Source organism: Vidua chalybeata, chromosome 6 (genome assembly GCF_026979565.1).
Source record: "Vidua chalybeata isolate OUT-0048 chromosome 6, bVidCha1 merged haplotype, whole genome shotgun sequence".
NCBI lineage: Eukaryota > Metazoa > Chordata > Aves > Passeriformes > Viduidae > Vidua > Vidua chalybeata.
In genome coordinates, this window is record NC_071535.1 from 40,767,946 (window position 1) to 40,828,893 (window position 60,948).

Here is a 60,948-nt window from a genome sequence, read left to right on the forward strand (position 1 = left end):
TTCTTAAAAGGAGTCAAAAAGTCACAAATACTGTTCACTGAGCGGATGTTCTCCAGGTAATAACAAAGGTATGTTTGATTAATACTGTTTTACCAGAATATTTAAAATTTGCCCCACAGAGCTGTAGGCTGTTTAATTAAATCTTTTTTCAAAAGGAGGGTGAAAAAAAAGCAAAGGACCAGCTCCTAGGTATAAAATTAGTGTAATCCTCATTGAAACCACTCTGAAGCCAGTAGAGCAAACAACTTGAAGTAAGGAAAAATCTGACATTTTCTAGCCATGTTCTGGCAGCAAATCACTCACTGGCAAGCAGCTGAGAGTTGTTCCCATTCCTGTCAGTAGAGTGCTTGCTGGTGGGCAGCTCACCATTGCCATGAGCCTTTTGTTTCCAGTAAAGTAGACATGAGTTCACAGTCATGCGCATGCCTCATGCACTCATGACATGTGTGACTAGGAATAATTCAAATAGAAATAATCACATTAGCTCAAAGAGGGAGATCAAAAACCTTATTGACCTTTACAGGCAGTGACAGCTTCATTCTGACCAGTGTGCTCAGGATGAAGTCTTGATGCTCATTTCATACCACTGAAAAAAACAGAGGCACACTGCAAGATGCCATGGGCAAGAGTAATATATTTTTTCTCTCTATGATTTGGGTTTTTTGCCTTTGATGACAGGATTCAATGCAGAGGTTCATCCAGATGGCATGGAAATTTCAGAGTCAGACAGCGTGAAGTCCCTTTTGGGAGAATCTGGGTATTGCGAACACTTACAAATTGGTCATTTATGTCAAAATGTAAGAATTAGTGTGCAATAACAGATTCTTCCACATATGGAAGTCCTGACCAAAATATCTAATTTATTATATACCACTTGCCCAATGAATCTCATATCATAAGCCAAACACAGAAGCCTCAAGTTTTGGATGTGAACTCAAGAGACATATGGCCTGAATGCAAAAAGAGGTTGAATGCAAAAACTGCATGCCACCACAGCAGAACTGTTTGGTGGATTTGGTGCCCTTGACCCAGAGCAGAGAATCTTTTTGATATCGCTGTTGAAAAATGGGAGGAAGTGAATGCCACATAAAAGTACTCAGTGATCAGAGATACTCCATGGAAAAGGGAAAGCTGGTTGAGCTGGTCGTGCCTTCATGAACCAATGGAATTTGTTCCAAGGAAGTGTATACAGGCACTGGTGGTTGAGTGAAACATCACAGTATGGTCAGTCTCTGAATCTGCTTGGGGTTGAGAGTGATCTGAGGAGAGAAGGAAATCTGAAAAATTCAGGTCTAGCCACAGCTAGATTCATACACACCTCAAGGCAGAGACACAGCCATACCAGTATGTGTCTGAGGTACTAGACAGGAAATGCAAGGTGAAGGGTGCCTTGGAGAATGGGTAACCAAAAGCTTTTACGACATTTAAATCTGGTAATTCCTGGAACCCACTGGCTTCTCCTGGTCTGATGCACAAAGATGTGTTTCACATGCTCTGGATGTGCAGTTCTACATGATTAGCCCATGCATGTACATGTCCCACCATAGGCCTGGGACACATCTCTCAGTAGTGAGCAACCTGGTTGCGTAGTGCTGCTGCTCTCAGCACATCTTTGTTAATCACATCAGAACAAGGGTTACTACTTTGGGATAAGCAATCAAATGTTTAAACTGCATCTGCGAAAATATTCACCATCACATAAGGGTTTAAGCTGCTCTCAGCAGAGTCAGAAGTCGTCAAGCAAATGCCCATGGCTTCTCTGGCCGTATCACAATCTGCCTGCGTGGTTTTGTCCTTTTTCAGTGGCAAATGTGGGCTTAGTGCTGGTGCACATGAAGGATTGGTGGCTTCACAGAAAAGCAGGTGCTCTGAAAGCTTTAAATAGCTCTGACACATACTTCAAACATGACTGGCAGCACTCCTAGTATTCTGCCCTGCATTATTTGGCCAAGAAGCCTCAGCCTTTAGCTTCCAGACTTGGCCATTTCAACCTTAAGCCTCCATATGTCTCAGTCCTTCAGAGCATCCCACCACTGAACCTTGTTTAACACAGGTATGGCTCCCTGGGGTGCTGTTCAAACATGCCAAGGGAGTGGAATATAATGAGAACCCATGGCAGGGCATCTTTAATTTAAGCCAGGATTTGAACCCAGGCCTTGGCAGATGTCTAGGAGAATTTTGCCCAAATGTGCTTGTTTTCCTTCTTTCTTTTTCCAAGTGTTTGTTTCCCAGTTTGCACTAAATTTTATTGAAAACATCAGGCTAATAGCAACGGGGAGAGTGGTTGAGTAGATTTTGCCTCTTTTTCCCTTTTCTTTCTGGAATGCAGCCATCAAAATAAACATTAAATGCAAAATGCTGGGGCTTGAGTTATTACTTGTGAGGGTGCTGGGAGGGAAATTTATAGCAACATTACTGTGTTTTGCTAGAAATCTCTTAATGCACCAAAGTGGAGAGGTGTGTGTGTTTTTTATTAAAATGTTGCACTCTATAAATCTGAGCAGCAGGGAGGACACAGGTGGGCCCGGGGCTCAGCTGACTGGACTGTCATTCTAAACTTGGGAAAGGTCTGTCTGACTGTCCTCCCACCCCATCCTAGCATCAGCACAGCCACAGGCTTTCTCCATCACAGACTGTAATGGCTGTGGAGACTCTGCCTTTGCTTCACTACAGCAGCCTCCCAGTACCTAAAGTGGAAAGAGGGAGAGGGACTTTTTGCAAGAGCATGTAGTGATAGAACAAGGGGGAATGGCTTTAAACTGAAAGAAAGTAGGTTCAGGTTAGATTTTAGGGAGAAATTCTTCACTGTGAGGATGGTGAGGCACTGAAACAGGTTGCCCAGAGAAGGTATTTATTCCCCATCCCTGGAAGTGTTCCAGGCCAGGGTTTGAGGGCTTTGAGCTACCTGCTCTAGTGGAAGATGTCCCTGCCCATGGCAGGGGGATTGGAACTGGGTTATCTTTAAGGTCTTTGCCAACACAAACCATTCTATGATTCTTTGTTGTTATTGTTGTTGCTGTTGGGTTTACTCCCTCTTTTTGTCCTTCTGCTTTTTAAGCCACCAAAAATAGCCAGTCAGACTGCCATTGCTCCTGCTTTGGTAGCAAATTTCCTAGTGATGTCATTCAAACACTGTTCCTTTTTGGACTTTCTCAGTGACCTTCTCTTGTGCCCTGGCAGCAGTGTGTCCTGATCAGAAGTTTTCATGAGTGGATGACCCCTAAAAGCTGAGGATGGCAGCTGGGCAGAGGTCTGTTGCTGTGACTGGGCAAGGTTGTCACCATGCAATTTGGAGACTTGGGTGCACTTCACCAAGGTTGCTAACTTAGTACTTAATATGGGCTCCAGGGAAAGCTGCCGAAGCTCAGGACCTGGAGAAATGCCAGTCACTTGTGTCCCTGTGTCTGTCAGTAGATAAGGTACTTTTGCTTGAAATTCAGAGGCTGGCCATGCCACTCACCTGGGATGCTGCTGCTGCTGAGCTGCTCACTGAAGGAAGGGGCAGAGACCCACAGGACTCCTGGACTCTTTCCCAGCATCCAGTGGACAGCAGATATTGTGGCTGAGTGTGAGTTTGGGCAATCAAAGTTTGAGACTCATTTTCTCTACCTTAAATCAGGGGTGCTTCCCTCAGTGTGAGACTTTTAAAGCAAGGACATGACATCGTCGTGAGATGTCCATGCAGGCAGGCATCTCCTCAGCCTGCTCCGCTGCTTGCAAAATATCTTGGGTGCTCTCTGGAAGACCAGTCCTGGACCATCCTGTGGAGGGAATTTTCGAACCCTGTGAACCAACTCCCCCTTAATTAGACATGGCTCTGACACAATAAGCCTTGATAGGGTTTTTTGCAAGTTAAAAAAAAAAAAAAAATGAGGAATAGCAGCATTCCTGGAAGGCTTAAAAAAATAAACAAGCAAACGAGTAACAGGAAAGAAGGGGTCATATCTATGGTCCAGGAGACTGGAAGAGCAGCATGTAGCCCCTGCTAGGAATCACATCTACTCAGAGATCCCGCCGCTGCGGCTGCGAGACCCGGCCGTGGCTGAAAGTTGAGCCCCCGGGCAGCTGCGGCGGGGCCGGCAGCCCTCGGGCCAGGCGCTGTGCGCCTGCGGCTGCCAAGGGCGACTACGGAGTGTCCGAGAGAAGACCCCGTGCAAAGAAGCCGAAGATTTTATTTGCAAATCCCCTTTGTCCTGTTCCCTTCCCTCTTCGGGACAGTTCTGGAAGGGACTTTTCCAGGGCTTGCCTAAGCCCCCCAAAAAAGCACACGTTCCCCTTCCTGTACTCCTCCTCGAATGAACCTGCAGATAAAAGGGGGTTTCCTCCGGCGCCATTGCCTTGGAAACCAGCGCTCTGAGCAGCAGGATGGGAGAAAGCCGCTGCCGTGGCCCTGGAGCAAGAGTGGGAGTCCAGCGCGGGCGCTCCTCACCCGGGCCAGGAGCTCAGGAGCTCAAGTTCCGCGGCGCATTTAGCCATCCTCCTGAGCACTTAAACCGTGCTGGGGCAGCAAATTTTGGCGCAAATCACAAGGAAAATAAGTTTGTGTGTGGTGCACTGTCCGCTGAACATTGTGCTGTGATATCTGTAATTGCTACACAATTGTTACCAGAAAAAGAAAAACCGTCATGATTATAATTCCCAGTTCTGGGTCAAGAGTTACTTTATTTGGGAAGATCTGTTTTCCTTTGGTTTACACTTGGTTTAAGGAAGCTGCTTGGACATTGCAATGAGAAAGGTGCATTTGTTACAAACAACCCCGGAAATATCTACCAGAGAATAAGACAAGGAGAGGAGCAAACGAAATTCAAGGACCAGGGCAGGGGCAGGGGATGGGGCTAAGCCGATCCCTCCGTCGCGGCAGCCCGAAGGTTCGGGGGTGCCCAGCAGAGCACTGTAGAGTGCGGGAACGGGCGCGGGTCTGCCTCCCCTCTCCCATACCTGGAGCCGCCTTGCCCTTGCCTCATAATTGCAATAAAAAGCATCCACGTTTCTCTGGGAGAGCTTTTCATCCTCCCTTGGCAGCAGGCACCAGCTGCTGTTCGCCGAGGGATGCTAGAGGTGGGTCTCCGGACTGGGCCAGCGTCGTCCCCGCGGCCTGGGCGGCGAGGCCGGGTCTCAGCACCAGGCGTGACGGACCGGGGGGCGAGCTCCCTCTCACTCAACCTCTCCCCTGCCCCAGCGTGTCCCCTTCTCTTCTCCCTCGCCCCCGCCGCCGCGGCTTGTCCCAGCTCTGCCCTGCTCGTAAAGGTCAGGGAGAGCCGCTCTCGCCGCGCTGACAGGTACACCAACTGCCGCGGGGTGCCTTCGGCTTGGAGCTCCCTCCTCCCTGACCTCTTTGTTTCAAGCGCGGGGCAAGGAGGACATTCACAGGCCGACGCACCCCAAGGGGAAATGCCTATCCCGCGGCGCATCGCGGCCCCAGCCTCAAAAGGTCACCAGTGTCGGGGGCAGTCCTTGTCCTGTTCCTGGGACCAAGAGCCCGGATGCCTGGTCCCGTAGCACATTCCCAGGACAGGAGGGCGGTACCCAGAGCGCGGTGCGCACCCCTGGAGCTCCGCTGCCCCGCCGAGCCGCTCGGCCCTCCGCGTCCCTCAGCTCCCGTGGGTGCTGCCGCGCGCTCTCCCGCGGAGCCCTCGGCAGGAGCCGCCGGGCAAGCTCGGCCGCTATCTCGGCGTTACAGCCCAGGGGACCACCGCTTCCCCTGCGGTGAAGAGTCGCCCTGCCTTCACTGCGCCCGAACTTCTGACTTACGCAAAAAATAGCCCCTGATTTTAGAGCCAGTGTGGCAAGGTCACACGCAAAAGGAAAGTATCGAGCAAATTAATAACAAGTGCATATTTCTCCGCGTGAAGGAATTTACCGACAGCCACCTGGGATTCAATATAGACACCCTCCCCCGACCATCCCAGATCTATCCGGGGTGCTTGGAAGCGGGACGAAGTGAGCGGCACGGCTTTAACTCAGCCCGGCTTTACCGCGAAAGCCAGTCTGTGGTCCTCAGACCCGGCTCAGCCCGGACCGGGACATGGTGCCAGCTGGGTGCGCTCCGCCGCGCCCGGCGGAACGCGAGGTGGAGTGGGGTGCGGAACGGGGTGCGGGGGGCGCGGGGGCCGCCCCTGCTCCATCTTCCCATTGGTCCTCATATACTGGCGTCACCCGGGGCCCCGCGAGCGAGATGCCAAAAGAGGTGATTTTCCATGTATTTCTGGGAACACCGGGGAAAGGACGGGATCAAGGGGTTTCTGCTGCTCCGGGGACCCCGGGCCCCGCTGACCACCTGGACAGCGCAGGGCACAGCCCGCCGCGGAATGGGCCCAGCCGCCCTTCTCCGGCCGCGGCAGCCCCGGGGTCTGCGTGCAGGACCGGGTACATAAATGCCCTTCGCTGCACGCAGCTGGGCGCGAGCTCCACACTGCCTAGAAAAGAAAACAAAATTTAAAAATTAAAATAAAAACGAAAGGAACACTATTCTTGTCTGGAAAGCCCTTGCGGCCCAGAGCAGTCCCCTAAGGCATCTTAGGGACCCCGGCGCCATGCGAGCAGAGCAGGCCATGGCGGCTCTGGCCCCCTCCTGCCGCCTCCCCTTGTGTCCCGCACGGAGAGGGCTGGGGACCTCCGCCTCGCCTCCACCTCCCGAGCGGGCACCGGGGCCCCATCCTGAGCTGCTCAGTCCGCGGACCGGCACCGGCGGTCCCAGAGACCAAGCAGGTGCCCTCTTTGGTGACAACATACAGATACACAGGCACAGGAGGCCATGTGGATCCTCATGGTGCCCTCCGTCCCCGGAGCAGCAGGACGGGCCGCGCTGCGGAGTGGGGCCGAGAGACGCGGACGGCGCGGCTGTGGGACCACGGCCGAAAAGTGGGCTGAGGGGTGGGAGCCTGCGGGAAGCGGAGCACTCTTGCTGAGGTAGCTGTAAGACGCAGTGGGGCGGGATCTAAGGAGGTGGATGAAAAAGCTTTGCCCGCACAAACCCAGAGAGGCAGGGGCTAGCCTGACCAGCATCGGAGCCTGGTCCTTCCTTCCTCCCGGAAAGGAGGGGAGCGGGTCAGCTTCAGTTCTCCGTAAGCGTTTTCGTTACACTAGGAACGTGTTTTAACAACATTCGATATTTATTCCTGAGGAAAGGCTCAAAAGGCAGGACAGCAAAGCCCCCTCACCGTGCAGCTCAGGCCCCAGCCGGTGCCCGGCAGCAAGCAGGAGCCAGAGCGCAAGGCGGCAGGTATCGGCCGGACGGTCACTAAGCAAGCTCCACTCCTGAAATAAAGATGCAGCCTTCATCCCACTGGTAAAAAAAAAAAATGTTAGGGGAGATTAGCACGAGTACTTTTTTCCCTTCACTCCCCCCTTGCAGTGGTGTTATAAATAAGTCGCCTTCAGATCTCGGTCCAGTACAAAAGGAGCCCGCAGGTCTGAAGTGACCACACAAACCAATCCGTTCGGGAAACAAATTCGAAACAGTTTTCATAAGCAGGGCTCAGTCGAAGTGCCAGGAGAGAACGGTGTGAAAGATTCCCCTCTCTCCATCCCCCTCTCCAGTGAAATGATCCCGCTCCCTAAACCGAAGTATTTATTCTGGGGTGCTGGATCCGGCACCCCCGACTCCTGCAGTGACTCTCTTCAGCCATCCCGCCGCCGCTCTCTCTGGCTGCAGCCATCGGGAATACCAGGAGGACGGCGGAGGCTTGAGGGGTCCCCTCAAGCCGGGGGTTTCCCTCGATGGTGACTGGGAAAGCGGGGAAGAGCGTTCTTGCCTCCTCCCCCCCGGCCTCCTGCGAGAGCCGGGCTCGTCCCAGCAGCCGTCCCGCCTGCCCGCTCCTCGCAGCCCCGAGCTGCTGCGCCCGGTGTGCAGGGACCAGAGGAAACCTCTGCCTTTTCCCTGGACTTAACACAAGTCTGAGTGTTTAAATCACACGGAAATAAAGATTTATTTTTCTTCCAGAAATCGAAATGCAGGATATGCCCGCCATCGCCTGCGCCTTGCTCCGGGTCCTCGCCCGGGAGTGACGCCCGCCCTTGCCTCGGCGGAAAGGAAACAGCTCCTCGGAAACAAGCTAGTCAGGGCTGTCCTGCGCTGTCCCTTCTCCCTGGGGTGTCGCCGGCAGGGACAGCTGGAATGCCCAGAACTGCAGATTCCTGACGATTCCCGCATCTATTACTCGGTCGGTGTGAGCTGCCGTCCATAAAGGCGGGACCGGTTGGCTCTCACATGGGCTCCCGCAGCTCTGGGGCGGAAGGGACCCTCGGGAGTGACCTCTTCCAAAACCAGTAGAGACCATACCTGAAAATTGTCTCAATATAAAGCCCATGTACACATGGATTTGGCAAACGGCTCCTACGGAGCGCAAACCTTTCGGCCTCTCTTTTTCCCTTCCCTTTTGGATGCATTTCATGCAGGGACAGGGCAGGTTTGGGGTCACTCAGAGGAAAAATGATGAGATCGTGTTTCAAATGGTGCGCGTCCCTTTGCGCCCTTGCTCTGCGGGTCCTGGTCCCGCAGTCGAGAATGCGAAGAGACCGGGCAGGCAGAACGCCGCGGCCGGATGGACACGGCCGTCCCGGCTGCACCGCGACACACAGGTCTATCGCCTCGTTTAACGGGAGGGCGGCTACAGGCTCCCTGTGTGCTTGTGTGTTCGCAAGGCTCCGCTCCTGGCTAACGGGGGCCGAGGGGAATCCCCCGTCACACTTGCTGAGAGAACTGCACGCCAAACCTAGTCCAGCTAAACGAAAACAGTCAGGAAAAATGATTTCCCGGTTATTCCCCCCCACGCCCGCTAGATCGCCAGGTACTTGCACACATCCTTTCCCCCGGTAACGATTCCCGAATTAACCTTCCGCTTCTAGGGATGAAAATTGGTTCTTAGATAGAGGGTTCCATTACGGTCCTTTCCGAGGGCTGCGGATTAGCACTGATTTGAAGTTAATGGATTTTTCGTTACAATTTAATGCAAGGAGGGGCTAGCCGACACTTCTGACCAAAGAAACATGGGCAGCTCTCTTTCGGGTCGGCCACGCTGTACTGCCTCTGCGAGCCAGTGCATTGCAGCGTTTCTGAATAAAAATTATATATATATATATACGTGTGTGTGTGTGTGTGTTTATAATCTCCTGCCCGTTCCCCAAATCTCTCCCTTTAGTTTTTTGCTCTTGCTGTTGTTTAACTCTGCCGAAGAGAAATCCCGAGGCCGTGTATAATGCTGTAGTATCGAGAACTGTCCTCACATCATTTCTTTCAGGCTTCTTTTTCGTTCCCCCAAGAAATTGCGGGAGAAGGAACTGGGAAACACGTATTTAAAGCGCCCCTCCACCGTGAGTGACGCTGCGAGTCCGCTGCAGAGGAGCTGGGGATGCGGAAGCTGAGGTGCTCCCGGTACCCAGGGCAGCTGCCCTTCGGCGGAGCCGCTCGCAGGCTGCCGGTACCGGCAGTACGCGGGCTCCCTTGGCCGCCCCGAAGCGGATTTTAATAAGGCTTTTATGCATTGAGTTGGTTTGGTTTTTATTATGTCGTGGACGAGGGAAAGAATGGGGCCTGCAGTGGGGTAGGTGAGTTTGGGAGGGGAGAAAGAAAGGACGAGAAAATAATTAAGTAGAGGTAATAAAGAGAATAAGGAAGGCAAATCCGCTGAAAGCTTTCTTGGACTAGAAAACTCAGCGAGCCCAGCCCTGCTCTGAGGGAAACTCGCAAAATGGTTTAAAATCTCGTAAATGAATCCGTCTCTGGCTGTTTTTAATGACGACGTCGTTAGAAATCCCTTCTGCATCTGGGGGGCGAGAGGTGGGCGCCTATTCTTGTCATATCCGAGCTAATGAAAACGGTGGTGCCGGTCTCGCTCGTGGAGCGAAGGCCTGGAGGGTGCGGTGGCCACGGGCCCCTCCCGAGCCGTCGTCTCGGAGGTCACATTCCCATTCTGCCGTCCCGCTCCCCCTTGAGCCGCATCCCGCTCCCCCCCAACACAGATATACACATACACAGATGAAAGCCACGAGTCCCCCCCGCTCTGCACGGGGTGGGGGAAGCTACTCGGGAGAAGGGAGCACACATGGTTCGGAACCCGACGGGAGCCCGCTGGGAGCCCAGAGCAGCAGCCGGTGGCCCCGCTCCCCGCCCGCAGCCGGCTCCGCTGCGGCCCGCGCTCCCGACGGGGTTAAGGTTCTTCTTGTCTTCCCTTTCTGTTACTAGTTTTTTCTTTTATTTCGTTAAATTCTTTTCTTTTCTTTTCTTTTCTTTCTTTTCTTTTCTTTTTTTCTTTTCTTTTCTTTCTTTTCTTTTCTTTTCTTTTCTTTCTTTTCTTTTCTTTTCTTTTCTTTTCTTTTCTTTTCTTTTCTTTTCTTCCGAAGAACTGTGGATTTAGTTTGCGTAATATCTTTATTACTGAAAACTTCAAGGTAAGTGAGCAATAGAAACCAGATGTGGGGATGGGAGGAAGGCAGGGTAAGAGTAAGTAAGGGGTAGCAGGAGTTAACTGGGGGAGGAGGGGAATCAGGTTGAATGGGAGGTGGGGGGGGGTAGAGAAGGACGACGAAAGGTGAGTATTGATTTATTTTTAAGCTCTTTCTGGGTTGTAATTGACCCCTCAAACCAAAAAGGGCTCCTGCCAGCCTCTCTGTCCCTTTGCCAGCCTCTGTCCCTTGGCAATCCCAGAAGCTTGATCCAATTCTGTGTGCTTGGTGACCCTGTTAAAATCCGTCCCTGCTGCCCTCCCGTTTGGATCCAGTAGTTTTACACCTGAAGAGAGCACGTTTTTAGAGGTAAATAAATAATGACCATCGTAAACGTGTGGCGAGACCTGACGGAGAGCTCGCCCGGCTCTGTGAGGCGTGACCGCGGCACCTCCGTGCCACAGTAGAAAAACGGCTCACGGCAGCGCTGGCAGAGCTGTCAGCCCTGAAGGGGTTAACGGGAGTGGGGAGGCTTAAAGGCAGATAGCTGCGGGGAAAATCCGTATTGCCTTTAACAGATAGAAGGGGGTCGCAGAGGCAAGGGTCCCCACAGCTGGGGCACTGAGCAGAGAGCCGGAGTGAACAGAGCGTGTCACGACCATTAAATCGTCCCCGGCGCTTCCGCCGGCGCGGATCCCGCACTCATCTCTTCGTGGAGTTTGTATCATCTGCTTGATTTTCTGGTTTATAATCATAAAAATTTTGGGGCTGGTTTGTTTTTCTGGTTTGGTTTATTTTTATTTTTTTTTAACGCAAAAGATATGACCTACACCTTCCCTCTGCTTCCACACACCCCCATACACACACACACACCCCTTCCTAGGCCCCCTCCCCTCTACTGTCATCATCTACATATTAATTGGGGGAGAGGTCTCCCTCTCTCTCTCTTTTTTTTTTTTTTTTTTCCAATGTGGTGGGGGGGGGAAGCGCAGAGAAGAACCTCTTTAGAGTGTAGTTTGGAGGGAGACACGGAGGGCAAGCGTATGTGAGAGAGGGAGGGAGGGAAAGAAAAAGACCCCTTTTACTGTGCGAGAACTTAAGGGGGTTTGGAGATCTGGTCAGCTTTCACAAACATCTGAATCCTCTTAGAGCTTCCCGGCCCAGCTGTGAGTGTGTGTCTATGCGAGAGGGAGAGAGAACGAGTGGCTCCTGGTGCCCCTCCAAGCGCATTAAGGGCACTCGGGCCTTTTAATTTTAGGAATGAATGCTGATACTTGTGTTTCTTATTGTGATCCGGCTGCCATGGATTCCTACTACAACGCAGCCTCCCAGGACACAGAAGGCTCCTCGCCTTTTAGGGCATTTCAAGCAAGTGACAAGTTCAGCCCTACTTTCCTGGCCAGCAAAGGACAAGGCTTTGGTGACAGCAGCACTAAGTGCCGGAGCCGCTACAGCCAGCAAGAATGTCAGTCCCTGGATGGCAGCGTGCAGGCTCCCGGCTCTGTCGGGTCTTCGGCCTCCTTTAACAAATACCCTCCGCAGCAGCAGCCGCCGCACCTCTATATGCAGCGAGGCCCCTGCAAAACCCCCCCGGACAGCAACATCAAGCTGCAAGAGAGCAGCGGCCACAACGGAGCCCTGCAGGTCTCCTGTTACGGTGAGTCCTTGGCGTGCGGCGGGGAAGCACCGGAGGCGAAAGCGGAGAGAGACTCCCGGGCCTGGGAAGGACCTCACGGGAATGTGGGGGGTGGCTGCCTGGCAGGATAAACCCTACCGGGGTCAAGGAGACCTTGCCCGGCTCCGGAGCGCAGCCCCCTCTCGCCGCAGCGGAGGCCGCCGTGCCCCACGAGTATCTTCATTCCCAGTCGGGTCTGGAGCCCGCGATGCCCGCGGGAAGCCGCCCTTCCCCAGTGTCCCGTTTAGCTGTGATCGTAATCATAGTTTCGGATTGCGGGCGATGCGCTCCCGCAAAGCGTTAGCTCTTGTGCAATGCGGGGAATTCCGCGGAAACCGGGACAGAAAGAGAAAGAGGGGAGCGCCAGGCTGTGCAATGTACTCTCCGCGGGGACCGTTTTCCGCAGAAAGAATTTCTGGAAAATTTCGCCGAAATCATCACTTTTCGCGGTAACGGCCTCTCCTGTCTCTCACTTTCTTCCCTAATTGCCACTCCCCTAATTGATTTCTGCCCGGCTGCAGATAACCCCCTCGCATCCCCTCCGTGGGTCATTAGCGGTAATTAAGACACTCCCTCGCGCTGGCGCTCGACAGTACAGCCGGGAACGGGGGCGCTTCTCATGTCGTTTCCGACCGTGGCTTGAAAAGGCTTCTTCGGGAGTTTTCCGCTGTATCGGGGCAGTTAGGGAAAAGCAAAACAAACAAACAGCCCCCCCTAAAAACAAACAGAAAAATTCAACAATGAAACAAATACCCCCCCCTAAGTTTTCCCAAGAAGAGAAGGTGGAAATGAAAGCTCTTCCTTTCCCTCCCGGTGATCTCTGCGTGGGCAGAGGGGCTGCCCCGGCCTAGATTCAGAGCGCGTCTCCGCTAACGGGGTCTCATTCTCCATGCGTTAGTCCTAAAGGCAAGGACAGCTATAGGACCGTGTCTCCAGGGAGACCCTAAGACGGACAGTGACTACGGACTGGGGGCACAGAGGAGGTGGAAGAGGTCCGGGTCAGGCCAGCAATCCCACTTCTAGGCTCCCGCCGTCATTTGAGCACTCTTTGCTCTATTTACCCTTTTCCTCCATCTCTAGACTTAAAAGAGGGTAGAGGCGCCTTACTTACTTCTGCCTGTCTCCCAAACCCCGGCTTGCCAGGTCGCCTTCAGGCGCCGTCCCTCGCCCCCTGCTTGCAGCTGAGGTGTCCCCGGATCCAGCTCCACAGCCCCAGTTCCCCCAGGCATAGGTGACTCCCCTGCACAGGAAAAGGACATTAAGTCTTCTCCATACAGACGTGCCCGGGAGCCGCAGGCATAGCCCAGCTACGTTGCGCCCACACGGGCTCCTGCCAGAACTCGCACGGGTCCTTCCCGCTCCCGGTGGCACAATCATCCTCCAGCGGGTATATCCTCACCGGCCCGAGCAGTGGCATGAGGGCTCTCTTTGAGGGCTGCTTGCACACATTTTCTAACCAGAAGTGATCCTCTCACCCTCTCTGCCCTTTCCCCCTGGGCGGACAACCCCCACCAGCGTCAGGCCTGCTCCGCATCCGCGGAGGCCTTCTGAGGCCAGCCCGGGCTCCGCGGGAAAGGACACACGGTGGGACCGGGGAGACCTGCGAGGCTGCGGCCCGTGCAGGAGGCAACCGGTCCCCGCTCCCACTGGGAATAGGCTCGTAGGGCAGCCCCCCGTGCCTTCCCCGCCGCCCTGACATCTCTCTCTGCTAACCGGCTCTCTTGTTTTTGTAGATTGCAAGGCCCTGGGCGCCGGCATAGCCTGTGATGACACATTACAACCCCGCGGTAGAATCACACGAGTTTATTGCCTTCCTAACACCGCCAGGGTTCCCCTGATTTATTTTCAAGCGAGGCTCGGGGCTCTCCTTCAGTGGGAGCCCCGCAGCGGCGGCGGGTGGCCCGGCCCAGACCGCGTTCGTTGTGAGCCCCTTGTGATGTGGCTGGGGACGGTGGGCTGTAATGAGAGACACATGGTTCGGCAAGGATAATTAATAGCAATAGCGATAATAATAGTGCTTAATGGTTGAAGAGAGAGACTCGCTAATAACAGACAGATCGGGGTTTCGCGGAGCGACTGCAACATCCATAGGCGCCTCTCCGCCTTTCCCAAACCGCGAGACCACCGCGCCGGGGGCAGGAGTTGTGCCCGAGGAACCCCCGCGAGGGCTGAAGGGACGGGGAAACCTCCGAGGCGGGGTAGATCCCCACGGCGCGGGTGAGCCCGGGGAAGAGACGTCCTCGTTCTCTGCAGCGGGCACAAGCGCGGCCAGCCAGCGCACACACGGCGCTCAAGGCCGTGAGGAGAGCTCCCCGGAGAGATTTGCTCGGGAAGCCGGGGACAGGCGACTGTTCCACTGCTTCCCGCCGACACCCCGCCGCAGCTTCGGTGCTGGTACTGCCGTGCGCGTTGCGCAGAGATGAAGGAGCGCGTCGGGGACCGCTGGCTCCCCGCGTCCTCTGCTGTCCGGGCCCGAGCAGGATGCTGGAGTGGTGGGACGCCGTGACTGTAAAACCCTCAATTTTAAAAACAACAAAACCCCAAAAGAAGAGGAAAAAAATACCCAACCAAGCAAAACACAAACCGAGGCCAACCAGCAGGCAGGCTCTCCTGCCAGGCGATACTCCGGCAGCCAGCTTCCCCCGTGCCCATCGCGCGGCCCGCTCCCCTCCTGGCGGGTGCTGCTCCCCGCACGGTGACCCCGTAGCCTTCACCTCGCCTTTCCCCTGGTCGCTGTGGAGGCCCGGGAGAGCCCGGAGCCCAGCGGCCGGGCGCTGCGGCGGGGGCCGGGCCGGCGGGGCACGGCGGGCATGGCACACGCTCCGCGTGCCGGAGGGACAGGGTGTCCCCTCCTTTTTTTAGTTGTTTAATTTCATTTTATTTCTTTAATAAACAAGTCTTTTTGAGTTATAAAAAGCCCGAGCCTGCCATCTATTGCCCTCGGCTTCTATTTCTAGATCTAAGACCTTCCATTGCATTGTACGGATAAATATAGGCCAGGGAGAACTGGCGGCCGTAAATACACGGAGGACACGGACGGCAATCGTCGGAGAGCTTCCAGCCCGGCTTCTGGCAGGGACAATGGCACCGGGCGGCCCTGGCTCTCGGCCGGGCTCCCCGCGGCACCCTCGCAGTGGCGGCTGCCAGCCTGTCCCTATGGGGTTCCCGGCACGGTTCCTTCTGTGCCTACCCGGAGGCCGCTGCCCCTGCGCTTCGACGGGCCGGCAGCTTCGCACTGCTTACCCCGGGTTCCCTGCCTCGAATGGGTGTATGGGTTATTCCGCAAACCGGCACGGGCAGTGAAAGCCGAATTCTTAAAAAAAAAGTCCTAGATTCAGAGAATCTTCAAGGTTGGATGAGACCTTCAAGATCATCTAGTCCTTAGAACAGGTTATATATCTTGGCTTAGGAGGAGAAAAAGCTTTCAGATGATTTATGTGCTGTAGTAATCTGACTTGCTATTTCTACTGCGTGGAGCTGAAGTTATATTTCTTGAAACGTATGTATTCACATACCCCTGTACACACAGAAATACATACATATATTGCTGTCTAGAAATACCGGCTGGAACAAAATCCTTTTGGGAGTGAGAGCGAATGTGATGGGAACGTTTGCTCAAAGGAAACAGGAGAAAGGAAACGGCTTTTTCTAACAGAGGAAATTCTTTAAGTATCGCGTTATGCAAATAACGACCGTTTTTTAAATTTAGCTAGCAAATAAGAAGTGCGGCCATAAGTGCGTTATTATTAGAAGTACAGAAAGCCACTGCTGTAGGAATCGGAGGCTCGCTGCGTGCTTTTTAAATCGACACTTTTAATGGATTTCTCCTTCTCGTTCCCTGATGTAACGTAAGCTGCAGGCACGGCAGGAACGAGCTCACTGGCGGTCCCTCTCCGCCTCCCGCGAGAGACCGCTCGCTGCCAGGCGCTCGGGGCTCCCCGCGGCGCCGCGCAGAGCCCCCGCCGACGTTCAAGGGCTCTGCGGAGTTCGCCGTTCGCCGCGGAGGGCCGGCGGCGTCTGCCCCCTTCCCCCGGATTCCGCCATAGTCCCACGCCCGGAGAGGAACGGGGGCCGTGTGCTCCCCTTGGGACTCCCGCAGGGCTCCCCCACCTCGAACGATGCTGTGTCCCCACACCGGCGTCCGGGCCGCCCTGCTAAGGATGTCCGCAGGAACGGCTCTGCCAGGAGGGGGATGGCGGTCCCTGCCCCTCGCCCGCCGAGAGCCCGGGGTGCAGAGGACTTGGGGAGGGGTGTCCCGAGCTGCGGTGGCCCTTCGGTCCTGCCTCCCCTTCCCTCTCCCCGCGGCTTTGATCTCGGCTCCCGACTCCTGCCCGGGCTCCTTCGCCGCGGCTGAGAGCGCAGGGGAGGGGAGGCGGGCGGGGTGCGCGGCCTCCCCCGCACCTCTCTCCGCCGGGGTGGGGAGATGCTGCTGTCCTGATCCGCGCGGGGAGCAACAAGGCGGTATAAAGAGGAGAGGTGCGCCGCAGGCAGGCGCGAGTGGGGAAGCGACAAGGGGGGAACGTGATTCAAGCTGGCATCAGGGAGCAGGAACCGGCAAGCGGAGCCAGGAGGGTGGGGAGGCGAGGCGAGCTTCAGGGAGCAGGGCGGCAGAGCCGGCCCTTCCCTCCCGCTGATGCGGGACCGGCTGCCCGGCGAGGCTCGGCCGCCGGCTCCCGGCGTGCTGCTGACACCGCCCTGGCAATAGCCCTCTCTTTTCCACAATAGGGCCACCAGATCTGCCATTCAAGGGTTCCGGCACCCTCCCAGGGAGGGGAGGGAGCTCTCGCCAGGAGTTTGGCTAAGCCTCTATTTGAACAGACACTCGGAGGTGCGGGATCTCCTCCGCGGAAACCTGCGGGATTTCCTCAGGGAGCCAGACGCGAAGGTAGGGCTTACGTTCCTCTACCCCTAGGGCCGCGCAGGAGGGTTTATTCGCGGCTCTTTCCAAAAGGTGTTTTGCGCTTCTCTTGAATTGGACGGTAGAATTGGTAGATCTGGCTGGAGGCTTTTATAGGATTCCTGACCCGAGCTGTTCATAACACTCATGTGTCAAAGGACCGGGAGACTCCCTCCCCCTGTATCCCTGCCGCTCCCTCCTTGCAGGAAGATACCTTTTCGCACTAGAGCTGTTTATTTTCGACTTGTCTGCTGCTCATTGGAATTAACTCCGCTTTAGCCTTACACATCAGCAGCGCACGCCTGTAAACCCAGCAGGACGTTACCAGCAACAAGAAGGTGCAGAAAGAGACAGAAAGAGTCTTGAAACTTTTACTGGTCTTAGTTATTTTGAACGCAACACAGAGCGAAGCAGACGAGAAAAATACTGATGTAGAGAGAGATTTGGAGATGCTTATTTGAGTGCGTTTTTTTCCTAAGGGTTTGGTGTAGGAGTCCTATTAACAATATATGCTGATGCCAGATAGCGCAAATGAGCTCTGCGTGTGTTATCTGGAGCTGCAGGCTGTTTATTTTGTGCAGCCTTTTGAGTGTACATTCAGTGTGGTTGCATGACTAACTGGCTGGAGTGATTCACTGGCTACTTTATGGGTGACTGCTCAAAACAAGTTGTGAATCAAAAGAGATTTCTTTGGCTGTGGTTTCTAACCTCCCAAGTTAAATGCACCCACGGTTTAAGGGGAGCTAATGTGCAGACTTCAATCCCTCAGATCATGAGGATTTATTCATTTTCCAGGCCCTGCGTTCAAAGTCATGATGAGTTTCCCTTGTAAGAGGGAGGTGGTGTCTGAGAGATTTGGAGCCAAGGTCTGCTGCTAAAGGGCATCTCCAGACCTGTCCATTCGGTCACCCTAGTGAAAACTGGTCCTTTAGCCAGTTTTGCTCCCTGGAGTCCTTAAGATACTTTATTACTTGTTCAGCATTTTTGTAGCTTAGCAATTCTCGGGTAAAAAGTGTGAATGTGTTCTGGGGCAGTAAGAAGTTTTTGTTCTCATTTTACAGTTGGAAAAACTGACAGTTGGAGCACCTGAGTGGCCTGTGCAAGGTGAAGCTGTGGCCACTCAGTGGCATTAGTGTGACCTTTGCAGGGCCATGGCTTGGGCAAAAAGAAGCACTCAGCTGGCTTGAGAAGGAACCACTGCTGGAGTCAGAAACTCATGGAGCAGTAGTCCTGTGTGTGATTTTGTAAGGGCTTTAACTTAGGTTTCTTGACAGCCTTATTCTGTGCAAAAAGCTGTAAATAATCGGTAATAATCTCATATCCTTGGGTTTTTTGGTATGTAAAATAGGCTTAACCTGCCAATCCACGTTAATGGTCTAATCTTTAAAAAGTAACTCATCAGCATAGGCAACCTCTATTGGCCAACACAAGATATGAGTTATGCTTTCCAGAAAATGTTGAGCAATCCCTGCCCCAAAAATCATATGTTTTAGAGGTACTCATCCTACACATCTGAAAAAAAAATCCCATCTCAATTGTTAATCATGTTGGAAAGCACAGGTCTAATATCTTTACGTAGGTACATTTTTAAATGGAAAAAAGAGAAGCCCGAGTGGTAATGCAGCTGATATAGGACCCCTGTGACTTGAGAAATATTTACTAAGAGATGGATGGGAATATTTCATATTAATAAAATGTCAGAGCAATTTATTATAGTTACATGTGTCGCAGCAACCTCAACTTGTAAAGGAAAGTTCATAAGTAAAGGAGAAAAGCTACTTACATATAATAAATAAATGAGCTCCACTTTATTTTCTGTGTAAGTTCAGATTTCAATGTTATTATACATACTGGTGAATCTGCTTGGCCATATTTTTCATTCATTCTTGTAAATCATCTTCATATTTTGACTGTCATGTAAGTAGACACAATGTGAAAGAGCAATTGTGATCACCATGATAATTCTAAGGTCATTTTTTGGTCAAAGAGAGGAATCAGTGAGAAATAAGGTAAATGGATGGAGAAAGGAAGGAGAAGAGATGAATGAGGAGAGGCAGGGTAAGAAGAAGAAGCAAAGAAGATATCTTGGATGGGTAATGAGCAGTGACAGACTCAGTATTATTATGGAAGGTTGCCTGCAACAGATTTTGTGAACTATCTAAGTATGAACCCACCAGTATAAAATTCTTTATATCTCCCTTGAGAATATCTGTGATACAACATTCTGTAGCTGCTGTCTTTAGGTCCCAGCAGGACTTAGTCATGACATGAACTATGGTCGCTCATCTGCACTGACTGGAGACAGCTGTATTATCCAAGTCAGTACTAAATGTCTATTTAAGTCTGTTTGTATCATTTTTTTTTTTTTAATGAAGATGCAGTTTAAGTGGTTTTTAATCTGCTTATTGGAAACAGATGGTTGAATCAGTATTATTTCTAAATATATTATTTATTAGCAAGAACTAATAAGTTCATTAGCTGTAAGGCAGTGGGTGAGCTGGTGGTGGAGCCTGAAAGATAAGCTGGTTTACTCACCAACAGACTGTATGGTGCATGCTGAGCCTGGGTGCAGACTCTGTGGGACTTGACATAACAGCCACCTTTATGAAGTCTGAAAACCCTACAAAACCAGAGGGCAGGGAGTCAACAGCATCAAGGCCCATCAGAGAAGTGCTATGAATGGGGAATGAGGAAATCAAGGAAGAGAACATATGCTTTGGGCAAACTGGCGTTGGGGGGAAATAAATTTGTAAGATCTCAATATAATTCCAATCTGATTGCTGTTCCCCATCTGGGCTCTAGGTGCAAGCACTGCTGCTTGAAAGAAATATCTCGTGTCACATCAGTTCCTCCCCGTGGTGGAAGCAGTCCCCTCGGGACTTTGGATATTGACTGACTACTTCACTTGGGAGCTGTAGCATCAGTTTTAGTGTAGGATACTGTTTCCAAAAAGGGAAATGGGGAACTGTATTCATTCTTTTGATGCAAGAGAGATCAGATAGCAAAAGTGCTTGCAGATATCTAATCTATTCTGGAGCAGTGGGAAGTGAAAGAAATTTACACCAGAATTAAATCAAAACAAACCAAAGCTGTACAATATGCACAGGGAAAGAGTGCAATATCAAGAATTTTCCCTGAAAGGGTTAAAAACAATCAGAAAATGACTCTGTTCTGGGACAGTGCTCAGAGAGATCTGAAGCCCCATGACTCTGCAATGTGTTGAGAAATGTGTGTGACACAGGCCAGAAGTTGTTTTACAAAACAGGGGAAACAGGAGAATATTAATCAGCCCAAAACTTAATACAAGACCTGTGCCACAGCAAGGTTTCTGAAAAGAAAAGCACTTCAAAAATTATACCAAAGGCTCACAGGGGTACCAGTATGCTGGGCATGGAGCTGTTCTCAGGATGTTGGGTCTGCCAGGTGGGAATGGGTCACCTGAGAGACTGGTCCTTTCCAGTGTGTGTGCACAAGTCCACAGCATCAGGTTTTTCCTGCCCCAGAGATGCCACTCAAGAATGACTGGATGGGAGGCTGATGCATGTCCATTCCCACTGTGTGGCCAGCTGGAAAGGGGAACTGGGCAGAACCTTGTTCTGCAGAGCTCATTCCCAGAGGGGAGCCCAAGGCCAAACAGTGGGGCAGGGTATGCACTAGAGCCTGAGCCACAGTGCTGGTCTACAGCTCATGAGGCAGGGAGACCTTCTGGAGCACCATGCACTTCTTTTCCAGCCTTCCCTGGGATAGTGCATGCCCAGACCTCTTCCTGGAGTAGAGTCAGGAGCACAGCTGTGGCAAGGACCCATAGCTGAGAGCTGAGAAGCCCTGCACTATAGACATAACCTGGCTTATCAAGATTTGGTCTGAACCTTCAGAAGCAGATTGGAGCCAGATATCAGTCTGAGCTAGACAGGACATAGCCAAATGCTAGAAGGCAAGAGGAAGAAGAACCTACCTAAATTGGCAGAGGACCTGCAGACATTTTGTGTTTCTCACATCTCCAGTGAGGACTTCCAAGATAAATAGCCGATGGACTAGATGGTTAGACAGAATGTGCAGAAGGCCAGAAACACTCCATGAAGCTGTGGGATTTATGGCAGAGCTTAAATATTGCATTTCAGCTCTTGAACAGAAGTTGGAAAGCTGCTACTGGAAGAAAGGGAAGCTGGTTGCTTTATATAGGTATGAGCTCTTGTGCTAGAGAAATGAGTATTTCCATCCAGATCATACCACTTCAAGCTATTAGAAAAAGGGACTTATGAAGGACAGAAAGCAATGGGGTATTGGCTGCAACATCAAACATGAGCACAGCAACTCAGTTAACTGCAGCTCTGTTGGGGAAGGGAAATATCTGCTGCGTTAGCTTTCGTTCTTCCCGGCTGCAAGCAGCTCTTGGGAGCCCGGCTGTGGTGTAGGTTCCACGTGCTGCCGGGGTTTGCTGCCGTGGGTTCCCAGACACGGCTCCATGTCTCGGGAGCGTGGGCTGGCCAGCCGCTGTTGCCGTGCGCTAGGGATCCGGTACAGAGGTAAGGAATTTGTCCATTTACTCCGTGCTTGGCAGGAACGGTTTATTGGTCACATGGCGCGGTTCGATGGAAAGACACAACCGCTCCCGTCACTCGCATGGGAGAAAATGGTGCCTGGGTGCCGACGGGGTAGGATTTTATGGAGGGGCGGGGTGAGAGGATCCACAGCCTGCCGGCCAATAGGGGCGGCTGCCGTGGCGGTGATGCCAGCAACAGCGACCAACCAGAGAACCCCGCAGGAGTGGGCACCGAGCCTCAGGCTGAGCGGGATCGTGTGGCTTGGGGTGGCCGGCACAGGGTTTCCCGGGGCCAGACGGGGGGGTGGTGACAGGAGCGGCGGGGTGGGGGAAAATCCAACGGCAGGCAGCGTGGGGCCAGAAACCGCAGGGGGGGAAGCGACACGGGGGGTGCGTGGGATTACACAGGACTCAGCTAGCTAACACAAATAAGAACCCCTAAACCCAATCCCAGGATGCAACAATTCCCACTTTTTCAAAATATAAAAAAGAAGAACGGCTGCTTGATCTTCTTCGCTGCTCATCTGACTGCTTCTTTGCTCAGCTTCTGCTCTTGGCGTTTCAGCTGCTGCAACGCTTCCCTTTGCAGATGGAGAGGGCCTGCTGTGATGATGCTGGGGGTGGGTCATCCCTGGGTGCTTGGGGATAGGGGAACTGGGACAACTTTATTATAAACATGGGGATTTGGGACACACGCAGACTGGGGTGGCTGGAAAGTTTTCCTGGGGCTTTGGGGAAAAACATTTTTTAAGGAGATCGTAGGGTCCTTTTTCTTTTTGCATCGCCTGCGGTTTGATGCAACCCCCCGATTGGTGGGGTCATCTGCTGCACTCAAAGGCACCCTGATGTTTTGAACTACCACCTGCACAATTACTTGACACAGCCGGATTGCAGCGTTAGCTTTCGTTCTCCCCGGCTGCAAGCAGCTCTTAGGAGCCCGGCTGTGGCGTAGCTTCCACGTGCTGCTGGGGTTTTCTGCTGCGGGTTCCCGGACACAGCTCCGTGTCTCGGGCGCGTGGGCTGGCCAGCCTCTGTTACCGTGCGCTAGGGATCCGGTAAAGAGGTAAGGAATTTGTCCATTTACTCCGTGCTTGGCAGGAACGGTTTATTGGTCACATGGCGCGGTTCGCAAATATCCACAGAGAGGGTTGTTATAAAGGACTGGTCAGGACAGAGCCTCATAAAAATCTACTGAAAGGCCCAAAGTCAGCTCAGGAAAAATAGGAACCTGTAGCTGCACATGCAAAGTTGAGTGATGCTGGTTTTAAGTTAGAGTTCAAGCTATAATAAACCTTATTTATGCCTAGGCTTGGATAAGTTGGTATCCAGAGAACCCTGCTGTTCCCTTGTGGCCTTTAATTAGTTTGGTTTTGTGGCTGGTTGTCCTGAAAATCCCCTTTCCTTGGTGGTAAAAATTGGAGGTTTTGGTTGAACAATTTTTTTCTCCATTTGTCAGCAGTCCACCTCAGAGGGTGGGCAATGGGAATAGTCAAGTAGCAGGAGAGGGGTTTATCACCTGTGTAATTTACAGGCATCACAGGTGCTCATTCAGATGTAGAATTTAAAAATTAAATGTTGTATAGGAGATGGGAAAATAAAACAACTTGTGACAAGCACTCTTGAGGGTTCATTATCACCAAAACACTCATAAAAGAGGTTCTGATGTTTTGCTACAATGTCTTGAAATTGTAAAGTCTTTAGTCATGCCATGAGAGAATTGGTTTTGAGGAAAATGCAGACGGATGATGGCAAATTACTACAAGGAGTTGTGAAGCTATTCTTGCATGTGTTGTATTTCTAAAGTGGGTCCCCAAAGATGGGGAGAAACCCTACTGCAGTTGGTCATGGAAACCAGAGAGGGAGATGATGGGACAGTCCAACATGTAGCCTTCGTCCTTGCATGGGTCTGAGGGAAGGCTGGGACTGAGGAAAGTGTCCTTGCTGGCAAAAAAATGCATGCAGCAGACCGGACTGCTGGGATCCAGGAAATTGCTCAGCATAGCCAAGGTGGGAGATGAACTAACACTGAGCATACACATCACTGGGGCTTGGACCTGGTCAGTCCTGAAAGCATCAGGGCTTTCAGCCTGCAGTATTTTCCTTCAAAAACTTGGCTCATGTGAAAGAAAGAGGTTTGGGCAATCTGTTTGTGGTGCCTGCCCCTGTTGGCAGGCCCTGAGCTGTCTCTTTGAGCTTCTACGCAGGTTTTTGGACCTCATCAGCTGTCCTGGTTAGAAAAGAAGGCTAGCAAGAGCTTTGCTGTGTGATACATTAACTAGAGGGTGCTTATGTCTTCTTATTACTAGATAATATCTGGGATATGCCTTACTAGGTTCATTTTGGTTTCCACATGAATATCTGGAGGTCAAAATGGCTTTCATGTTAGCACAAGTCCATAAAATACTGTAGCATAGGTCTCCCATGCCCCGTGTACAGCAGCCCTCCCTCAGGAGACCAAGAGAGCAGGTACTGCATAGGCAGCCACCCAGACCCTGTGGTACAGCTGGGTTGTCCTGGTGTGGGGTGAGCCCTTTGATAGGAACCAATGATGTTTTGTAAACAGGCTGTCAGGAGCTCCAGGCTGCCAAGCTAAATTGAACCCAGAGCAAGGTGAACTGCTGAAGAGAGGCATAACATGCACCCTGGGCAAACTCAGCCAGGAGCAAAGGGGCAGCGCTTCCCCATTGTCAGAGAAGGGAGCATAGGACTGTCAGCCTGTCGGGCCTTGCAGGGCACTGATCCTACTCCTGGAGGCTCAGCTGAAAGGCTTGCCAGCATTACAAAAGCTCCACATGCCCCTTGTGAGAAGAGAAAGCTACCCTGACAGTGAAAGGAGAGCAGCCAGGCATTTTCAGGGCTGAAAAAGTTTCCATTGAACACAGCTAGGGGTGCCTGTGGGGTTGGAACAGCACTGACACAAGAGCACAGTCACCAAAGACTAGTTCTGCCAGTGCCTTGTTCAAAGGCATTTTTTTTTTTTTGTGCAGACACTTCCCTCAGCAGGGCAGCAAGAAAAAACTGAGACTACATCCTTTTTTACCTCCTTCTTCCACAGTGTGCAGGAATGAAAAGTCTCCTATTTCATCCATAGATGTAAGTTTGCAAGAGCAGACTTCATGGAACTAAGAGGGAGTGTTCCTCAAAAAGGCTCCTGGTGTCAAACAAGGTGTGATTAAAAAAACCAAACCCTCACTTGGCAGCCTTGTCTGCTTTTTGACTCTTTTCAGACAAGCAATGCAAAAGCCCTCTGGTCATGGTGGGAAAGCTTGGAATTTAAAGATGAAATGTCTTATAGGAGATGAGAAAATAAAACAACTTACGACAAGCACTCATGGGAGCTCATTATCACCAAAACACTCAAAAAAGACGTTCTGATGTTTTGCTGTGATGCCTTGAAGTTGTAAAATCTTTAGTCAAGCCATGAGAGAACCGGTTTTGAGGAAAATCCAGACAGATGATAGCAAATTACTATAAAGAGGTGAGATGCTTTTCTTGCATGTGTTGTATTTCTAAAGTGGGTCCCCAAAGATGGGGAGAAACCATACAGAGCAGTGTCTCCTGGGGACCTTACTGCGATTCATTGTTGTTGATGTTGTTGGGCCTTTGCCTGAGACAGAATCTGCCAGACAATATTTGTTGGTAGCTATGGATTTCTTTAGAAAATGACCTGAAGTTTACCCAAAAAGGAGCCAAGAGGCTATGATAGCAACCAAGCTCCTAAGGGCTGAATTTTTCACCATATTTGGGGACCAAGACACAAAGAGCAGGCAACAAGGCAGAGGCTTTGATGCCGAAGTATTTCAGCAGGTTTGCCAGATGCTAGTACAGGCATTAGGAGGTATGCAGCATCCTAAAGATGGTAGGGAGGAGAAGCTTGGCTAGTGCTGAGAGAAGGCATTGAGCCAACTGTATGCCACCATTTACACTCCCTGCTCTCCCTGTGCTGCTCCTCAAGGCCTGGGTACCTGCCTCGTGTCAGCATCTGAGAGACCTTAGTGTGTTTTGCACAGCACCAAAACTCCGTGGGTGTGCAACTGAATCACCCCCCAGACACTTCACAAGAGAGTGACAAAAGGACCAGGACTGATCCAGCTCTTTGTCTATTCTGTTGGGTTTTAACGACTTTCAGTGTAAAGGGAAAGTGCTGTCTGACCCCAGTTGTCCTTTTCAGACATTAGCCGGAAACATAGCACAGTCCTTGCGAGAAATTCCTAAATCTGAACTCTGTAAGTCTGGCCTATCTGGACTCTGCAAAAATCCAGTGGAACAGCCTAGGTTTTTCTAGAGAAGATCTGATGCAAATATTGCCTCAGGCAATGTGAATGTTCTCTGATGTATGCTTTTGTGTGTTAATCTGGCTGATTGCACCTTCCACAGAGATGGAGATATTAGGAGCCTGCAGCAGATAAACCATGGTCTGTAACAGTGACCACATACATGCATTAACACGTAAGAGGCCAGTGGGTCCTGGCCAAGGAGAAATTATGAGGGTAACTGAGTGGGTCCTGAAAGCCAAGAATACAACTAAGGGTGTTGAATCTGGTAGAAATTAGTTCCCCACTGGGGAAAAACAGGGAATGGCCTCATTTAGCCCACAGATTTCATTAAAACCAAGAACTTTGCTGAGAACTCCCCCTCAGGATTTCACAAGAAAAGGGAGCAGCAGCTGAAAGCCTGTGGTGGCATCTCAGTGGGAGCAAAGTCAATCCAAGCTCTGTGAAAATGTCCCAATAGGAAAATGTGATATGACTGTATAAATAGCTACAGTGGTTGCTCTGGCACTTCCTCCCTGCATGCCTGGCATGAGGTAGGTCCATGGGTCTGGGTTCTTTTGGAAGGAGGCTGAGCAGGGCATGTTTTTGCAGGTATGCCTTACAGTGGTGAACAAAGCAGTTCCCCTTTGTTCAGTCCTGTGCCAGAAGTATTAATACCTTAGTGTGAGCATGGGCACTGAAGACTGCCCAAAGCACATCCCAGAGCATGCCTGGCCCAGGTGGCAGGGGAAAGCAGGGGAGCTGGCAGCATGACAGTGATAGCAGTGTAGCACCATGGGTGAGGTGACCTGCTCCTCACCCTATTGTGTCCTGCCCAAAGGGATGTCAGACCACCCCTTTTCCAGGCAGGCAGTTCTGCTCCACAGCCTTCAGCTCTCCTGGGGCAAAAACCATTAAACAAAAAGATGGTACACTGGCTTCCAGACTCTCCCTGCCTGGTAATCTATGAAGCTTCCTACTGTAGCATCCAAACACCACAGTCCATCAGCTGACAGGAGACAAAGTAACCTTTTATTTTCTATCTGTCAGATCATGTTCTTGACAAAGTTAAAAACTCATGTCATATAGTCCACAGTGTACTACATTTTGAAGCAAATTGGACTGTATAGCAGTTTAGAAGCCTCAGCTCCATAAGCTGTAGGAGATGTCAGTGGGAAGAATGATATGGTTTAAGCCAAGTCAGGAAGGTGCATTTTTGCTTTGGAAAACAGAGGACATAAGCAGCAAATACTCAGAGGTCCCTGATGCCAGACAAATCTCTCATTACCAGCAGGCACAGCCCAGGGTGCTCTCTTCTTTGGGATGGAGAGTTTCCTCTACCACTAAAACCTTGGCTCTAAAACCCCAGCTTCTTGGAAGCTACATACTCATAACTGTGTTCACTGAAGGGGTTTTGGAGTTTGGAGTCCTATTATTTACATCTGACTGTATATTTTCTCCTGAGAGCCCTATAAACCAAATGAATTGCAGAAGAAATTGCACATTCCCACACAGGCATGTTTGCCTCTCATGAATCTGAAAAGCCGTAACCCAAATGTACTGTGAGATAGTAAATCTGAGAAGGCAGTGTGTGGGAAGCCTAGTCTGAGATGAGAAGGAAGGAGAAAGCAACCCACTGCAGCCCCCAGCATCTTTCCCTGCAAGCACTCTGAGCCCATGAGCTGGAGATGCTTTGGGGAAACAGAGCCAGCCATTGCCTAGTGGCCCCACTAATTCCAGGAGCCCTCAGACACTGGAGTGTCTGAAGTATTTATCTGCTCTTCCTAAACTTCAGCCTTTCCAGAACCTTGCAGACAGGCTTGTTTCTGAAGAGGAAAGGCAAACAGCTTTTGAAAAGGAGTCTTGCTTGCTCTAATCTAGGAAACTGAAAGAGCACGTACCTTTCCAACCAGTGCTTCCCAGGTGTACTGATTCCAGCCCATGTTTTCTAATTGTGTGTTTTACTCTCCTCTCTAGGCTGTCCTGCCTGCAGTCACTCTTTCCATCTGCTTTTAAGGCCTCCTGTTGCTTCCCACCCTGCTAGAAAAGACAGCTTGTGGCACTGGCATCATGATGTCTCTAGGCAGAGACTTTCTGAGTTGTGGCCCATGTCAGCTCACAGCCACCTTTATGGAGATCAGGTATCTCCCAAAAGAAGGGCTCCCCTAAGGAAGTATTTTTGGAGACAGGGAGCAGGAGGGATGAACACCCCGTGTGTTTTATTTGCAAATTGTGAGCAAGGTATGAGTTTTTGAGGTCTGTCTGGGACACAGGATAGTTGTTGGGATGATGTTTGTGAGTAATCTTTGGTCAGCAGATTGTGTGTGTGTGTGTGGGTGAATTGGTGTAAGGAGCAGGCAGCTGAAAGGACGTCTGTGGTGGTGAGTGGAAGGTAGGACACGGTGGGCACAAATGATGAGTTCTTGTTCCCTGATTGGATGAGCACCTCTGGCAGAAGTAGATTTCTGGGACAAATCTTCCTTTTCACAAGTTCCTGAAGACGATTTCTGTAAATGTTTGCTAATGTTTACTTCACAGTTGTAGTCACTCATGTCAACATGATCCCGTTCTGGAATGTTAACTGGAAGCAAACACAAAAGTGGGCATGAACTCAGCTGTCTAATTTAGGCTGATTTTCATGGTCATTATCTTTCATGTAATCATCCAGTTTGGTTGAGAACTAGTGGTGCTCCAGGAGTTCCACTCCTTCCAAGAGTCATGATTTTTTTTTGTTTTCTGTTAGGAAAATGTGTTACCAGAGTCACTGTTGTTTGTGTCTACTGCCTGACATTTCATACCACAATCCTGCATCCAGTTTCTTCTAACCTAATCAAAACTTAACAATCTTGCCTAAAAGCTCCCACAGCAGTTGGTTGCCTCTTGCTGCTTTTATAATACTTTTTTTTTAAAGTTCTTCTGAATAAATTAAGCCATTTGCAAGAATGTAACTAAAACCAAGCGCATTTTTGTTTTCTCCATGTCAGGGAAAAAATCCAATAGTGACTTTTTTTCATAAGTTCTGCTTTACTGTGCTGTGGAGCAAGATCATCAGACTTAAAGTGGAGCTGGGCTTTGGGTAGGAAACATGCTTTGTGCCTTTCCTCTGAAAGATTATCCATGCTTTGTGCCTTTCCTCTGAAAGATTATCCAACAACTAGCCATAAGGAGTTGTGGTTTGAACTGTCTCAGTAGTGGCACCTTTGATTTTCACACCTAAAGACACTGCAGATTTCTCATGTTTTAAGAGTGTTTTCAGCCAGGTCTGAACTTACTCTTATTGCAGTGGCCATTTACCCTAATAGTTGATCCAGCCTTGCTTGGACCCAGGCAAGGAAGGGGAGCAAAGGCTGGGATAAGGATAAATAATTCTGATGTGGCAGAAACTTGTTCTGAAGACTGAGGAGTGTGCTGGATTGAATGGGGGTTTAGATCTACTTGGCCAAGATACAAAGGTACTGCATGATTCAGGGCATCTGAGAGGCACACAACCTTCACCTCCAGGCTGCAAAAATATTAGTGCTAAGTACTTTTTAAAACTCAGGGTTAGATAGAGTGTGTGTTGTGTGCTCTGTCTCACTTTGCCATCCACACAACACAAGAAGTAGCAGTGCCTCACCTCACCGGGCTTGTTGTGACTCAGGCATCTCTGTGTGACCTCTGGCACAGTTCAGTGCATGCTGTGGGGAGCCCAGACAACACTGCTGAATAGAGTGTGGATGCCATGCAGTAAATAATGACCACCTTCAAACACTGGATGATGATGAGAAAATGGAGAAGTGTTCACAATAGAGAGGGGTCCAGTGTCTGTGATCCAAAGACCCAGAAAGCAAGAAGTATTAAGCTGGAGAGTATGCACAGGATGGGCAGTCACTGTGGGAATGTGGCTCACCAGGCACATTCTGGGAAAAGAACTGAAACTCAGAGATGGAGTAGAAAGTAAAGGTCAAATGCTCTTGGCTGATGCAAACCTACTTCTGGGTTTTTTTGGTTGTTTTGGGGTTTTTTTAAATTTCATTCCCCCCCCTCCCCCGGCGACAACTATATATGTTGCAAGGTGAAATAGTTCTCAAGTGAAATGAAATCCCTTTCTCTGACCTCAGAGTGCATAGCTCTCTGAATTACTTGACAAGCACAGTTTACCCTTTGAACAATTCATGACTCCCCTTTCACAAGTAAGAGCACACTTTTGTGGATGTTTTCCTTGCTCAGTACAGCTTAATGGATTTTTTTTCCTTAATAACTGTCATTTGACCTGCATCTTGGGTTCAAACCCCATATGGGCCATTCACGTCAGACTTGGACTCAATGATCCTTGTGGGTCCCTTCTAACTCAGAATAATCTGTGAGTCTGTGAATGTTGCTATTCTCAGCTCAAAATTAAAAATATAAGTTGCTGATTGTGAATACTATTTATTGTTCATTTACTAGAGGAATCTTAGGCACATCCATTCCATTTCCTCTTAGTGCCTCATTATCAATAAACCTTTGCCTCACTGCTTCTGTAAATTATTTTCATCCCTTTCCTTTGGAAACCATGTATTTGGGCTCTTGCACAAGTGTCTCATGAGAGTAATTATTCAAGTCAGGGAGTATCAATTTTACTCCTTGATGAATTGGCAAAACTTCATTAAAAGTGGATTATTGAAAAACACAGAAGTATTTTTTTTTGGATGAGGAAAGCAATGCACTTAAACCATGATGCAAGCAGGGTATCCCAGTATTTTACCAAGCACAGTGGCTTGTGTCAGCTACTGGTATCATTCAAAAGCCTTAGATTATCTTGACTCCCATAGTAAACATATACCTTCTTTCTTCCAGGATATGAAGGATGTGGAGATAAAGCCCCAGAGAAGCCCTAAGTGGTATATATGTTTCAGAGCTGATGACAAATGAGGGAGCGTTTCAAGCACTCTTTCCCTACTCCTCACAGCCCGTGCAGAAAAAAACATGAGGTGCAAGAGTGTAGCACTCACAACTACTGGTGGTCTCCCATCAGAGGCTGCAGTGGTGCTGGCAGCTCATGGCAAACACCAGTGGTGGACACAGACCCAGAGCCACACTGAGGCAGGGGAGAATTGTTTGTGCAGAGGCTGGAGGGAACCTACAGAGGCCAAGGGTTTATTAAACTTCAGTTTGACTGAAGCTTATTTCAGCCTCTAGAGCAGGGCAGCAGAGGTTCACGGAGTCCTTTCTGCAGACATTTTATGACAGTCTTTGGGGATACATATAAGAAGACTGGGGCATTCTGAGTAATTTAAATAAATATTTGTTTAGACTGTGTCAGGGTCAACTGGAGTTTCCAAGCAAACCAGTCTTAGACAGATTTTTCTGTCTTTGCCCTTTCTCCACAGCTATAGTGTAGACACACACTGCAGTTCATGGCCAGGCCTTGCAGTGTAGCCATATGTCCTCAATACCTCAAAACAACTCTCAAGCTCAGAAAGACCTTGATGTTATTGTGTACCCCCTGCACTGCATGTGGGCTCATGGAGATCAGGGATGAGAGTCCCTGGTACCAGGCATTGCTGCTGCCACTTTCAGACCCTGTCAGGAGTCTGGGCTTTCCCACCCCAATTGGCATCAGCATCTCCTCTGCAGGAAAACCCTGTGGGGTTGCAGCATGGCCCCTACTTCATGATGAGGGTGTAAAGGTCAGGGGAAACAACCTGCTGCTCTCAGGTTTGCTGTTGTTTATTTTGTTTTGCTTCTTGGCTGGCAAGTTCCCAGTTTGGTTGTGCTGCTTCTTGCTTCAGTTTGGGATTTTGCTGCCCTACTACTCTCTGCCAGTAAAAGCTGATGCCAGTCTGTTGCCCAGGCTCAGTGACACTGAATTAGTGGGTTTGATAGCCAGAGACCTAATTTCTTTCTGGAATGCTTCTAAAAGCCTAGTGCTTGTAGGAATTTTCCCAGACCTGGCTGGCCTTGAGTTTTGCAATGTGCAGTTGGAATGGAAATAAATTATAGATGTTCTTCCAAGAATAGGCAGGTTTGGGGAAGGCTGAAGGTTTTTCTTCCCTCGTCTGGGCCCTTCTTTACTAATCAGCTGTATAAAACTGAAGAACAACAGAATGGCTTTGCTAAGAAATCTTGCCCAAACTTTGTCTCAATGTTTAAACTCAACCCTTTCTGTGGTTCTTTGAGATTCTGCCAACTTTGGTTGTTTTCTGCTTCTACTCCAGCTTTCTATCACTCCCGTTTTCCAATTTCCAAGTGTAATTGGTAGCACTCAAATCCCCCTGAGATGTGTTGTACTTGGGTTCCAATGGGGTTACCACAGCATCTCATCCAGACTCAGCAGTCCCCAGGTCTTCTCCTGGGAGCCTGCCTAAACTGAGAAGCACAAGGAGCACCATGGGAGCAGTGTTGGGAAGATTTGTTTGGGCTTGCCTGACTGGCATCTGAAGTACATAACACTGCACTTTAGCATAAGGGTAGTCCAGGGACACATATGTGCTGCAGTGCCTTGCTGGACTAGGGCCACAGGCTGGCTGCTTCAGCTGGGCAGAGCCTGCTGGACACTGCCCTGGCCAGGGCCCACAAGCCATTGAAGTTCAGCTGTCATTAATCTGAACTAGGACTTCATAATGCAGATGCAGCTGAGCTCTTGCCCAGCCCATTACATAATGGCCCTGACCTCCCTCCTCCTGCCCCTCTTCTCAGTCGGCAATTTTCAGGTTGCAGGTCCAGCCCTGCTACCAGCAGCACAAAAAAACCAGGCAACTAGAAGTCACCTCTGGGAGGCAGCTAAACTTCATCAATGCTTGGCTGTCTCTGCTACAGAGAGGTTGCTTTTGCAAAGCAGACAGACAGAAGAATGCAGAGAGAGGCAGACAGACCAACCAACCCAATGATGTGAACAGTGTCCAGGCACGCACCGACCAACGGGATGGAGTGAATCACTCTGCAAGCTGGCAGCAGGGAACTAAACTGTGCCATATCCAGACATCAGAGCAAGGATCAACTCCCTTCAGGCATCTTTGTCTTACCAGCAGGAAGTAAAATCCTCCCTTCTTAATTAGATGGTTGATTTATACCTTCAGTCACAAGTGATGGCCGGTGGTGCCTCACTTTGTGTGTGGTTGGCATGGAAGGCAACACACATTGAAGTGTGGAAGGTTGCATGACTGCCCCATACCTCCCTCTCGCCCTGTCAGAGCAGAAGTCTTGCTCATACAGCACACAGCCTGGAGTGGAAATTGTAGGGGAAATGTCCAGGGCATGTTGTGGGGAAGAGAGAGGGACTGACTGGTTGCAGGGAAAACCTCTGGAGAAGACAACAGCTTGTCAGGAGGGGAGAAGAGCCCCCTTTCCTCTTGCAGTGCTCATGTGAGGGATCTTTTCAGACCCTTGCAGTGGCCAAACGGCACGGGTGAGGTTAAGATGAATACATAAATCTGCATCTGATGGGAACTCTTATGCTCTTCTTTTCAGAGTGAGAACTTAGCCCTAAGCCCTGCATCAGCTTCATCTGTCACTCACATCTGAACAGCACTCAGTGCTACTGCAGGCACTGAGTGGCACTGACTGCTGTCAGCCCCAGGGCTCCACAGCACTTACGTTTCCCTGCTGCAGGTGCAGGGCCTGACTTCACCAGGCCCCAGCACAGGGAGGGGATGAATCCTGGCCACCTTAGATGCTACTGTCACTAACTCAGCTGGAGATAGCACTCAAGCAGAGGAGGAGCAACCTTGCTGGATCTAGATTTTTCTAAAAACAACACAACAGAGGGATAACTAAATGATCCCAAAGTAAGGTAGACCTGGTGGATTGGGCAGATGTTGCTCCAGATGCTGACAGCAAGTAAAGATGTTGCTGTAGGAGAACTCAGCTCAGATAGGAGCAGAACTGAGTTCCCACACCAGGACAGAGCATCAAGGTGTGCAAAACCCTACGGTGCCTGTCTGTGGAGAACATAAGTCTTCAGCAAACAGCACTGAGGACCGGTCTGTTCTGTGTGTAGGTGTGAGTCTATGACTCAGATGACACCATTCAATACTTTGTCCAATATTAGTGATGCTGATTTTTTTTCTTAATGAAATCACATATTTCATCTATTTAGCACTGAGCAGTTAGGTGCTTACATCTGGTTCTGAGGAGCTTAGGAAAAACCAAGACCCTCAGGTGATCACTGTCATGGCAAGGCATGCAGGACTGCTTGGGAAGGAGGAGACTACTTATCCAAAAGTTATCAAAACCAGAGCCAAGAGGAAACTGAAAGCCCTTTCAAGCCCTCTTCTCATACTTGTCTGCCTTGTCCATCTTCCCTGGCTAGTATTCACTGGGGATATATCAGTTCAGAGGTTCTAGATGGCTTTTGGTTCACATGCACTGCTTTAGGCAGAGACACAAGTAGGATGGAGCAGAAATCCACCATTTTTTCCTAGCTGTTTGTGACATGCCAGTGGGACATGTGGGAAATGAGACATTTTAATACGCAGTAGCTGACCCATCTTGTCTGTCATACTTTCAAACTTTGCACGTGGCCTGGCGTGCTGCAAACCTGTAGCTGATCACCCCCAGCCCTGTGCATGGGGACACCTGTGTGGAATCTAATGAGGCTCTGATGTCACCGAGGTGGCTGTCACTTCCATCTGCTGTCACTTAAAAAGTCATCTTGTGGCTGATCCTGGCATATCCCCAAGGCACTGTGTCACCCCCTGCAACACTGAAGACCTTCAGGTGTCAGAGAAGAAAAAACCACGTCACTGGGAAGTCATTAGAGAGAACTGAGATGCCCAACTCCAGAATATTGGCATAAGCAATTATTTCCCTTCACATTCAGTAGTGAGGAAGCATGGTATGCAATGGAGCAGTTTCATTTTCTCTCCTGGAGTCAATGGCAGTACATTTTCTTGCTCTTTCCTTATATCATGTCCTGGGAGCCAGAAAGTAGACTACAATTGCAGCAGGTTGCTAGAAGTATTTTTGTGCCTTCAAAATTTGCTAGTCAGCACTTTCCTGCTTTTCAGATGGATGTGCCACATGAAAAAGGACTTGGGGAATGAGCTGTGTCTTTTTCTCTAGCCACAGCTTCTATGCAGAGTTTTCAGAATTGATTTGTTTATGTAAAAGCCAGTTTTGTTAGTGTCCTTTAAAAAACATGAAAGAGGAGCAAGCAGCACATGTTGCTGTAGACAATGCTGAGCTTTCCCCAAGTAGCCACAGGGTGTGTGAATCCAGCTAATCAGGCAATAAAGCAACACATGCCCTCATAAACAGATGTTTGAATTAGGGGGGAAAAAAAGCTAGTTCAGAATAAAAGTGAGAGGAGCAGCGATTTTCCCAAGTAAACAGTGCATATTCCCAAGGCTTGCTGTGATGTAAACTTCTCAGCAGCACTCGAGCTAATGTTTATCAAGCTGTCTGTCCCCAAACTCATACAGTGATTTACTCCAGGAGAACTAGCCAGCTAGGAACAAGAGGGCTTAAGTGCAGCCAGGGCTGAGGTGAATTTGACTCCCACAGAAACTTCTCCCAGGCACACAGTGGAGGTAGAGCAGTGACTCAAGTTATACACTGGCTTCAGGGCCATCAAACATCCACCCATGGACTTACTGTGTGGGACATTTGACACTGTCTCCAGATTGCTTTTCAGGAACAGAAGGAGGTTGTTAGACCTTTCTGCTCCAGGCCTTAGTATTGCTCCTGCTGTATGCTCTGATCAGAAGAATAAATCTCTTCTCAAACAGGAGAGTCCTAGGTGTGGTCAGGAGGAGCACAGTAGAGAGAAACACTCCTTTCCCCTTTTCATTCTTCTACAAGTAGACTTTTCTGTAGGACTTCACTCTGCCTGTAATTAGCTCCCCAAGGTGATCAGGTATTTCACAGCTATTTTTAGGCAGTGAGTTCCACCGTGAGTAACCACTGTGTCCCCCACTTTGCTGTAGAGCTCCAGGAGGCTGCAGGCAGCAGAGCAGCAGTGCCAGCAGCTTTGACAAGCTCAGCAGAGATGGAAAGTGTCCATGCAGAGGAGAATATTCATGCAGTGGTCTCTTGAGCACAATGGGAAGTCAGTGAATGCTGTACCATGAGCAGAGGAACAGCATAGACTATATTCAGCCTTCCTTCAGGTTCTGCAGAATCAACCAAAGGAGGTCCCAGTCTGGGAGGGACAGACAGGCCATATATTCATCCTTATCCAGAGCTGAAATGGAGATGCTCCAACCAGCTTCTGCTTAGCAGCAAATGGTAACTGCAGCTTCCAGAATGAAGCCAATGGTTTGTGCCCTATCTAGAATTCTACCACCTGCATTTAAGAGATGAATGCTGCCCAGTTTTACACTTCAGTTGGGCACAAGAGTGAAAGTATGATTAAGCATCTGATCATTGTGAATAAAATCAGCGATGCCACATACAACTAAAAATGTGTTAAAATCCTTTCTACATGTGCAGACTGCAAGAGCACTGACTCCCTCGACAGAAATAAACCTAAATATTTGGGTCTATATATGTCTAAAATTCAGTCACTTTGTTTTTTCCTATATAACCCAAAATGTGGATTTAAAAAAAATAATAGTCTTGTGCTCACTTCTAGACTTTAATGACAGAGAGGAGGCAGAAGACTGCAACAGATAGCTTAGAAACAAGTATAATCATTTCAGCACGTGTTAAGGCAAGATCACAGGAGTTGGATAAGGTTCCTATGGTTGGCCAAGTCCTTGAGGTGTGCTGGCTGGGCTGTGGTGCAAATCTGCCTTGGTAAGAAGTGCAAAATACACTGCCTGAACCCTCTCTAGGCAAAATTTTAGCACTGGTATTTAAATGAAAGTTGAGAGAATGACATTAAGAGATTTTTTTTTTTTTTTTTTTTTTTTCTTTTAAGGGTCATTGCTATGAAGACCCTTAATTTTTTTTTTTAAAGGACCATGCCTGTGCAGGCAAGGAGAGGCACCCTGAAGTGGCCAGCACTGGAGGCCATGGAATTTGGGGGTGAGCAGGGGGGAACACTCCTGTGCCTGCACTTGGACAGGAAGGCAGAAGGCCCCAATGTCATTTAGTGTGGGAGTCATTTAGAGGGGCAGGCTGGTGCAGCCCCATGCCACCTCTGCTGTGCTCTTTGGACATGGGTTGTCCACAGACAGCCTGTGAGCTGCCACGGGCCAGAAGGAGCTTCAGGCTATTCTTGAAGCCTCCCAGGACTGGGATTGCATCAGCTCTTCGCTGACACTGTAATAGCTTGAACTAGATGTTGCCAGAGCAGTACATTAGCAGCGCCAAGACCCAGCAGGCTTTTTTACCTGGAGCCCAGGGGAAACTGCCCTGTGCTGGCCATGTCCCTGGGTTGTGCTGGCCATGTAGCTCTCCTGCAGCCTTATGGGCTGTGGGGCTGCCATCACAGGATCTGTGTGAAGGAGCCTATTGGGCAGGAGCTGTGGCTTGTTATGCATGTGCAGTGCAAAGCAGACCTACCATTTCAAGTTGGACCCAAAGCTGTGTGTTGGAAACACCAAACTGACTGCTGTGGATGCACCAAACTGACTTTGCTCTAAATTAAATTCCATGCATAAGACTGTACATAGTGAAGATTTTACTTCATCACCCTCTCAAAATAGCACACCCGAGGAACAAAACCAATACAAGCTGTGAATCCAAACATTCTGACAGCATGACAAAGATGACTGCTCCCTCCAGGAGCATGTCAGCAGAGCAGCACAATGCCTTGTCGTCTCAGGGCCTTACCTCACGGCCACAGGTGAACATAGTCTTGTGTCTCCTGCACCCCTTTTCTCCTCTGTAGGGTTGCCAGGACAAGTATGGTGAGATTTTAAAGGCATATCCCCTGCAGAAGAAGTGAGAATGCAGTCATCCCTCCTGCCCAAAAGGAGCTGCAAGATGCTAAGGGCCCACATGCCCAGTTATCCTGGACTGTCCCTTGGCAGCTGACACAGGATGACTCAGGGAAGGTCTTGGGAGTGCTGATGGTCTAGCAGGCAGCCAAGGCACTGGGAGAGGAGGGTATAATTGTGGGAAGGCAGAAAATATCCCCCTTCTACTGCTACAAGGGCAAGGATGGATTGGCAAGCAATGAAGGAGGCACCAAACTCTGCTGTCAGGCTTGTCAGGGTGCAGTGGTGCTCACATTAACTCCTTGTCATAGAGATCTTCACAATATGTAACTCAAGGTCTCTCTAGGTTTGATTAGAAACAGACACTCCAAACTTTGCACTGAAACTTTGAGGCCATCTCTAGTTACAGGAAGTTTGGGCATATCCATATGCAGATGTATGCAATTTGTTTCACTTCAGCAGTTAGCGTGACTCTTTTGAGGTCAGGGAGCCTGTTTCTAGGGAATTAGAGTTACTTATTGGGATGCTCAGCTGAGGGCGGATGCACACCATGCCCTCCCAGTGCTGCCATCAGGCCCTCCATCCCAGAGTTTCTGCCCCTCCCATGGAAAAAGTTCATCCCTACCAGGGCTCTCAGGAGCTAGAGGTGAAGAAGCCCATGTCTGCAGCAGTGCAGGAGCACTAGAGCAGCATGGCTGAGCTGCAGGGAGGGCTCTGGACTGGCAGAGCAGGCGTGGGAACACCCACTGTGTGTACAGGAGGGACAGTCCTTCCTCCTTGGGGCTGATGCTTTGTGATGGAGATAACTTATCACCGCTGAAAGTCCGGGGCCCAGCTCTCAGCTGCAGTTTGAGCTATGTTGTCAATGAAATTGGAACAGACACAGAACTTTTTTCTCTCCCTCTGTGTGTGTGTGTGTGTGTGTTTCTGTGTGTTTGTGCAGACCCTTCCCCAGCTAACTGAGCTCCTGAAGCAGATAAAAAACAGCAGAGGACTTCCCAAGAAAAGTCTTAAGGTCTTGTGTTTGCTGCTGCTGGAGCTGCAGGGGGCTTAGGAGTTAGGGAGGCAGCCAGAGCAAAGTTGTGGGGAAAGATATACCGAGCTTCCTGACATCATAAATAATAAAAGAAAGAGAGAAAGAGAAAAAAACCCCAACCTCTTGGAATACTTTATTTATTACTCTGCCTCTACTGAATCTCATAGGTGGTAGTCCATTGCTGCAGACTTTCTGGAACTGTTTTATTTTCAGTTGTAAAAATTACAAATCTCATGTCCGTAGCATATGATTTACCAAGGCTTTGGGGCAGGGCACTGTCCCAGCCCATTTTGGACAGGTCTGTCCAACTGCATCCCCCAGGAGCAGTGCGAGAGGTCAGCCAGTTGGAGAAGGCAGGTTCAAAGAAGAGGGAGCATGTCAGTCACTGGCCTAGACACAGGTCCTGGAACCCAGGGAGCATAAATTTTTGCAAAATGTTCCCAAGGATCAAAGCAAAGAGACCTGAGATAGACATCAAGCTTTATAGGGAGATCCTCAAAAGTCTGAAGGAACAATATTAGAGAAAGCAATAAATCTGAAATCACAGTAGGGTGAAAGTGGCAGGTAACTCCATTGCCTTCATCCAAGGTCTGCCTACAAGCCCTCTGTAACACCTGGGCACTTTTCTTCTCAAATCCCTTTCATAGCTCATCCCCCCAGGCTTAAACCTGGGCCACCCTTGCTCTTATGTCTGAGGATGATAGCTACATTTCACCTTCTGATTTCATCCCAATCATCTCAGTGCAGCGTTTGAGCTGCAAGAGTGAGAGATAGGCAAGGACTTGTACATTGTACACCTTGTCACAACACTTTTCCTGGGCTTTTGGCTGTGAAGATGTGACAGAGCTGTTCACAGAAGGGCTAAACTGTAAATATACAGTGAATTGGCAAAAGGATTTTGTAACAAGAGATGACTATTGCCAAAGACACAGGCTAAGATGCCCAAGCTGGCATTAATGACCCTGGCTATCACATTGCCTGGGAAAAGCTCCCAGTGGGGACATCACTAAACAGTGAAACTGTTTCCCAGAAAGACTGTCCCTGGCCCAGTAAGTTTTAAAAATAGACTAAAAGGAAATTTCAAAAAAATATGAGACACTTGATGTGCTCTTGGCTTGGTAAGGAGAGCATGGATATAAAATACCACAGTATCACTTCCCACACATTTAGGAACTGAGCATAGTGGCTCAAGGTTAAAACCTGCAATAGGGCCACCAGTTTTTTGCCCAAAGATCCCAGCCAGAAATGGGGTCAGGTGTGACCCTTGGCTATGCACTTTATGCCAGGTGGCCAGTTGCTCACACAGATCCCTCTTTTTCTGTCCTGGGTTCAGCCCACCATGCAGAGCAGTGACATCAGATAAGGGAGAGCCATGGGTCCCCACCAGGGTCCTGCTGGTGTAGCATCACTCTTGCTAATGAAGGGGACACCACTGTCACTGGAGGCAGGAGGTGTGCAGGAGGACACACACAGTGCTTGCACCTGAGGATGCATATACCCCATTTACAAAGCTCAAAGGTGGTTTTTAGAAAGGAACCAGTTCACTGGTTCAGGGGGTGAAACCTCTTCCTCCTGCACTGCCATACTACTCTCATATGTCATGTCTCATTAATTATTAATAGTTGAGGGCAACCAGGTGGAAACAGTGCCCCAGACTGCTGTCACACTCCTCTCATTTCCCTCTGCCCTGCACACACAGGGTGCTGTTTCTGCAGGTGTCTCAAACTGCAGAAGGCACTAAGGCCCGTTCACAACCTCTTTGCCAAAAGCAGTGCAAGTCCTGGCAGAAGGCTGTGGGGGTGACTGGGGGTGTCAGTCAGGAGCACCTCTGCTGACACACCAGCAGTGCCTGAGGATGCAGGAGCAGAAAACAGACCCCACCGAGCACCACATGTGGCTGCTCTGTACTCCTGGCTTTCTACTCTGTGTTATTCAGCAGGGGAGCACAGATGGGCTGGTGGCAGGGGACCTGCATGGTGCAAGGAGCAGATGGGTACCTCTCAGAGACCTTCCCTGTGGCCGGGACCAAGGGATGTAGTTCTCCATGATATTCAACCCTGATGTGGGTGTTGAGTGGTTGAAGGAGGGTCTTGCTGGGGTGTGTGCACCTGAGTGTGCAGAGCTTAATCCTCCCACCTGGGTCTCTGAGAGGGAGCAGGAGCTGAGAGAGCTTGCCCCAACCTCCTCTTGCCCATCTGCACTGGGCAAAATAGGTCAGAAGATTTACATCTCTTTCCTTTTATCTCTCTCCCTGCCCCTATCCCTGGTCAAACCTGCCCTCCTCTTCCCTCCCCTACCTCCCACTGAAACAGGTAAGGAAAGCGGTTTGGGAGAGCCTGACTTGCAGCCAAGCTCTGACCCTTCAGCAATGGACAGCAGCTACCTCAGCGTGAAGGAGGCCGGGGTGAAAGTGCCCCAGGACAGGGCCAGCACAGACCTCCCCAGCCCCATGGACAAGGCCGACTCAGAGAGCAACAAGGGCAAGAAGCGGAGGAACCGCACCACCTTCACAAGTTACCAGCTGGAGGAGCTGGAGAAGGTCTTCCAGAAGACACACTACCCCGATGTCTATGCCAGGGAGCAGCTAGCCATGAGGACAGACCTCACTGAGGCTCGTGTACAGGTATGGGGGGAAATCCTGGGGCTGGGTAAGGGGTGGATGAGCTGCAAAAAACCTCTGAGGTTCCCTTTCAGCCCCACCATAAGCTGCAGGCAGTCGAGCCCTAATCAGACCCTGTGGCACAGGGAAAGCACAAGGAGGAATATACACGGCTGACACTGGTGTCACCTCCTTTATTGGTGTGGTGTTCTGCAATCCAGTGTCCACAGAAACACCTCTTGTCCCTGATCTAATGGGACAGCAGGTGGGTAAGCCTCACTGCCACCCTGAACAAAGCTTGCACAAAACCTGCTCTCTTCAGGAGGCTTGCAGGGGACACAGGTTCATTAGCCTGAGTGGGAGCAAGCTTTTCCACAGCATTGGCTCTTTCTGGCAGATGGGGCTGCAGAGGTGACTGGGAGTTCAGTGCCAGAGAACGTGATGATGCAAGAGAGGCAGCTCTTGTTGCTGCTTGGCAGGTGCTGAGACTGCATGAAAGCTGGAGATCTGGAGGTAAAAGGTGCACCCAACACCTTAGGAGAAGCAGGAGAGTCAAACAGCCACACTCTGTTGACAGCCTCAATCACCTCCACCCACACAGGTGCCAGCTCTCATGAATTAGCTCCCTTGAACTAACCTGGGGCGTCAGCAGGCCCAAAATCCACATCAGAGGAGGGAATGATTCTCTGACTACTGCTCTGTCCTGTGAGTCAAGGTTAAACAGGAGGCATGTCAGGGCTCAGAAGGATGTGCAAAAAGGAGCACCACTGCATGGAGCAGACATCTGCAGCTCACGCCCTGGTGGCCAGCTCCTTCTCCAGCACAGCTAATGCTGTCACTTCCATCTGCAGGCATTTGTCAGCTCACCACCCCCAGAACCTGCATTAGCATCAAGAATAATTGGCCCATGGAGACATGTGATTCTATCTTTTATACCAGGAATAGTCCCAGCTCCCAGGCAGCCTCTGCTTTAACCTTTACAAGTAGTTGTTGCAAAAATAAGGCCCGCATCCATGCTTAAGTCCATTTTAGTTTGTACATTCACTTCTGAATTCAAACAAGCAAAATTTTTCTTGTGTGCTTGCCTAAACTGGTTTGCAGGGCTGGTGTGCTCTTCCTCCCCACAGCTGTTTCTCTTCAGGCTGGACACGGCTGCGTTTCAGTAGGCATCAGTGTGATTCCCATTGGTCCCGAGTGCAGCATGCTGAGCACCGCAGGATGAGCAGAGCAAGGCACTGCTACAAACATCAGCTCTTTACTTGTGCCACTGGATGCAGCTCTTGATTTCCCAAGAACACACCACAAGTGCTAATGGGGTCTCCTGGGAGGCCAGGCATAGCATCGGGTTACTGCCTGCACAGTGCATGACATTCCTTTAGCTCAGGAATGAGAATGAGGTGCTGGAGGGTGGCAAGCTCCTCCCGCTCACTTCTGAGCCAGGGTTTGCAGCTACTGTGTCATCCCAGGCAATGTGAAGGACTGTCCATCAGAGCCAGGGCAGGCGAGGCAGATGCAATCTACACATTCCTTACATATGACCCTTCATTTCAGTGTTTTTCCCCACTTTACCCCTGGATCACACTTCAGCTGAGGGCAGAAGAACTCCCTAGGTAGCCAGGAGTATATTTGGCAAAAAGGGGTTTAGCTTGCTCTGAGATAAGCGTGCCAGTAGCCTGTTGCCACAGGCAGCCAAGAACAGCCTCCCTGCCTGTGTCACCTCTCACTTGGGATGGTGATGACAAGGCTCGTGTGACAGAGCTGCTGAAGGGCTTGTCTGAGTGGCCTGGCTGCTCGTGCACTTGCCCCATGGTGAAAGGGGTAAGCACTTGCATTTCAGTCATTCCCTGGCTCTGCCGGGCAGGACCCAGTGACTTGGGCCATGGGCTGGCACCAGGCCACCACCTTGTGATGCAGGACTGCTGTGCTGTCAGTAGCAGTGCAGACTCCTATCACCAGAGAGCAAGGACCAGCAGGCTTGTGCCCAGTGCAGCAGGTGCTGGCTGGGCAGGCCCAGAGGCAACCCAGGTGCTGGTATCTCAGATGTGTTCCCAGGGGGCTGGGGCTGTAGGTTAGTGAGCTGCTTGGCCTTGGCATGGCAGTGGCAGCCCCCGGGAGGCATGGAGGTGCAGTCTAAGGTGGCACAGGGCTCTTCTGCTGATGGCACAGGGCTGTTCCTCCCATGAGGGAGGCTTTTGGAGACAAAGCCTTAGTGAATCAACCTAGTACCTCCACCTCTAGGTTGTGCTATAGCTTGTTTAAGCCTTGTTTTTGGTCTCCCACCCCCTGGGCAGTTCTGCTCTGTGGGATCTTCCAGTACCAGCAGTGCGGCGTCAAGGGCCATTAGCTCACAGCCCAAGAGTGGGTACGAGCATGGGGCTGCAGCTCAGGAGGCTGATGGTGAAGCAAATGCCTACTGCAAGGACCAAGAACCAAGGGCGAGAGGGTGGAAATCACAAATTAGACACGAGCCCCTCACTACTTTTCCCCTGCAAGCCAAAGAGCTACTAGGTACTCAGAACCCTCCATTGCACTGGGAAAGGCTCTGGCTGGTGTGGGGTATTTGGGCACACACCTGCTGCAGCCTCATGGGCTTTGAGGGGAGCACAGTAGTCCCTCTCCCAAGGAAGATATGGTCATCTAAGGGATAATCCTGCCCTGGAATGATTTTTTGGAGATCAGCTTCAGCTGCCTGCAAAGCTGAACTAAGCAAAGCGAGATGGCACAAAGGCGATGCACAAGTTTAAGCTGTGATGCTCCCTCTCACAGCTTTTGGCTGGAGGTCATCCCCTCTGGCCAGGCTTGGCTTCCTGGGGAGCATAACCAGCTGCACTGCAGGCAGAAACAGATGCAGAGCCCAGACAGGCTCTGCAGCCACCAGATGCAGAGCCCAGACAGGCTCTGCAGCTCTGATTTTTCCATGCCTTTCCCAAGCTCATGCTTCATTAGTGAAGTAGCTGCTGAAGTTTTTGGTGTCTGGAGAAGAGCCCATGCCAGCAGCGTACATAAGATGGACCATAATGTCTGTGAAGCAGTGGCATTCCATGGCCTGTCCCCTCTCCCACTCCATTTCCCTGCCTGCCTCAGTTTCCAGCCATCTGTACTGGTGTCTGACAATGTCAAAACTAAAATCCCCTGTGCTGCAATGCAACATTTTCCTGCCTACTCCCCACAACCTTGCCCCTGTTTCCATGTACTATTAAGATACTCCACATCCCTGTTTTCCAAAGTGGGAGCCATGCATAAGCCCTGTGCAGAGGCACAGCCAGGAAGAGGTTGCTACAGCTCAGCCACAAACCTGCAAGAGGGCACAGGGGGCGCTGAGTACATGTAGGTCCTATGCACCATGTATATCCCATTCCTTTCTTCTTCTCTTCCATGTCTGGGGCTGCAGAGCCCTAGAAAGAGCTTCTGCTTGGTATCAGCAACTGCTTGAGGCTCTTTCAGCTCATCCAGGTCTGCAGCAGATGTCTGAGGCAGTGGCACTAGAAAAACAAGGTAGACACGTGTATTCACACATTACTCTTTCCCCTTGCATAGAAACACACACAGGCACATCCCAAGCCCATGCCAGCCTGGCCCTGGCTGCTTATCTCTCTTGGGTTATCAGTATCTGCCTCCTGGACTGCTCTCTGGGAGAGGAGAAAGGGATGGGACTGGAAGGAGGCTTCACAGCCAGGGAATATAACCCCTCAGGCAGCCCTCCTCAGAGCCAGCTTTATGATTGCTGGGACCATTAATGAAATGTTCTTGGCGGTGACCCTGTGATACGGCGGGGGCTTGAAAGTGAGAGGGAAATGTCAAACTCCGCTGTAGCAAAATCACCGCCTTGGAAAAAAAAGAAAAGAAAAAAAGCAAAGCAAAGCAAGAAGTAATATATCTTGATCCCTTTTCCCCCATAAAACCCTGGGAGGCTGGTGGAAGGAGCGGAAAGACTGAGCTAAGCCTGCAGGAAATTAAACATGAAATGAAAACAAGCTCAAGTTATTCAATTCTCTCATCCCAGGCTCCAATTTCCCATTCCAGGCCACTGATAAAACGGTGTCCAGTTTCAGCACTCAAGGATGAATTCTGGCTCTGTTCTTGCAGTCTGAAAAGCAAAGGACTGGTGTCCATCTCTGGCAAGAGAGGAGATGGCCTGGCCTTTCACAGAGGGATGGGGTCCTGAACACAGACAGATGGAGACTGAGCAGAGAGAGGAGGGTAGCAGGGTGAGAGAACAGGAATGGGGAGAATGGATGCTGTGAGGCTGCCAGAAGAGAGTAAAAGCACAAGAGACTTGAACATGGTAGGCAGCTCTTACCTGCATCAGAGCAGTGATGCAGTGAGGGGTGTTGAACACAGGGCATGTGTTCAACACAACCCCACAGCTGCCACCAGCCCACCACCACATGTGCAGAGGTCAGCCTCACCACCACTGCCATGGTGGGGGTAGGAGAGAGGGGGAAAGACCTTTTTCTTTAACTTGGAGGAAGGACAGATCAGTGATGCAGCCCCCAATTATCCAGACATGGTCAGTGGCCTGGGTTAAGTCCCAACTGAGCCCATCCACCTGTGCCCTGTGCAGGGCACACAGGGCTTGGTGGCAGGGGCAGACTGGCAGTGCCCACTGGATGCAAGGGTAGAGGCAGCAAGAGAGTGAGCAGCAGCCTCCTTGCTTTTTCTCAGGCAACTTCTGGCCTCTCCACCCCCAACTGCACATCAGCTGTGTATGCATATGGATTTAGGTACCAGCATATAGCTGAATGTTTATGGAGACATGAAACACTGTTCTGTAGATTTTTACAGGGCTGATTTGGTACATCAGGGCTTATAAAAGCGTTGTCTGCAGGAGTCAGACACATGACATTACTGTACACTCCTGCTGTAATTGCTAACACTGAGATTCAGTCCACGGTGACTGCTGGCCCCTGCACAATAGAAGTAGCTCATCCTGACCCCAGAGGACATGCTGCACTAGCCACTGCAACCTCCACTGTCACATTCCCATCCCACAACAGCCGCTCTTGACAGGGAGTGACAGGCAATGAAAGGAAAATGAACTTCTGTTTGGGTTTAGATTTGCTTTTTAAAAGCAGGTGTCTTCTAAGACTATGGAAATACTGAGGATTAGTTGAGGTTTTTTGCTGACATTTTCACATTATACGTTGCCATGCCTGTCTTGTTTTCCCCGGAGCACTGTGGAGGCCTGGAGAAACCCAACTGCAAGATACCAAGAACCCTATAAGGACTTGTACCAGAGGAGAAAGGACAGCTTTAAAAAGTGGTCCAAACCTTGCCACAAATGCTTCAGAGCTCACTGTCAGCTCTCAGAGTGCCTCTGGTGCCTGTGACACCAACACTTGGACTGAAGACAATCTTCTTCTTCAGCCTAATGTGACGACTTGCCACATCGTCCCAGCCCACCAGCCACATGGCAATTTGGGAACTGCCAGTTTAAATTACTTTGCTCTGTTCAATCCAATGCATAAATGTGTTAGAGCAAAGGCTGCGACCTCGCTCTGCTCTGTCAAGGCAGCTGTTGTGCTGTCCTGGGAAAAAGAGGGCACAGACCCTGCACTGATGGCTTCAAAGGTCACACTGCAGAGCCACACACTGCCATGGGAGCCTGAGCTCGGCCGCCCTGCTCCCAGGTGGGATGTTCAGGCAGGCAAGGCAGCCAGTGCCTTCACCACAGAGGGAATGGCCGCGTATGCCTGGCATATGTTCATCCTGGCCTCATGCACAGCCAGCACTCTGCTCCCTACCTGTTCTCCACCCCTCTGTGCACAGCAGGGCCTCCTCCGCCTGAGGAGGAACCAGGTCACCACCGCTAACTTTGAATCTGCAGATCAAAGCGGCGTGATCCAGGCCAGCCCTGGGACTGGCCTGCAGCTGGGCTGGAGTGGCTGTGCCAAGAAGAGGTGGAAGAAAAACAGACAGATGCCTGAGGCATCAAACCTGCTCCAGTAGGACGCTCTGCATGTGCAGCGTGTGTGCAGCTGGAATAACGTTAGGATGCTTCTCCTGATGCTTTTTGCACCTACTGAAAACACAGGGTTATTGATTTGGGATAGAGTGTTGATAGCAGGTTGCTGCTTTGGCCAGTTTGTGGCTGGCCCATGCCAGTGGCATTGCCACGGCCATGGGGCTGGGCACTAAACCCTGTGCTATCCACAGCCCACATGAGGAGCACGTGCCTGGCAGCTGCATTATCGGCTCCTTGCCCAAAGCAGACCACAGTGCACATCCAGACCCTTAGCGTCCTATCATACCACAGGCCTACCTTGCAAGAGACCAGCACGAGGCTGTCTACGTGGTGGAAGGCAGAATCTGAAGCAGGAGAGCCTGAAACAACTCTTCCACCACAAGCAGGAAGGTCAGCTCAGACTGGAAACCCAAACCCCTTATCCCTCTCCATAGCAGCTCCTGGCTGCACTGACTCAGGCTGCAGGGGCCCCAGCACTCCTGCCCCTGCAAAAATTGTCCTGCCATCCCACCCTGTGCCAAGCACCTGCCTTGTCCTGCTGTCCTGTGAATACATGAGCTGCCTACCTGGCGTCTGCTTTCCCCAGGTGCCTGGCAAACAGAGAAGCTGCCCCACGGCCAGGTGTGGGAAGGGCCAAGCTGCTTGTCAGCAATACCCCCCTGGCCTCCTGCAGCGAGTCACCGTGTAAAACTCAAAGCAGAGCTGAGAGGCTCTAGGAGTGCTCCTTTCATGCACTGGCACGACCTGCGCAACCCAGCCCCTGGTGATCGCCCTCATCTCTCAGTGCCTTCAAAGCAGCTCTTGATTGATGTGTTTCCCTGACTCACGAGCTTCAAGAGGCTTTGAAGACACTGGGCCAGGCTCTGATCTCTCTTAGGCTGATGCAAATCAGGAGCAATGGTGCTGACAACAGTGCAATAATCCACACTGATGTCAAGCCAGTAAAAATAAGAGCAGAAACAGAGTTTTGGTCTTTGCCTTGAAGGGATCCAAGCAGCACTGTGAAGCAAAGAGAAGTAAACCTTGCAAAGAAAACTCAGTGTAAACCAAAGGATGCTATAGAAGGACACCTGTCCTTTCCTAAGGCTAAGGAGGCAAGGGTTGTTTGGCTTTGTATTTCTTGTTTTGGTTAAGAAAAATGAGAGTTGGTGAGAAATGCAAGCTGCAGTCAATGGCATCATAGCCAGGATTAGTCTTGGGGAAAGCCCCATCACTGCTGTTTTCAGCCTGGCAGCAGCACACACGGATGTATTCACACTTCTCCTCTGAGACTGGCTGACAGCAGGAGAGCGGCAGGCAGAGCCCGGGTAACACAGATTTAGGGGTGAGAGGAAGACGGGCGATTCCAGGGCACATCAGGCTGTGGGAGGCAAGAGCTGGGAATGTCCCCAGAGAGGCTGTGCACCAGAAGATGGATATCCCCTTTTGCATGGAGTGCTCCCTTTCCAGGAGCACAGGCTGGCCTCAGACCCTCAGAAGAAGGAGGGAAGGACTGTGTCTCCCCTGCAGAGCATGTGTGTGGAGCAGCGCCCTTCTCTATGCCATACAAAACCACCCACCTGGTGTGGCCCTGCCCTCTGGTGGGCTCTTCAGGGCTGTCGGGCTACCAGCCACTGCCGGGCTCCCCTTGTTCACAGCCCTGCTGTCGCCTCTCCCCAGGTGTGGTTTCAGAACCGGCGAGCCAAATGGCGCAAGCGGGAGCGGTTCGGTCAGATGCAGCAGGTCCGGACCCACTTCTCCACCGCCTATGAGCTGCCTCTGCTCACCCGTGCTGAGAACTACGCCCAGGTGAGTGCATTCCCCTGCCTGGGCACAGTGCTTCCTGGACACGCTGCCTCTGGTGGCAATCCCCCACAGCCATGCTTCACTTCTCAGGCACATCCACCTGCCCTTAGGCAAGGCTGCAGGGACACCGGGGCTATACTGCCAGGCGCTGAAGGGCTGGCAGTTTTTTAGTTGGGTGTCTTGTTTGGCTCCCTCATGCCCTGGCCCAGAGCAGCCATCTTTAAAGCAGGTACCAAGCCCAGCAATGTGTGATATAGAGCAGCACCCTTGGGCACAGGTCACTCTGCTCAGCACATCCTATCAATGTGTGCTGCTGCGCACTAGCTTTTCACTGGTTTAAAAAATATCCAAAAGGCTCATTCATGCCTAAAGAACAGCAGATCCCAGGGAGGCTTCCTGTTACTATGTCTGGTTTCGATGCCCCTTGGACATGGTGGTTGGATAAAAGCATTTTTCCCCTGGCAAATTCCCACAGCAGTCTCCCAGTGATAGGCTGTGGTATGCACAGCACACTTGGTGACATCTGGGGATGCTTCCCAAGGGAGAGGTAGACTTATGCTCCAAAGGAAGAGGGGAGGGAGCAGCCTTGTTGGGGTACCTGAGGCTGCTTCTGAGTCCTACCAAAACCATTCCTGCCCTGACCCTGGAACCAAGTCACAGGGTTGCCTCCCCTCCTTAGCTTCCCATCTTGGAAGACCTGTCAGCACAATTGCCTCCTAAACATTGGGCCAGCCCCAGTTTCACAACACTTCAGATGATGCCAGGCAGACTGGGGTTTGCTAGCTCCAGGGCTAGGCTGTGCCCAGAGAGCACTCCCTCCATCCTCTACCCCTCTTCCCACCACCCAGAATTTGCTCAAGGGCGCAATTCTGCAGGCATGATGCTCTGAACCTGACTGTCCTCACAGATCTGCTGGAAGTCCTCCCTCCCTGACACCCTGTCTGTTAGCTGCCTCCCCGGCCAGTGCTGTACCAATGCTACCCCGCAGCCAAGCTGGAACTGTTTGACCTCTCTTCCGCTTGGCGTCTCCCATAAACTGAACAAGAAACCCTTTTGAAACAGCTGAGGTGCCAAAGCAGCTTTTCAAGCAGAGGACACTCTCAGCAGCCTTCTTAGCATGTCCTTCTCTTGCCTTTGTAACTTACACTGCTCTCTCCCTCCATACTGCCCTCCTCTCTCAGCACAAGAGATCAAAAAACTGAAAAGCAATTTGCAGGAGGTAAGAGATCAGAGAGGGCCCAAGGGCAAGCAGTGGAAAGGGGCAGTGGGATGAAGGGCGCTATGCTCTCTTGCTCCAGCCTGCTGCTCACCTCCTCTCTGCTTTCATCCTGCATGCCCATGTGTCCCCTGCTGCAGCACACCTATTCCTACTGCCAAATACTGAGCCCTCCTCTCTTCTTCTGCAATATCATTTTATGTGTGACACTGCAGGATCCCAGATGGTCTCTCGAGGTGGCCCTGCAGGGCTCTGCTCTGCAGCAGGGTGGATGCTGCTGCCTGGATGGGCACTGTTGCAGGAGAGGGGCAAGGAAGCTGCCTATGCTGAGAGCTCAGCTCCAACAGGCATGTCTATTATGTGGTACAAAATAATCCTTGCCTAGGCAAAATTGCCCTGAGCTGGAGAGGGACGGTGGGTGAGCAGCCTCACAGCACTGCTTTCTGCCTGATCTCTCCCTAATGAGTAGGACCACAGAAACACCGTGGATAACACAAAGTTTCCTGCGCTGAGAAAAGTGCTCATGGTACAAAAAAACTAAGAGGAGTGTCTGGGAGCAGAATAAATAAACAGATGCTGTGGCAGAGAAGGAGCACAATCCTGCTCCCTGTGAGTAATCCTGCCGCACTCCCTGCCCCTGTCCGGGCTGGCATACAGCTTTTGGAGTGGATTTGCTGGCTGCAGCAGGGCTGAGGGTGCCGCAGCTGGCAGGGGCCAGCAGACGGGACTGCATGCCCATCTCAATGGCTGCCCCTCCACTAGGCTGCCCTGTCAGGCCGGGGCTGGACACAGTCCATTCCCTCAGGCCAGCTGCCCAAAATATCCTGCACGGGGAAGCCCTGATGCTTCTTTTCCCACCTCCAGATCCAGAACCCCTCTTGGATTGGCAACAATGGAGCCGCCTCCCCTGTGCCTGCCTGCGTGGTCCCCTGCGAGACGGTGCCCTCCTGCATGTCCCCCCATGCTCACCCCCATGCGGCCGGCGGCGTCTCCGAGTTCCTTGGAGTCTCCGGGCCCGGCAGCCACGTGGGACAGACTCACATGGGTGGCCTCTTCAACACAGCCGGGATGAGCCCCAGCCTCAATGGCTACGAGCTGAACAGCGAGCCGGACCGTAAGACCTCCAGCATCGCTGCCCTGAGGATGAAAGCAAAGGAGCACAGCGCCGCGATCTCCTGGGCGACATGACAGGGCTGCAGCCCGGTGCCCGCGAGACACGGAGAGAGCACGTGGGGACAGCCCAGTAAATCCATCCGCTTGGACTCCAGACAGCAGTTGCCTCCTCGGGGATCTGAATGCAGCACTTTTAGCTACCCTAGGCATATAAAGTACATATGTTAATGTAAGTGGAGAGTTTCCAGCATGAACGTGGCACCTCCCGCCTTCCTGGGATCAGGCAGAGAGAGGGAGGCTGTGGAGCAGCACTTCTTCCATCAAGATCTGGGATGGGATGCATCCCTTCTCACTGCCACCTCCCCAACAACCTGGGCATTTTTTCTTCCCACTGTTTTTTCTGACACCAGACATGCCTTTCCAAAGAGCAAGAGCCCACTGGCCTTTCAGCAGCTTCTCCCATCCCACCACCCACCCACACACTCACACACACATATTCTGCCCTGGGCAAGGGACTGGATGGGGACTCTGGCACCAGCAAAGAGACTCTCTCACACTGCCAACATCATTTTAGCAGGAGCTACGACTTTCCACAGCTGAGTGGGGAACAGGGCTGGGAAGATAACTGAAGCTAGAAAAAAGGCAACATTAGCCCACCTCCTTCTACCCTGCTCCTGCTCCATCTTGTACTCTGAGATGAAGCAGAGTTGTAGAGGCCTGTGAAGGGGATGCCCCTCTATCCACCATGGCACGGTGTTATGATGCTGAGAGTCTTTGCCAGCCCTCTGGTGACCCAGATGGAGATACATCCCAGCAAACAAAAGCTTTCTGGCATGGCTCAGTGCCCCAGGAAGTGCCTGGGCTTTGCTTTCCCTAGTCGTGGTCTATGTTGAGCCTCACAAGGATGGTGGTACAAGAAAAGATTTTCTCTGTCTTTCACTGGATTGGGAATTACTAACTTCAGTTTAGAGACAGCAGCTCTGGCAGGGAAGCACAATTGCTATGTAAATCTGCAAGTTCCCAAAAAGACTGCCCTAAGAAAGTGCTCAAGCACTAGCACACCGCCACAGTGGCCACCAAATTGCTCATATGCCTCATCCTGGGGTCAGCCATGTGCAATGACAGGCCCTGCCTCAGCCCTCCACCTCTGTTGCACACAATGGCCGTGGGTATCTCTGCACCAGGGACAGCAAAGGGAACAGGCTGGGAAGGGGCTCAAGGTGATACTGCCCCATCTCCAGCCACCTCAGTTCCTCTTCACTTTGCAGAGGAAATAGAAGAGACCAGAACTTCTCCGGTTTTTGTGAACCAACATGCCTCTCTGCTTTTCTGCCCCACTGCTCTTACCTGCACAGAGATGTTAAAATCTCCTTTGCAAGGCTAAACATTTTACAAGTTTTTCAGTGATCACAGTGCATGGAATAATTTCAGAATATCCTTTTACCCCACTGAAATACTGCCAAGGAGAAGCTGAAAGTCAGCTGAGCACTACCATCCACACAGTGTGGCTCTGCAAGCTGGGCTTGAGCTGGGGTAGCCATCTCCGAGATTCACAAGGAAATTATAGGATACTACTCCCATAAAAACTGGTTTGTCACCCTGCCCTCTTTCCTCACGCTCAGTGTTAGGGGATCTTGTGATTTAAGGTCCAGTGGTCTTGGAAAAAGTTCCAAATAAGCTACAACCAAATGTTCAGCTTCAGGTTAATGAGCCATACAAGTATTTCCATAGTGCCTAGACTGTCAATACACTACCTTAATGATACACTATTGCTAGGTCAAAAGTAATGTATTTACTGGAATAAGAAAACACCAGTAGTACCATTTCTTCTCTCTCCTCAGAAATGCTAAGAGATGCCTTCCCTGCTATGCACAGGGAGCCAGCATGCATTTCACTACATCATCTGCATAACTAGGGGCAAGCAGCCAGGATTTACATCCCAGCCTAAACATTCAGGTGAAGCCTCTGGCATGGTGGCTTAGATGCTGAAAATGGTGCTGATCACGGAACCATGCAGGATCATGCTGACCAGTTGGAGCTGTGTACATCCCCACTGGATACCCCAGAAGCCACTGAGCTTCCCAGCTACCCAGGGACTGGTGGCAGGAGGCAATTTGTCCATCAGATTTGTGCAGGCAGCTAAGCGCAGTTTTGAGAGCCTTTTCCCAGGTACACTGGGGATCTTGATGCTTCCCAATGTCAGCAGACAATCAGTGGAGGGCTGCTACCTGAACAGTCCAGTACCATTGCTGACAAGGCAAATTAGCAACAAGCAGAGCTAAGGAGAGTGCAGTGGGGCAGGTAGGCAAATGGGGACAGGTCTCGCTTAGCCTGCAAGCTCTGAAGGCAGCTCCAGTGGAGGGCTGTATCTATTCAAAAGCTTAGCTGCATTCCCTACTGAAGTTAAAAGGTAGCTTTTCCTCACAGACTTCCATGGGGCCAGTATTTCATCTGAGCTGTTTAACAGCCCAGAGGATTAAGTGCTGTATCTCTCTCTTGTTAGAGAGAGAGGAGAGTCTCCTGGCAGCAGACTTGGCATTTAGAGAAGCTTGGCCCCTACTTTCTCTCACCTTAAAATTCATGTGGAAAGCACATGTTGGTCTCAGTCTAATTTAAACACCACTGCATGTGCCCAGCCCTCAGCCTGCCTGAAAACACCATGAGGCAAGGGGAATGTTGTTCCCTGGACCCCTTGTGCAGGGCTCCCTTCCCACCTCCAGCTGCAGGCAGCCCCACTGCTCATCAGGCTCTGCCTCACCTCTCTGGGTGCTGCTGCCATTCCAGCATGGTCCCTTGCACCCACACTTCTGGGTAATGCTGGAAGGGGTGCCCTTCCCAAATCTTCAAAAGCAGTTGTTCTGGCAGTTTTTAAGCTACATGCATCTGTACTTAAAACACATTTTTAAAATTAATTTAAAAGGGTTTTTAAAACTAGCTGTTAAATTAACATGAAAAACTGTATAAATATATATATACTTATATATGTGTGTGTATCTATATATGTGTGTGTATCTTAACCTAGCCAGTCTACAGCTACTGCATTTCTTAAAGGTCACAGGGTCAGCGCTGTTCTTGCAATCTCACATTACCATGATGATACCTTTTTAATTATTATTATTGTTGTTGTTATTTTAATACTTTTCAATTCTATTTATGACTTTCTTCTCTATTTATTTCTTATTTAGTATTTTACTCCTGTCTATACATTGGATCACAATTCCCTGGCTTGGACTGGCCTTCAAAGCTGCAAGCTTTGTCCCCATCCACCACCACAATGTCTCACAAGCATCAGACATCCCAACACTTGCCATGCCCATGGTGACATCCTCTGTGGGTGCAGCCCAGCTAACTGGGCTCACCCAGGTGCTCCCTTCAGCCTCATGGAGGGAGGAGCAAAACATTTCTCCCAAGCAGTCCCGGCCCTGGCTATACAGCAGGTATCCTACAATGTGGCTGCCTTATGTTGGCCATGGCTGGGAACCCCAGAGGTGTCCCAGAGCTTTGAGACCAGAAGGATGCAAATAGCAAGAGCAGCATGGGTTCCTGGCACTGGTTTAAAAGTGGTTGGGTACTACTCGCTGCCAAGTACTCGAAGGCACTTCTTGCCTTACAAGCAGTAGTTAGCGCTTTGGTAGCAATTGAAACCAGTGGGGAACTAGGCTTGGGCTTGCTGGGCCCTGCGGGGTCCAGACTCTTAGGGCTGCTGTGCCTCAACAAGCTCCTGGGGAGGGGCCAGGTCAGCCCCCTGGCATGTCACCTACTGCCAGCAGTGCCACCCACCTGCACTCCCAGCAGGCTTTCCAGCCACGTTCTGGCTGCCTCCTCCAGAATATGCTACCCGGTTCAGGTCCCACTGCCCCAGCACCTACCTGGTTAGAGCCTACAGGGAGGAAGACCAAGACAGCAAAATAAGAAGAGAACCATCCTCCCTGTCCTCTAAAGCCCGTGGCAGAGTGTGAGCGAGCGTCCATCCCTGCTGGAATGCACATCCCTGCCAGATGACACATCCTTGCTGGACCACGCCTGGCCTGAGCCATCGCATGGGCAGGGTGCTAGGGAAAGAAATTTATCACATGTGAGGTCGCAGAGCTGCAGCACACATGGCTTCACCTGCCCCAGTAGCTGAGGGGACACATCTCCAGCCCGGGCCAGTACCCTGTGTGCTGCCCAACAGGGCTGCCTGCTGGTTTCCTCCTGCACTGGAGGTGTTTTGGGGTGGGGAGGTGCGTTCCCCTGATTCTCAGAGTACACTCAGACCGGGCAGCACATTGTAAAACACTCTCCAAACAAACTAAGGCAAAAAGGTAGTTTCTTGGAAAAGGATTGAAAAATAATCAAGCAGAGGCAGAGCCCTGTGTTTATTTTGCTGCTCTGACTGACACAGCAAAAAGCAAACAGACTGAGGGAGAAATTAAACCCAAATGGGAAAGGGGTGGAATCAGATGGAAAGTCATTCAGCCCTTTGCAGCTTCCCGAAGGGAGCTGGGAGGAGGCAAGGAAGCAGCCTTACACCCCCTTAACTCTTTGCTGGTAACATGGTTCTCCACCCCTCCCCCCCCCCCACATAACTAGGTAGGTAGGTAGAGCTAGGACTTTTATACTACTGATTTTGAAGGACAGTTTTCAATGTATAATAATATATCGGTTTAGGTGTGCAGTGCTTGAAAGAGAGACTGGGAGAAAGAAAGAAAACAAACCTCAATCAATACTATTGGTTTTTTGTTGTAAAATATTGTAACCTTGTATAAATGCTACCTTTTTTTTTTTTTTCCTCTTTAGCTTAACAGCCTGGGGTAGAACATATAAAAAATAAAAAAGTTTAAAAAATGTTCAGGAAAAAAAAAGAATAAAAAAATCATTTAAAATGTTGTCACATGAGGTTTGTGCCATGCAATGTTATTGCCTATGCAACCATGTATTACCAGTTCATTACAGTGGAATATTAAAAAAGAACAAACAGTCTTGCAGCTTGATTCTTCTTAACTTTTTTTGAAGTAAGTTATTGCACTTGCAGGTGGTTTTTTTTTGTTTTGTTTTGTTTTGTTTTTTTTTTTTTTTGGAGGTGAAGGGCTGGAATTTCCAGTCACCAATTTTTATTTTTCCAGGTTTTGAAAGGAGTGGGAAGGTCCCTGCTTCCCAGCCACCCTGGCCAAGGGGGCACAAACACTGTTGTTGTTTTGGTTTGCAATAAACTCCTTCTCTTCTCTCCTCTCAACTGCAATCTGGCTGGTTTGTTCCTGACTCATGACAGATGAAATGTGATCAGAGGGGCCTCCAAAATCTCACGTTAATTGAAGCTGGCAAAAAATACTAACAGTGCCCTTTTGAACTGCTGACGCAGTCCAGAATGGATTAGCCAGGGGTAGATTAACAACAGGTGGCAGCTCACGGGCTGCTGCCTCTCCCGTACAAAGAGCTGGTTAAGAGCCAGCAGGCGGGCACAGGAGCGTCCTGCCAGCCGGCTCCCGGCTAACAAGGCCCCGCTGCCTCTGGGAGCGCATTCGGCACCGTGTGGCATCCGCACTGGCCGGCACAGAGGGCACCCTGGCCACAGGCTAGACAGCAGGATGGTCTCCTTGCCTTACTGCTCTGCAGTTGCTGCTTCCAGCAGAACTTAAGCCTCACAGGGCTGCTGCATGTCTCCCACCGGTAATCACAGCTGACACAGGGAGAAGCTGACTTGGCAACAAGAGGCCACAGAACTGGGGACCCTCAGCTCCCCATGCTGTGGCACCACCCCTTTTACAAAGCAAAGTCATGCTCAGGGCACCAAGCACAAGGTCTCTTGAAGCCCTAGGAGAAGACACCTGGGGCTGGCAGTGTTTCCCATATTCCCACAGGCCATCACACTCCCTCCATTCCTAGCTCCACTTTAGCAGAGGCATCTTCTCCTCTTTGGGTCTGCAGGGTTTCCCAGAGGTGCCTGCCTGCAGCCAGAAGCTGCTCAGCGGGCTGTGGGGCAGACTGAGCCCTCTGGGTTTCACTTGTCCTCACGCAAAGGGAAGGGTTTGTCTGGGCCCCACCAGTTCACAGGGCACAGCTCTTGTCCCACTGCAGGGAAATCTGAATTCTGTGAGGGCCTTTCTGTTGCTTGCACTCCATCAATAAACTCAGCTGCAAAACTGTTTCCTTTGGACTGCACAGACCCATCAGAACCAGGACCAGTAAAAGCTCAAGTCCCTCAGATGCTGGGTGGACTCAAAAGGGCTTTTCGTGCTCAGGCAAAGCTGAGAAGGTTCCCAGCAGCTGCCAGCAACCCACCAAGACCCACAGAGCCCCTCTGGCCTTTCCATCAGTTGTCTGGGAGCATCAACTTGCCTCAGATGGTGCATGGCTGTTTTCTATCTCAAAAAGAAATGGATAATGCAGGTGCTGTTGCAAGCTTATCCATTCCTCTCACTTGTAGGAGAAAAATTCCTTCCCTCCCCAAGCACTCAAAGCCAGATTCTCCAGATGTTGGCAGAGTTCAGAGTGTTGAGAGCCTAAAGCCAGTTTCAGTAACATCCTGCTTGTATGGGTTTACATCAGAAATTGTTCCTGGCCTAAATGATGCCAAAGAACTAAAGAGTCTCTCTCTAAACTAGATAGTGGCAGAACCCAGATTAGAAATATGGATTTTCTTCTTGAAGCTGTACCTTCTTAGTGGAGTTACAGGAGTTATTTAAAACACATGGAAAAAATTCTCTCTGGGAGATGTGGCTGCAGCTCCTAGGTTAACACGGTCCTTCTCTGCTGGAGAATATGACTTCAAGGCAGGGCAAAGTTCGAGCAGTTTAAATGAAAAACAATTTTTTATTACTGTGAACTAAACAGATTTGCCTTTTTTTCTTCCTCTTTTTAAAAGCAGGTTATTAACCTTTAAGCAGATGGATGTTCAATAATCTTCTCATTGGCAAGAAAGGTAACAGCCATGCAAGGTGCATCTACTTATGGCCAGCTGGAGCCCACATGTAAAGGTGTTGCATTTAATCTGAGACAAACAAGTGTTTATTATTTGTGAAAGGATCTTCCACTTTCTCTTGCTTTGCAGTTCGTAACTTACTCACAGGGCAAAGACAGATGCTCTGAGTTAGCAATCTGCTCCTTTTGCTGTAGCCTTACTGAATTCCTGCATCTCATTTTATGGTCCTTTCTCCTTAAAACATTTTCCCTTCCCTATTTGTATGAAGTGTGGCAAAGCAGTTATTGCTGCCATCAGTCTGCAACTGAAGGCACCCGGCACTAACTGTGGCCAGCACCCAGCTGAGACCTGGCCCTCGCCTTCAAAGAGAAGTTTCACAAAAGGACCTGTAAGTTTACAAACAGCCAGCCAAGCAGGTGAGAAACAATGGTTTTCTTGAGTGTATGGCACATATACACATGGACACATGGGAGGGAACACCAGCGGTGGTATCTTTCAGGTATCTTTCCAAGGCATTATGGGCTTATCTCCTGAATGAGCACAAGGTATTCACATTGGGCAGCTGGATATCTGTAAGTGGTACTTTGTTCAGTCAGTTCCAAGCTTTTTAGTTTTACAGGTTCACATCACTGCACAGAATGGAAGGGAGGGGCTAAAAGAGATAAGCTTCATCCTTAAAAGCACAGGATGCAACAGAAACCAGACTTCATAATGACACGTGGAAAACCTCATGTCTGCATATCCCACGTTCTTCATGCCTTCATTGGTCAAATGGTCCAGCTTTGACCTTTGTCCAGCCCCCCTCAACTGAAACTTAGGTTAAAAATCTAATAGATGTGACTTAATAATTAAGCTGGTATTTTCTTAGTCACAACATTCCCCCTGCACAGAGTATGGCACTGAGCACTGACACAAGTTTATAGATCTAATAAAATCATAACCAAGTTGCACTGATCTCTGACCATGGTCACTACAGAGTTGGTATGCTTGTCTGGAGCAGGAGCACTTCCTGTTTATGCAAGTAAACAGGCATTTAGCATGACTAAAGGAAATTTGAAGGACAATTACAGGATCCTTTTCCAGACAAATGAAGACAGCAAACAGGCAACCTTGCAGGAAGAACCTTTGAGCAGCACTGTTTTCAGTCGGAAAACTCTCTTCGTGCTGCTAGCTCCAAGCCAGTTCACGTAATTGCCTCAATTGTCCCTGTTATCCTTTAATGGGAAACATAACTCACTTTCAAAGCAACCACAAGAAGCTGCAGACAGGGGAATCCTGAAGATCAGCAGAGGTGGGACTGCATTACAGCCATTTCCATCAGGCTGAAATTACACAGGGTGCACCAGGAATGTCTCTAAATGACTTCAAACCAGGGCCCACTGAAGCCTGCTGATTCTTAAAGTCAAGGCTAACAGTCCTCTGCCTTGGTAGTGAGGAACCCAAAACTCCAAACAAACAACAATTCAGATAAAAGTGTAGTTGTTCTGCTAAATCCCAGGCTTGGGATATTGGTGTTCAATCCTGTTTTTACCCACACATCTCCAAAGGGAATCTGACTGCCTCATTTCCTTATCTGCAGCTAAAAGTTAGAGGCTGATCTTACCCATGCAGGAGGACCATGAAGCTCAGTTTCTTGCACTTAGATACAGCAGTGACAGGCATCATAAAAAGAACTTACACCGTCCTACAGGCACTCCCAACAGCATGAGATACAACCTAAGGACCTATGACTCAATAGTAAAGCAAACGTGTTCTACCTGAATTCTCTGCTAAGCAAATGCTATCTTTGTCACATGCCAATGTTAGCAAGAGGTTTGAAGTGACCACCTGCTCATGAGATAACCTGCAGATCCTATGGAGTATCGTGTTTGGTATTTTCTGGCAAGTTTTGACAGAAACTTTATTTTCAGCCTAAAAATTGAAATGAAAAGGCAGTATAGGTGAAATACTTGCCAGGATTTGCTCTGCTCTTCTCAGCTCTTTAGGATCAGACTGAAGTTAGCAACTGGACCAATTGGAATTGGGAAGTTGCTCATTTTCTAACACAGATTTAATCAAACATAAATTTGCAGAATTTGTTTTTGGGATTCGAGTACATGGATGAAATATATATATCCACGACTACAAGAACTACACATACTTTACATTTTAGTTTACAAAAGAACATGTTTTGCAGCAGTCATATTAAAATTTAAGTATACAAATCTTCAAAGAGAAAAATGGAAAAAATTCATATTCACTCTGTCTGATCCCATTTCCTCATCAGCACCATTGATTTTAATCTTTCTTCCATGTATCATGCTTTGGTTGTGAGAGCAGCTTCCATGTAAGAGGGCTGGACAGATTTATGCAGTACCCATTAACCATTCTGAGATCTTTCCTGATCAAAAGATGTGCTACCTGTGACAAGTAACCAACATATCAGACATCCGTTATGGAGGGCATTCATATCAAATCTTGGAGGTATATTTAACATTAAAATTGCCCTTCTAAATCCATTTTCATGTATCTCACTTTAGCATCTTTTTAGAAGGCTCAACACTCACCAATACAGCCTAAAAGAAAAATGAGTCAGAAGTACTGAGCATCACTTAAATCCCACCTCACAATTATTTTGATATCTGTGTCTCCAAGGTCTTTGAGTTTAAAAGGCTCTTGAATGGATAATTAAGAGGGATAAACTTGTTGCTAGAGTAAAGCATATTTGAACCACACCAGTGGAAGCATGATGGATGGCAGGAGGTTCCAGAGCAGGAGCTAGAGATGGAAGGACAGAGTCATTCAGAACATTAGGGC

At 50.2% G+C, this 60,948-nt stretch overlaps 1 protein-coding gene across 2 annotated transcripts; it reads left to right on the top strand.

Annotated features, from left to right (window-relative positions):
• The first annotated feature begins 11,643 nt into the window (after positions 1-11,643).
• On the top strand, positions 11,644-56,387 carry ALX4 (ALX homeobox 4). Of its 2 annotated transcripts, XR_008431646.1 has the most exons (5): positions 11,644-12,040; positions 40,886-41,196; positions 48,797-48,925; positions 51,003-51,480; positions 54,437-56,387. XR_008431646.1 is itself a non-coding variant. In XM_053946668.1 (4 exons), exons 1-4 carry the CDS (start codon positions 11,644-11,646, stop codon positions 51,324-51,326), a joined length of 1,161 nt encoding a protein of 386 aa, XP_053802643.1. In that variant the 3' UTR covers positions 51,327-56,387. The 2 variants fall into 2 exon arrangements, 1 of the variants encoding a protein (XP_053802643.1); XM_053946668.1 differs by having other exon boundaries at positions 51,003-56,387.
• Positions 56,388-60,948: the final 4,561 nt, after the last annotated feature.

Excerpts from the sequence above, each read along its gene's own strand:
- ALX4 (XM_053946668.1), top strand. The coding sequence starts at position 11,644 with ATGAATGCTGATACTTGTGTTTCTTATTGTGATCCGGCTGCCATGGAT. Across the intron at positions 12,041-40,885 it reads CCTGCAGGTCTCCTGTTACG|GTAAGGAAAGCGGTTTGGGA; the intron begins GTGAGTCCTTGG and ends CCACTGAAACAG. Across the intron at positions 41,197-48,796 it reads TCACTGAGGCTCGTGTACAG|GTGTGGTTTCAGAACCGGCG; the intron begins GTATGGGGGGAA and ends GCCTCTCCCCAG.